The following is a 72089-nucleotide window of genomic DNA, read 5'->3' on the forward strand; positions in this document are numbered from 1 at the left end:
AATTTTATCACCTATTTCTAAGCATGTTATCTTTCCTCCAACTAGTGTTTTCATTTTTAGAATCCTTTGTTTCCGCCATCCAACCTGTGTCCGCGATGTCACTTCCGTTCCTCCTTCCTCATCCTATGCTTCCTGACGCCATTGCCACTCAACTTAGAGCACGAAAGTTGTTCGGCCCGATGAGCTCTATATGTGTACAGAGTTTCATATATGTACGTGCAAGAGTGTTTGATTTATAGACCACGTTTTCAGACCCCACTTTGGGGGCGCTTTCGAGCCCCCCTGCCACGCCCGGGTACCAGCCTCAGCCCATAGACAGTAAAAGAAATGGACTGAGCGATCCCATTGACGTCAACGGCGAAATAATGAAGTCAACCTAGGGGCACTCACTTCCTGATGGCTGAGCGTACTGCGCAGGCTCAGACTGAGCTTGACGACGTAGATGTGACGTGAGCAACCTGTCTGACAGTTGTAGGTCTTCTAGTAGTTGTGGAAAGTGAAATCTGAATCACGTTGTTTAAATATTTTCTCCTGTTGCTTTTGGCTCACTATGGGCTTCTCCCCATTCTTCTCCCTTGACTTTATCAGACTTTATGTCTCCACGTCCCCCAGACTGTCTCATAGACAGTAAAAGATTGCCTGCGAGCGTCTCCTCAGGTCTATACGGTAATTTCTCAACTGTGCGAAAGGGTCGCGTTGGTTATGACGCAATCGTTAGCCTATTTTTACAAAAACAGCTTCTACGGGGCGATAGTGTAAGATACAAGGTAATGGAGCCTTTTATGCATTGTCGTGTTTCTTTAGAAATAAACAATGGACAAATGGAGTCTTTGAACGCCTCTGATGTAAAGTTATTCACTGTCAAAGTGACTCAAAAATGAATGGGAGTCAATGGGATGCTAACAGCAGGTGATGGCTTGGTTAGCAATGGCAGCCCCTAGGGGTGGAACGCTTTCCGAGCGCTAGATTACCCCCTTGGCTGCTGCACCCAACCAGAAGCCACGTGAGGCGCGCTGTGGAAAAGGGGCCGAAATGTGGGACATGTGGAGAAGAGTATGCAGAACGCTGTTAAAAAAGTAGAAAATTGGGCTAATGAATGGGGTTTCCGCTTCTCGGTAGCAAAAACACAGGTGATCTGTTTCACTAAAAAGAAAATCAATCCAAAAATGAATATTAAAATGTATGGTCAGCATTTGGAGCAGGTGTCAGAAATTAGATTTTTGGGAATGTGGATGGACTCAAAATTGAATTTTGGAGTACATATTCAGAAAATGCTAGACAAAGGGAAAAAAGCGATAAATGTAATGAGGTGTTTGTCAGGAGTTGAATGGGGGGCATGTCGTCAGTCTCTTAAAAGAATATACTGTGCAGTGATAAGAGCAGTTATAGATTATGGCAGTATGGTGTATAGTTCTGCACCTAAAACACAACTGGTAAAGATCGAGGCAATTCAATCACAAGCTATGCGAATATGTTGTGGAGCAATAAGATCATCTCCGATAACAGCAATACAAGTAGAGATGGGAGAAATGCCTCAAGACATCAGAAGGCTCAAATTAATGATGAGATATTGGATTAATATAAAGGGACACTTGGATAGTCATCCAGTTAAGAAAGTTTTGAAGGAATGCTGGGAATATGAGTACAAAAAGCTAGCAAGCTTTGGATGGACTGCAAATGAGGAGGCACAGAATATGGGAATTAGTGACATCAATATTGCTCCTTCTGTGGCAACTTCAGCAATTCCTCCTTGGTTTTTCCCTATGCCAATAGTTGACATGCAGCTATATAAAGAAAACATAAAGAAAGAGATATGGTAACAAATATAGCGGTGCAGAAATACATTGAACAATCATATTATAACATATTACTATATATACGGATGGCTCTAAAGATCCTGAAACTGGAAAAACAGCATCAGCAGTATATATTCCTCAATTTAAAGTCAAAATCAAAAAAAGGATTTCAGATCATGTCTCTGTTTTTACTACTGAGATAATAGCAATATGTCTAGCACTTCAGTGGATAGAAGAAGTACAGCCAGCAAGAACAGTCATTTGTACAGACTCAATTTCAGTTTTAAATAGCCTAATAAGTGGGATATCAACAACAAGACAAGATTTGATATTTGAAGTGATGCAGAGTTTATTTAGAATAAGAAAATCTGGAATAATGGTAAATTTCCTGTGGGTACCATCACATATGGGTTTAGACGGAAATGAGGAGGTAGATCATCTGGCTGAACAGGCTCTAAAGCATGCACAAATTGACATTAAGGTGACATTGAGTAAAGCAGAAGTAAAAGGGTTAATTGCAAATAAAACAAGAGAGAAATGGCAGAAGGAGTGGGATAGTGGATCAAAAGGTAGACACTTATATCATATTCAAGAGAAAGTAGGGCAAGAAAGAAGAAAGTTTGGCAGCAGGAAAGAAGATGTGTTAATGTCAAGAATGCGTCTAGGACATTGTGCATTAAATCAGGGTTTGTATAGAATGGGGAAACATGAAAATGGAAATTGTGATACATGTGGTAAAACAGAGTCAGTAGAGCATGTACTTATAGAGTGTGATGCATATGAAGGAGCAAGATTTAAGTTAAAACAAGCCTTAAGATCTCTTGGTATTAATCAGTTGTCTCTGCAGGGTCTGTTAGGAAATGAATCAAAAAAGTCTGGGATATTTCATGAGTTAGTTATTTTCTTAAAACAAACAAGACTGATCAATAGAATGTAGGATATTGTTGTAATTTTTTTTTTTTTTTTTTTTGTTTCAAACTTCCAATCATTATGCGCTCCACACTCCTATCCAGTAGGTGGCGGGAATGCACCATTTAAGTTGGTTTGCCAACCGCCATGAACTCCAAAAGAAGAAGAAGAAGAAGAAGCCACGTGATCGGAAGTGTTGTTTCTAGCGGAAACGCGCGAATGTATTGACCGAATTGACAGCTCGGCGGCACACCATTAAAAAAAGGTATGTGGGCAGCAGATCAACGCTTCACAACAACTGTTTAATGTTAATCTGTTTCAGTCCGACTACGATGTTGGTGTTTGAATGCTCAGAAAAACTAAATCTTTGCTTGATTTGATGTAAGTTAGCATGTCGTGCATCTTCCTGACTTGCAGTATGTTTTACATTTGTGCTGTAAGACAACTGCTAGTTTGCATGTTTATTACCACGGCGTAAACAAGTGGTTGTTATATATAGACGGACATTTATACATGTTGACATATGGTTACAAGTTATTCGAACAGAATGGTAACGTTAGACCTAAAGATAGTATCCAAAAAATTAAATTGTCATGATTTACACAGCTTCATGTTGTTACAAACCTGTATGAGTTTCTATCTTATGTTTAACACAAAGGAATATATTTGGAAGAATGTTTGTAAAGTTTTTTCTTAATGCAAGAAAACAATTACAGCAAGGCAAATGCAAAATCAAATAAAACCTCTAAGCACAACGAGAAAGAAAAGGGAAGAAAAATCAGAGAACGAGGACAAACAAAAGACAACTGGGTCTTCCAATTGTTTGTTTCTTAAATAAACCACTTTATTGAAGTTATCAATTTTAACATTCTTAAAGATTTACAAAAAAATGGAAAACAGAAAAAGGCTTAGTTTGAAGGCTTTAGCATTTATGAATATAACATTTCCCCAAAATGAAAATATTCAGTAGATATTGGATGTGTATATCTTCCATTATTGTCTCATTTTTAGAAAATGAAGGAATCTAATTCATTGTAATTTTAATGTTAAGCCACAATTGTACATGTCAGCCCAAAAGCCTCTTGCTAATTATCAAAAAACAAATGTGCTGCTGTTTCGATATCGAAATCAAAGAAAGTAAAATTATTGTTATCGATATTTAAATCTATATCTAAGAAGCTGTAAGGATAGGTAAATATCATTATTCATTTTAAAATGTAATTCTTTAGCTTTAGGAGGTATAGGAAAGAAAAATATACATAGTTCTTAATATATTAATAGAGTTCTTAGGAAAAAGTTGACATTATTTCAGCAAACTTGTTTTGGACATTTTTCTTGGGTTAATAAAGTTTGTATTCATTTGTTTGGTAGTCTAGTCATAATAAAGTCCAGCCCATTTATTTGTAAAGATGGTAGATGAAGAGCTTCAGTTACAAAGGGCACTATTTCTAACCAACATGCCAAAAGCCTTTGGAATGCACTTCAATACCTTATTATATTGCTTGTGATCACATTGAAAATGATACATTTAACAGAATTCATAAAATGAAATTAAAATGATTCATAAAATGACCTTCCTCATCAAGAAGATGAACAACAGACCAGATACCTCTCTCCCACCAATCCCCTAAAAAGACTGACTTGGTTCTATATAAAATATACCCATTGTTCCAGATTGGTGAAATGTAAAGGGGAAACATGTTTATAAATCAACATCTAGTATAAAATAGCTTGCCTATGATATTCTGACAATTTGATAGGGAGTTTTTGTACTGTGAAATCACAGTATATAGTAGGAATTCAATTCCACCAACATTTTTAAATGTATTCCAAGGGCCACAGAACCAAAAACATGTTATTAAACGTACAATAACACAATTAATCTAAAACATCCCACTCATGCAGTCAAAATATATGGCCTGTAAACCCCACTCTTTATAGTTCTTTACCACTATCCCTTTTTAATAAAGAAAGCTTTTCTCTTCCAGATCAGATGTAGTTGAAATGTATCTGGTTAATCAACTTGATCTTATTATCAGAAAAAGGAAGGGAGTCTGCAGGGTAAATGCATGAAATAATACCAAATTATACCTCTTTGCATCTATCCATCCTAGTCTTACATTCAGCTATTCTGTCTTTGGTAATTATAATCCCAAGATATTTGATTTAATTGGTACACTGCGTATGGCTGTAAAATGAGATTCTTTCAGGGTCATTATTTCACATTTATTCAAATCAAGACACAAGCCCAAGGCATTGAAAAAAGTTATTAATAATTTGGAGAGATTTAAAAAAAAGAAAGAAATAAATAAGGCTGTCATTAAGGCTGTTTTTAGAAAAAAGGCTGTCATTAAGGCTGTTTTTAGAAATAAATTGACTAATCGCTATGGAGTCATCAAAAACCCTATTGCTTAATGTCTGAATGTTTAATTGCAAAAGCAGGCATTTCCACCACCAAAATAAAAAGTAGGGGGGAAATGTATGAAAGTAAATTTATGCCATAAATAATTGCATGTGCAGGGTAAGATTTGTGAAAGTGTACATAAGATTGCAAGTAAATTAAATTAGTGGAAATTAAATTTGCATGTGCAAGAGGTTTTGTAAAGGTGCAAATCGCCTTCCAAGTGTAAGAAGAACATCTCAAAAATATGTAATTCGTAAGTGTAATTCATGAATTGTGAAACCACAGCTTCATGCTAACTCAAACAAATATGATCTGTATTTTTCTGACTTCCATTTTTCCGTGCTTACACTTGACACACTTGACACATTTCTTTCATCAAAATATGGCCACAATTATTACATGCCTATAAGCATCAATTTGCATGTGAAAACAACAGAACCAGGAACTGCAAAACAGATTGACTGTGTAAAACCAACCTTTGTGTAAAAAAACAAAACAAAAAACAACACCTGTTGCAAATCTCTAAATGACTTGTGTACGTAATAGAGGTCGACCGATTCATCAGATTTGCCGACTAATCGGCACCGATAGCTGATTGGTGGAACAATCGCTTATCGACAAAAATTAATACCGATAGTTTTTCCGGTTTGCCTCCATTGCGGGAGCGGCTGAGAAGGGTGCTGTCATTACACAGTAGCCTACGAGAGCTCTGAGAAGGGTCTGCTGATATTAGATGGCACGAGAGCTGCCTCTAGAGGCCAAATAAAAAACTAGCACTGTTTACATTAACACACAAGGCTGCACGCTTCACTGAACGCTGCACAGAGCGCGCTGACAAGTCTGTCACGCGTTTAAAACGGCAAAAGGGAAACGGTATGAATACAGAACACTTCAGTACATGTTGCCAAATCATTGTTAAAGGGGGGGTGAAACACTCAGTTTCAGTCAGTGTCATGTCAATCTTGAGTACCTATAGAGTAGCATTGCATCCTGCATATCTCCGAAAAGTCTTTATTTTTTTAATAATTATATAAGAAAGATGCGCTGTTCCGAGTCTTTCCGGAAAAAAGCCGAGCGGATGGGGGCGTATCGTGTGAGCGGAGCTAAATAATGACGAGTGCGCATCGCTGTTATTGGGTTGAGTGCGTCGTAAAGCTGTGTCATCCCTAACAGCGGGAAAAAAACTTTATTCAATATAAAAATATGGCTTTTAATCAGATACAGCCATACATCTATGATCCGGAATCAGACCCAGAGGCTGCAGTTGAACAGGAGCAGCAGCAAAAACGACTAGAGCAGGACGTCTCTATGTGGTACAAGTTATACACTAACTATATAATATGCTTAGCGGCTTGTGTTATTTACATATTTATACTTGAATTATATCGTCGTATTTTTGTCTTTGAAGGTGTACATGTGGGAAGTGCAGTTGTGCACGTGTGTGTGTGTGTGTTTACGCGTGGTTTGTGTAGACAATTGTAACGTTATTAAGCGAACTGGTTTTGCACGGCAGGCTAAGTTAGTGTTTACATAGAAAGACACGGAATAGTAGCGCATTTGAATGAAGAAGCGCGCTTATTTAGTTCAACATATTTCCCCCCTCTTTGTGTATTGTTGTTTGGAGTGCTTTTACAATACACAAACATAAAGTTACACATATAGTGGCCAGCTCAACAAATGTACGCACTACACATCGCATGCTCCATTGATCAATTAACTATACGTGATCATGTTTGGGCTACTTGATGAGCATAGGCAAAAACACAGACATTTGAAGCAGTCTAACTCACCGCCTGCAGTTCTAACGTTGGGACCTTTATCGTTGGGACTGCTCCATCCTTCAGCATTAGGCGATCGGAAAAATCCGGCGTCGAGCTGGGCCTTGTTTATGAAACAGTCGGCACCGAAATGCAGCGAACAGATATAAACATTTGCGCAACTCAGTTGCTGATCCGGAAAAGCAAATTACATCCACTGTTGCCTTAACGCGGGGGTTTTGGGGAATCTGTGCAGGACTGTCTTGGTCTGGCAACCAAAAACGCACTTTTTTGGTGACATTGTTATGTGCACATCACCTGTCCAGCATCCTACAAGCCAGCGCTTTGATGGGCGTAGCCTGTTACTTTCGCTCTCTCCCTCTCTCTCTCTCACTCTCTTCCGGTAGAATTGTCCGTAAGGCCCATACAAGGAAATTCCGCCCCCATTAACGTCAAAGGGGACGCATGATCGCAAAAAACTTGCCGAAACTTATGACTAACCGGAAGTAGTATTTTTGACAAAGAAATACTCCCATCAAACGTCCACCTTAACTTTTGAAACTTTGTCCATGTTTAGTATGGGATTCCAAGTCTTTAACAGTGTAAAAAGATCAGTATGCATGAAACAGCATTTCACCCCCCCTTTAAGTATTTTTTTTTGGTGACTAGATGCTTTAGCAGCAAAAGAACAGCAGTATGTATGTACTGTACTTTGTCGTCGAGGCTGAGAGGACGCTAACATTAGCAGTAACATTTACCTTAAGCAGTTAAAGCGTTGTAACCACTTACTAGGTGATGTAAGAAACCAGACTGTATGGTCATGCATCCGAGAGAAATATAAACACATCAGAAACGCATTTGATTTCAATACATATTTTGTTATATTGATAAGAAAACCGTCGTGTTCCAAAAAAGCAAACCGTTTGGATTTACATGAAATAACACTTAATATAATACAGTAATCCATTATAATACATTATATCCAATATTCCATTTGTAACATTAAGGTTAATAAATGCTGTAGAAGTATTATTCATTGTTAGATTAACTTTTTTATGCACTATGAACTAACATGAATGATTAAGATACAATTGTATTGCTCAACTATTATTACACAATGTAAAATGTATATTGCATATCATTCATGTAAGATAGCTAAATAATCTTATAAATCCTTGTTAACAAATGGGACTTGCAGTCTGTTCACTTACATGTTTCTAGGTTATAGCTAAAGAAACATTTATTTGTAATATTTTAATGTTTTAGTTATTTTCTGTATATTTTTTTCTGTTAGAACTTGTCATTTTAATATATTCATATTTACATAAATATGATTTTGTTATTATTATTATTATTATTATTAATTAATACTATTATTATTATTTTAATCTAGTATCTTTTTAAAAACTATTGGTCGATTTATCAGTTATCGGCAAGCGTGGTCCAACCTAGCTATCGGTAAAATCCTCTATCGGTCGACCTCTAGTACGTAAAGCACAAAAGTTTCTGATAGAAACCAATTTGTACCGTTCCGTCTTTCTTTTAGCTTCGCTTACAGTTTTGGCACAAATCTCTAACTCAACTGAGTTTTTGAAAGTGCAAAGAGGAGGAAGGCGGGTCCACCTTCTTCTATAGCCAATCCAAAGAGCTGCTCGCTGACTCTCGATTTACTCTTATCTGATTGGTTCAATAAACACCCCAGATGCCAGAACACATCTTTATCTTCATTTGGCTCAGCATCGTTCTCGTTGCCAAAATGGTACTTTTTATGCACACATACATGTTATTTAGTTAGTTCATAAATACATAAATAAAGCATGATTGCTTAATAAGCCATGCTCCATTAGGGTGACTATATGTGCTTATTATGAATTTTGAGCATGGTCACTTTTCCAATGTTATTCATTGCGGTCATTACATCAATGCGATCATTACCATGTTCTGTTTTAGGTGCGTCCCGAAACACTCCTTCATGGCAGTCCGATTGTATAACACTGAGAATGGCGGCACTAGAAACTTCACCAAACTTCAACCATCACGCTTTCATTTTTTTATTTTAATAGTTGTAGACTACATCGGCCTTCTTACACTCACTTACTGATTTTCCATCTATTCTTCATTTTCAGAGGCTGAGACATTAAAGGTCCAATGGCTGTAAACATGTTTTTTTTTCTGCTCTAAAGTTGGGCATTTCAACATGGGGCTCAATGAGATTCTGCTCCCTTCTAGAGCCTGTCCCTAGTGGCAAGTCGAGGAATTAGAGTTTAGTTCACTTCCGTATTGGCTTCAACAGAAACTGGGGGAGGTCGCTGCTTGGCATTGACCCAAGGCAGCATCTCCTGCTGAAGCTTTCAGTCTCAGCATGTTTAAAATTATAGTTCTCCAAAAAATGAAAATTTGATGTTAATCTGCTTACAGAAGATACAGAACGCAATGTCATCAGACGTATCGTACGCATTTTGAACTGCGAGAAGCACGGAGGCCACATTTTTTTCCAGAAGCTGAATATGGAAGATGATTGACTGAAAGCTAGATAATTTACTTTATAAAGTAGAGCAACAATCACTGCCTTTATAAAGCTTGGATTAGCCAGGTTTTAAAAAAAATATATATATAACTCAGATTTTGTTATAGATATATATATTTTGTTAAGAATGTTATATATACCTAGGATGACTTGAGGGTGTGTAAATCAGTTTTGGGTGAACTAACTCTTTAAGTATTGCTTTGGTAATAAGGGTTCTCCAACAGTCATTTTTAATCATATTTCCATTCCATTTTCCAGCTCAAAAGGACATTAAGCACAATGTCCCGACCAATGGCTGACAGTCACCGGCGCTTCTTGCAGTCCATGATGAGCAATGGCATCATCAGCGTATCTCAGGCTGAAGCACTACACAAACACTGCTGCGAGACCCATGGAGGTATGATGAAAACCCACTGCCTGTGATCAAATTCTATACAAATTGTGTTGGGTCAAATGCAAAATGATTCTTCTATGGTTATATGTCATACCTAGAAATGAAATATCAGTTGTATATCAGTGTCCTCTTTCTTGCATTTCTAGCACACTACGTGGCAGACAGATTAGATGATTTCATTAATGTCATCAACACTCAGCTTCAGCCCTTGTTCATGTACATCAGGAAAGGCATGTCGGAAGAGGATGGACTTGAGTATTATGCCTTGGTTGGTTGAATCTAATCGATGTGTACATCTTCTTAACTTGTGTTTGATGTTATATTTGATTTATGTATTATATATCATCAATAATGATATTAGTGTCATTGAAAAACTTAAAGGAGTAGTTCACTTTAAATTATTTACTCACCCTTAAGCCATCCTAGGCGTATATGACTCTTCTTTCTGATAAACACGATCTGAGTTAGATTAATAGATTTTTAGACGCTTCCAAGTTTTATGGCACGACGGGATCCATTGGGTTTGAAGCTCAAAAAAGTGCATCCATCCACAATAAATGTACTCCACACAACTCCAGGCGTTAATAAAGGGCTTATGAAGCAAAGCATTTATGTAAGAAAAATATCCATATTTAAAACTTTTCGAAATACAAAATCTATTCATACCGTATTAAACTTACTGAAAAGTGTAACTGGCCTGGGTATGACGTCGGATGTAGCGCAAGCGTTTTGAACTGGGATAGATGTTAAATTTTCTGTATAAAATGTATACGAAAGGCAGTCTGGAAGAAGCTATATTTAAAAAAAATTTTCTTTCTTATAAAACTTGTTCATTTTGCTTCAGAAGGCCTTTATTAACCGCTGGAGTCGTGTGGAGTACATTTATGAGGGATGGATGCACTTTTTTTTGTAGCTTAAAACTCAATAGACCCCATCACTGCCATTATAAAGTGTGGAAGCATCAGGATATTTATTAAAATAACTCATCAGACTCATATGTTCATCAGAAAGAAGAATGTCATAAACACCTTGGATGGCTTGAGGGTGAGTAAATCATGGGCTAATTTTTATTTTAGAGTGAACTAGTCCTTTAAATGTTTTGCTAGTATATATTATATATTTGTATTAAGTCATAACAAATGGCAAATACTATTTATCTGTTATTCAGGTAAACATGACAGAGACAGACATAACAAGAATGGCGTCTGATTATGCAGATAATGAACTGGAATTATTCAGAAAAACGGTAGGCTTATTCACACAATTATATATATATAGAACCCTCCGGTTTGGAAAAATTGCTCTCTTTCTGCTCATCATCTGCTGCATCCTCACCTACACATAAATTCGCTGGCTTCTGAGGCACATCGGCTTATAAATGAATGCATAAATGCTGACTTCAGTAACTTCCATGTTTACTTGCAGTAAATGATGTGCTGGGTGCCATCTTTATCATTCTTTTTGTGCATGCAGGATCATTGGGGGGGTTGAATAATTATGACAGCTGTATTATGAAACAAATAACCGAATCCTATAACTTAAATATGTTAGTGGTATGCTTATTTATTTATTTATTTTTATATCTCCTGCCATTGTTTCTTCTGTCAGATGGATCTGATTGTGGACTCTGAGAGCGGTTCTGCTTCTTCCACTGATATTTTAAATTGTGCCGACAGCCTCCGGACAAAGAAACTGAAGAAAAAAGAAACTGAGCATGTCTTAAACAAATTTGTCCAGGATAAATGGTTAAATGAGGTATACATTTTCAGATATATTAAATTTTAAGTACTGGTATTATAAATAATTCACTCACTACCCTCAAAAGCAATTAAAGGGTTAGTTCACCTAAACATTCCTCACCCTAATGTCATTCCAAACCCATAAGACCTCTGTTCATCTGCGGAACACAAATTAAGATATTCTTCATGAAATCCGAGAGGTTTTGGAAACATCTATAGACTTCAACTTCATTACAACTTCTTAAGGGCCCAGAAGTAGGGATGCACGATATTGGATTTTTGCCGATATCCGATATGCCGATATTTTTCAGCTGATTTTGGCCGATGCCGATATATGTTTATTTTTGCCCTTTGTTTAGAAACAACACCATTTTGAGCAAAAACTATTTTTTTTCATTCTGGTTTCAGATTTCTGAGGTCTCCTTAATAAAAGGATTCTTGTTGAAGATAAATAAATTTTAATAAAGTTCTTTTTATGAGTATATTAAAAGCTCTGAAAATAACAATAATAAAGTCAGTAATTTTTCACCCCAGATGCAGCTGTAACCTTAATATTGTATTTTTGGATTTAACTTTTGTGCACATGAAGTGGGGGTGGCATGACATCCATTGATGCTGTCTTTTAATTCTACAATTATTGTAGAGCTCCTTGGATTATTTTTCATCATCCATTTCATAAAATTGTATTACAGATTAATACACTGTATATAAAAGTATTTAATTTACAAGTGTCATGCTTGTGATTTATGACATCATTACTGATTTGTTTATTCTGAACAAGAAGTAACTTCAATTTATTTGTGTATTCTACTTTTCATTGTATTAGTGTAACAACAGCGCACCCACTACATGTATAAATATATAGCGGTCTAGCTGGAGGGCACTAGGACCCGGAGGAGCTTGTGCTGCTATGGAGGCTGCCGCACGCGCTAGAGAGTGGGGAGACGCGATTGGGCATCTTTTGGGTTCGTTTTGTTGTGAAAACGTGGCAAATCTGCTGCTGACGGTCACGTCCTTCTGTACGTGCATTCAGAAATTCAAGGCAGCATTTAAAAACAGTCAATATAAATCACTGTACATGCAATGTATTTTCTTGTTTTCACTTGAAGAATGACCACAGTGCTGACATGGTCTCATCTGTAGCACTCCTTGCACACGTGAGTTATTGCAGGCGCATATCAACACATTATCATATCGGCAAGGCATATCGGCATAATGTTTTCATATCGACCGATGCCGATTTTTATATTTTAAGCGTTTATCGGCCGATTCCGATGTCGTGCCGATAATATCGTGCATCCCTACCCAGAAGATAGTAAAGACATCATTAAAATGGCCCATGTGACTACAGTGGTTCAACCTTAATGTTTTGAAGCGATGAGAATACTTTTTTGTGGGCAAATGACACGGTTTGGTCATTGTGGTTTTGGAATGATTACCCACATTAAGCAAATAAATAAAATGTTTGGGTGAAATAAGCCTTTAATTGCTGTTTTGTTCTTTTGTAATGCTACTTTAGAAAGACGGTGAATACACTCTTAGTGTCCGCTGCGTTGTGGAGATGGAGCAGTATATGCGCACGATCTACCCAGATCTCATCAAAGTGTGTTATGTGTGCCACAACATTGCCTTGCAGGTAAGAGCATACACATGTGAGTGAAGGCCCGTTCACACCAAGAACGATAACTATGAAGATAACTATTAATGTCCACACCAGCGGACTATGTCGTTCTGTTTATTCTAAGTGTGTGCTTGTCTGTCGCTCACATGTTCAAGCTCATTGCAGAAGGGTGTATTCTGATAAGCCCTCGATGTTTTTATCGTTCATCAGCTGGATAAAATTGGTCTGACAGTTATTCCACCAATAATGTGAACTCAGCTATTCTTTAATATTAAGAAATCTATATCTTTGTAGTTATCACCCTTGGTGTGAGCTGGCCTTAAAGGTCACAAACATTTATTTATTGAGGAAATCCAGGCTTTAGAATTCCAAATTTGATTTGAACTGCAAAAAGCGTTTAATTTTTAAAGCTACACTGTGTACATTTTTTTGTTTATTGTTAGCTAAAAACAATTAGTTATTTCAAAAATATATGTGCTCATTAATGTATATTTACTTCTTTCGAGTAATAAAGTATTCTTGTAAGTTTATAATATGTCACTGAAAATACATACGGGTGAGGGTTCGAATGCCAGTCGCCATGTTGCCTCTCCATCTTGAAAGTACATTAGCCGAAGAGGGACATACCTGTAAATTCAAGCTTCGCCTTTCCCGTTTTAACACTCAATGGCACTGTGTCGAATGTGAAGAGGGGGATTGCCATGTTAATCTTGGACTAAATGGGCCACCATAGGAGTTAAAACGAAAACAGAATTGAGAGGAACAAAAACTATTATTCACTGGATGGTCATATAGCTTTTCACCACTAGATGGGGGAAAATATCACAGTGTAGCTTTAAGGGAATAGCTCACCCAAAAGTGATAATTTCCTCACCCTCATGTTTATCTTGCTTAGTAGTGAAGTAGTTGAATTTTCTGTTAGTTAAGTTACATGCATTGAAAATTTAAATGACTGGGGATGTAAACAAAATGTTTTCTTTTGCATTCAGTGCCAAATGTGTGAAAACCCAACATGTGGAATCAAGCTGCACCTTCCGTGTGCTGCTAGATATTTCAGAGCACGCAGTGACCCTCATTGCCCATCATGCAATGATTTCTGGCCTCATGAGATTCCAGGTGAGGGGTTGTTATGAAAGGGATATTTCACCTCAAAATTAAAATTCTGTCATTTTTTAATCAAACTCATGTTTTTCCAAACACGTGAATTTTCTTTCTTCTGCCGAACACAAAAGTATATATTTTGAAGAATGTCTTTAACCAAACAGTTGATGGGGCCCCATTGACGTCCATAGTAAGGAGGGGAACAAGTACTATGAAGTCAATGGGCCCATCAACTGTTAGGTTAAAGGGATAGTTCACCTAAAAATGAAATTTTGATGTTTATTACATTTACATTTAATCATTTAGCAGACGCTTTTAACCAAAGCGACTTACAAAAAGAGGAGAGCATTATAAGTAACTAAACAAACAAGGGCAGCAGCCTACAAGTGCTTTAAGAAGTCTCAGTTAATTGAGAACTAGGGATGTCAATTTTCACAAATTCCCATGATCGATCGTCGTTTAAATTCACGATCAATTAATCAATTAATCGTTAACCATAATACGGAAATATGCGTCTACAGCCAACAGCATGACAGTAGGCCTATGTGCAATGCTGCTCAAAACGCCATGTTCTTCACCAAATGAATGAGAAGGATTTTTTTATCTAAACAAAGGGCTATGGGATTGTAAAATTAGTCGGTTATTTATAATTTAATTAAATTACTTATTTAATACCCAAATATAACATGTAATACAACACGAACGCCGCCTCAGATCTGTTATTCAGAATTTGTGGACGCACTTGCAAGAACAACGTGCTGAAACGTCACCTAAACCCAATTAATTCAAAACGATTTATTAAAATATTGTTTTCATTAATGGAATGTAATGTGACAGTCCCAATCATAGTTATTATTATACATACGTTATTTAACTCAACAAAAAGCTTCCTATATGAGATTAATCAGATTTATATAAAGTTAACAAAATATTACAAATTATATATCTTCACAAAATGATGCGAATGCACAAGTGAACATGAATTGAATTGCTGATATTCATATTCAGAATGGGAGACACGCTCTTCCTGGAACAAGGCTCTGAACACGGTACCTAAACCCAATGACTTTACAACCATTAATTAAAATAGTGTTCTCATTTCTGTTATATAATATGACTGTCCCAATCATCGTTATTATGCATTGCTCTGTATGCGCTAAAGCCGAAGCACTGAATGAAAACCGGTAGCCATGACTGAAGCCATTTGCTAGTGCGTTTTATTTCGCTAAAAGAAACGCATCCTATATGATTGAGCACATATATAACGTCACAAAATAAATGTAATATTACAAATTACTTCAGCACAATCTGATGCGAATGCACAAGTGAAGTTGAACTAAGTTACATGCGCGAGTCAGAATGCGTGACTCATGTTGTGCATGCGCTCTTCCTGGATCAACGCAATAAAACACACGGCAAATAAACCCAAATAATTAACAATCACAATGTTTTATTACAATAGTGTTCTCGTTAATGTTGTGTAATATGACAGTCCCAATCATAGTCATTATTAGTGCTGTTGGAGCTGCACGCTGAAGCTGATCACCGCCGCGCTTTTACTACCGCTCGCCTCTAACGTTAATTATTAACCAAATGCATCCTTATGAGATAAATCAGCTAAAGATAGGCCTGCACAAAATAAACACAATATTACAACTTACATTTGCACAAAACAAAAGGTTGCGAATGCACATGCAAACTTGCAGTCATGATGAAGGTGTAACTCCAGCTGTAAAATGGTTCCAAATAGAACTCGGGCACGCTCGCATCATTTTTCCTCCCGTTTCCTCACGCACGCGCATGACCCTGCTTAATCGATGATCGATAAGTCTTATCGATCAAATGTCTTACCGACAATTAATCGATCATCGATTAATCATTGACATCCCTATTGAGAACAGTACATACTTTTTTTTTTTTTTTAAGAGAATTTTATTGGATAGTCAAGTGCTAGTCTTTATTGGTCAGGTGCAGTTGGAAAAGATGTGTCTTTAGATGTTTTTTGAAAATGGCTACAGACTCGGCTGCAGGAATTGGGATTGGCAGGTCATTCCACCAGGTGGGAACGGTCTAGGAAAAGGTCCGTGAGAGTGATTTCATGCCTCTTTGGGATGGAACCACGAGGCCCCGTTCACTTGCAGAACGCAAGCTTCTGGAGGGTGTGCCAGTCTGAACAAGCGAGTTTGGGTATATTGGTGCAGAGCCAGTGGTTGTTTTGTAGGCGAGCACCAGTGCCTTGAATTTCAATTTATCTGCTTACCCCCAGGGAATTCAAGATGTAGGTGTGTTTGTTTCTTCAGTAGAACATAAATTCCAGAAAGCAGGTTTACAAGAAATACCTGGGTATGTTTAGGAGTAAGTAAGTGGATAAGCTCAACCCTCTGTTACAAAAATGGAGGTAACTTAGGGATATGTAAGTATCATAGCATCTCACTCTCAAGCAGCTCATGGTCCAGGGTTAGTTTACTTAAGAGGTATTTACTAGCCTGATGTGGTCATACTCAATTCTAGTCAGAATATGAGTCTGAAACTGCTTCATTGGGCTGTGATTATGGGCAGTGTTTCAACCGAACCAGGAAAGACCTCAATTGGATAGACCTACAACCAATCGATATCAACAGAGCTCAATTGCACTGTGTTGCCAAGTCCGCATTTTTCCCCCCATGGGTTGTTTTCTATGTCCGCGGGTTGAAGTGACTATTATGTGATATATAGACCCATGAATGGGAATTTTAGCAGGCAACCTTGCCAAAATAACACACATCTTACCACTCAAACACCATTTTTTTTCCGGAGAACCCCCCCGAGAAGCTATTGTTTAGAGCTAGTAGTTGGCGGATATTATTGTAAACGCTTGGCAACCCTGACTGAACGCGCACTGAAATCAGGCTGGAATAAACGATCTTTGCCGGTGTTGTAAACAAATACAAGAATTTAATGATACACAGATTACTTACCCAACATGATCATCATTTCTGAGAGAAATTGTGAAGGTGAATGCATATACAAACAAGCTCTCCATTTAGAATTTGAACAAATATAATCCAAGCCCCTTTGCATGATTACGTTACTGTTGATCATCTGTCCATCATCGTCTAAAGGCCGCCCTGATGATTTCATTGGTCCGAACAGTTTCTGTTCGGAGATAAAAACTCCTCTATGGAGCGAGGCCTGACCAAATTGCCCTAAAATTTTTGTGGGCAGGGCTAAGTTTGGCTGGCATCCAGCCTAGGTATTTACATGCATGGTATATAATTAGTTATATTAATATAACTAATTTTTTTATATATTTAGTTACAATATTATATATTAATTCTAAAGCACTATTATAACAAGGTAATGTTTTAATGTTAATTAAATTCAAATATGATTATTAACTATTTTGTCATCTCACACATGGATCTGCATTCAATTAATCATCATCAAACAAACAGTATAATCCTTATTCTCAGTGAATAAAGATTAATTATTAAAAAAGAGACTTTTTTTGCACAAAAAATATACCAAGTACCCTTGGAAGTAGAATTATTATTTTTTTAGTTTCAGTGGTGAATCTTCGATTCTTCGTTCTGTTGAAAAATGTCTTGTGTGTCTTGAGTTGTCTGAACTTACTCACGGACATGTTTTTGGAACCAGCATATACTGAGTAAGCAAGGTTTGGGTGAATCAACCGAGAGTTCAAGGTATATGTGACGTGCTTTCTGAAGTAGACCCAGAAGGAAAAATGTATACAGGTTTGGAACTAATTAATGGTGAGTAAATGACAGAATTTTAATTTTTGGATGAATTATCTATCCCTTTAACATTGCTCCATCAATCTTATATTTAATATGTAAACTGCAGAGTTGTTTACTTCAGGTTTTAGAGATCAAAGTTTTTATGCTTCCTTTTCTTTCTAATCTGCAGAAATGCAGCGTTTCCAGTCACAGAGTTCACAAAATCTACCTTCATCATCGAGAGAGAGCACTGCTCCCACACCATCTCGGCGGTCGAGAAGGACATAATCTCAAAGCCTGCTGATCCGTTGCTGCAACCTGTTATGGAGATATTTCAAGTGTGTTCTCTTCAGAGTCTAAAACTGTTTTTACATGTATTTTCTGTTATTCAAGTATTGTTATTGAATAAGTTTGTTTCTCAGTTCCACATTTTTTGTTTTTAGAATTTGAATTCAAGGTCAAATTGTTCAAATAAATTCATGTTTCTTTGCTCTTGAATGGAAATGTTTGTTGGAGCAATAATTTTAGCACATTTTGTATAGTTGCTAATATAAAAATAAAGAGTTTGAGAAGTGCATTGTTTTATTAAAAATATTCCTTTTAAAAGTAAAGTTATAAAAATATAAAATTGCTTATATATATATATATCTCGTTATTATACAAGTTCAAGATGTGTATTGCCATTTAATTTAGTTCCCATAAATACTGTTCCAGTAGCTGCCAAACCGAACAAAACTAAAACCAACACCACTATTTCAAATCACTGAAATGTATGTACTGATAAAATACATTTCTTGACAAGGTGCCTGCAGGGATTTTAAATCAATCAAAATTGAGGCTTTTAAAAGGGTAGAGCATAAATGCTGAAACATTTCGATATATTTTTTTTCTTGAATCAGAAACATAAGTCTTAAATTCCTAAAGGCCCGGTTTCACAGAAACTTTTATACATAGCTTTTATTCACATGCCTTAGAAAAAAACATTACTGGTGTGCATCTCGAGACAAAACAATGGCACTGACAGTGAAAGTTGCTGTTTGAACTGAAACAACTTCAACTGTTCATAATTTAACATAAGTCAGTGCCATTGTTTCGTCTCAAAATTCACACCAGTAATGTTTTTTTCTTTTTCTTTCCCTAAGACACGTTTATAAAAGCTACTTTAATGTCCTAATTGAACCAAGGCCTAATCCTGGTTTAATCTAAGCCCTGTCTTTGAAACTAGGCCTTTATGGCCTTACATTTGATAACTCAATTTTAGACTTCTTGAAGACCTGCAGGGACCCTGTTCAATACACTGTTGCTTTAGATATAACAGGAAAAAAACACTTTTCAATAGTAATGCTTTGTTATAATGTTAAGATTTAATATTAAAATGATCATACTTCACATTCCCCTTAAAAGTGTTTACATATTAAGCATCAGTTTAAATAAAGACAAAACAAGACTAGACAACAGATGCACATTTATTCTGTATCAGGACCACCAAAAACTGACAGAAAAGCTGAGTTCAAGAGAGCGCACATAATGCCAGTGCTGTACAGGGATGAAGAGCACATCTCCAGGCCTGAGAACACACTCCTGATATGAGGCTCTAGAGAAGTCTGGGAACTTCACCAGGTCTGGATTCTCCACCTCCACCTGGTGGTGGTAAAACAAACTCATATTTTATGTTTTCTTTTATATTTATTAGGGGTGTAACAATACATTTGTGCCACGATTCGATAGATACCAAGATACAGTATGTATCCCAATATTTTAAGCCAACATAAAGAGTTTTTTTTTAAAATTGTTATAAAAATAATATTATTTGTGTATCATTATTACTAGGACCCACAAATATTATCCCATTGCATCATTATACATTATCTTCAACATTGTATATAATCGTTTAATAATGTCACTGAAACTAAAAACTTTAAAATTTTTCCCCTCACACATTACTCGCGGTTTCAATGTGGCAGGATTCTCTCATAGTGTCCTTCCTCTCCTGCTATTGATGCACTATACTACTAAAACTAAATGTGATCTGTTGATTTACATGATGTTTGCGCTTTCACCGAGGAGTGCTGCTTTAAATAATGTTTGCGCTTTTGAAGATTTCCATTCCGGCAGCATGTGCGTTTCAGGTGATCAATGCAATCGTCGGCGTTCTAATCGCAAGAAAGCTCGTCAAAATGACCGTCCTCAAACTAAATGTTTTGCTCACCCAAGAATTTTAATTCTGCATTTACTCACTGTCAGGTTTTTGCGCGTCATGAGGGACAGAAATCCCTCGGGTTTCATAAAGAATATCTTCATTTGTGTTCGGAAGTTAAACGAAAAACGACATGATGGTGATTAAGTTACATGATGACAGAAACATTTGTGGGGTACATTTGTAAATTTGTGTTTGGGTGAATTATACCTTATTAATAGGCCTACTACAGCAAATTGAGCCTTGGATAAAACAACTAAATCGCGAATCATAACGATTCCAATTTTATATAACGATATATGCATGTGAAGGACCTAACTTGCGTCCTGAGTTTTATGACTGAACTATACTATATATATATGAAAAGTACAATTGTACTTTATGTACAATAACTTTAACGGTCATAAAGTAAGTCTTCTACCTGACTGGTGTTGTGCAGTAACTGCGACTGATGTGGATAGAGATGTTTTGTTTCATCTGGGCTGTAAAGCCGGATGTATTTCCTTCCAACCACCTGACATTCAAGAACAAAAGCAGAATGCATTGAAACACAGGAATCAAAAGCCTTGCAAATGCCAAATGAACCATTTGTCTCGTGTGTACCTGTGCCAAAAAATTCTGTTGAGGATCCTGATGGAGAGGAGACACAGTCCCTCCAGGCCCAAACCAGGCATTAATTGTAATGTCATCATCATCATCTCCCTCTCCAAGGCAACAATAGTCTGGGATACGAATATCTTCTTTTAGCTCTGGAACCTATCAGAATGAATAGCAGCCAAAGTTACTGCTATTACTTTTGCATGATGCTACATCCAGTAGTAAACCTTTTACGACACTGAAAAAAAGAGGTGATGCTGTAATGTATATTACAACAAAATGAAAGTTTGACCTTGGGTGCATGTAAACCTATTATAGGAAACCTCTTATAGACTTCCATTAACAAAAGGAACCTTTGAAATGGCATAATAGTGGCATTTTCATATAAGAAAGTTAAAGGTGAAGTATCTAGTTTGTGCTCATCTAGTGGCAGCAAACACAATTGCAACTGACCTGATCAAACAACTGATGCTGAGCCAGATATCCCACTCCATCTTCCCCCTATGAAGAAATAACCAAAAATAATAATTACAGACAAAACTTTAAAGCTTCTTTCAGCAAAAATATAAAAACGATGTATCTTACAATGAAATCGGCCTTACGGTTCCTATAATGTAGCGGTCTATGAAGTCATTCACTGTAATGAGCTTTTGCGACCACTCTTCATCAGTGTACTTGGATCCCACTTCAATAGGCACCGTCCGGCAGCCAGCGACAGTTCTTAAGTAGTCTATGCTTAGAGAGGGTGAACAGTATGGTAGTGTACAGATGTTTTATTGATGGATAAAATCCAAGAATGCATATTTTGTCAGTACCTCCATGGATGCTCTGTGAAGGCTGGCCAGTGGTCAGTAATTCCCTCCATAATCACAGGCCGCGGGGGATCCAGGAAATCTGATCTGAAGCGCTCAAGAGATGGACACTGAATCCTTGGCACTTCTTGAGCAGGGTTTATGACAGGCTCTGACACACAATCCTGTTTCGTTTTCTGTTGAAATGAATTGAATGAATTCATTTTGTTAATTGAAATCAAGCAAGAATAAAAAATAAATTGGAAATATTAGATGAAAAACGTGCATTTCATAAATTTTGCCTAGGCAACCAACTAAAACTGAAAAAAAGCTTATCATTCACAGTGGAAATGCAAGTAAAAACAAAACATGTACTATCTGTAAACAAGTTGTCACATAAATTATTTTCCCTTCAAGAGAGGACTTCACCTTTGAACGTGGTTCTTCGCTCCTCTCTTTGTTTGGACTCTTCGTTTTTATTTTGCTTCTTAAGATACCAACAAGTCTTTGCAGAATGTTGTCCATGATAGCTGCTCCCATTAACAAACTCATGTCACATGTCTTAATGGCCTCCTGGATGTTGTATTGAGAAGGATTACCATGACACAAACTTAAGACTTTGAATAAGCAACCGTAGGAGTAAACTCTCCTCCACTCCTTGTCTACATCTCTCCATGTTCCAGTGTTGAGCTTCTCCCAGGAATAATCCATAATGACTTGGGCTCTCTCATCTGAAGCTGGGCAATCTGGTGCTCGGTATAGCTGATCTCTGGACAGCTTAAGAACATTCAGAACACTGGATTCAATCTTTTCATTAAAGACAAGTGGGAATTCAGACACGGTCGAAGGCAAAACAGCTCGAACATCAGGACAGATTGGAGCCATAAAGCAGACGATCTGGTGAAAAGCGACCATAGAAAGTTTACATTGAGGGGAAAACAACTACCTTAGTCTACAGCTCGTAGTATGAAGATGATGATCTGGTGTATATTACACATAATATTTGTTACAACAACTCTTAAAAGCGTTTAGAAAACAGTGTACACAACTAGCGCCAATTACATGATAAAAGTGTAATTTGTCTAAAAAAAAGAGACATTAAAGCGCTTTCGTGCAAGCAGTTGGCGCTTGTTTTAATGTCCGGCTGGAAACACAGAAGACAAACAACGTTCCGCGTTCTTCTTCTTCTTCTTCTTCTTCTTCTTCTTCATTGGCGGTTGAAAAAATTATCTGCTGCGTCCCAATTCGCCTACTTATACTACGTCCTAAAAGTATGTACTCTTTTTGTGAAGAAAAAGTATATACTTTTGAGTGTGTAGCAGAAAAGTATGCAAGTTTCGGGACATACTACTTCGCCATCTTTAACGGACTCTGTCGCTTAGTTACATGCATCCCGTCACCGTTTATCTGCCCTGTCAATCATCGTCAGATTCGTCACAGTTCAAATCCTTCACATTCAGTTTAATCTCCTACCGTATCGGAGAGAAATGTAGCCGCTCGTTGATCTGCCATTTGTGGATCTTTAATGCAGAGACTCTCCTCATGTGTTTGCAGTTTGAATATAATGATGCATTTAAAAGTTAATGGCCAAACGTGTCATTACAAAAGTTCACAATGCTGCTCCAGGTGAAATATAATGCGGACAACACTGAATAAATATATTTTTGTCAGGTTAAATATTGATAGTTGGTCACTCAAACCCCTTTATCTAAACTTGTCTACTTAACCGTCGAACTCGCACATCCTTCATGTTTGTAGTTTATTAACGCTTTTTATCCGCGTTTGTAGTTCTAATCGAATCCTCGTCCAACTCGCAGTGGGTTGTGGGCAATATCAGCCGTTAGAGTGCACATCGATCCATACTGTGAATTCGGACCGGAAATAGTAAACCATCCGGGAATCTTTGGAATACTCTTTTCAACATACTACGATTTGGGACATACTAATTCTATTTTCGAATACTATTTAGGATGGATAGTATGCGAATTGGGACGCAGGGACTGCCACCAATTGTGTGGATCAAAATTACACATTTCCTCCTTTTTTATAGGCCTATCCTCAGGGGCGTAGCCATCTTTTCAGAAGTGAGGGGGACAGAAATGTCGTAATACCATTTTTTTTTTTTTTTTGGACCAATATAATTTATCGCATCTCTTGCTTTTAATTGGGCAAGATATCAAATACACTGCTGAACAATAACCAATAATTAATATCTATAATATTATTCTCCTATTCTCCTTTTTTTTTTTTTTTTTTGCCAATTTTATGATTGGTTTATATACTACAAACACTTCTGCATTAAGACTCCATAGATTTTATGCAATGTAAAAAAATATATATATATTCTGATGTAACTCATCTGTTCTCTATGTGAATATATAGTAAAGTGTGATTTATTCCTGTGATCAAAGCTGAATTTATCATCATTACTCCAGTCTTCAGTGATCCTTCACTAATCATTCCCATATGAGGATCTGATGATCAACACACATTTAGGATTATTATCAGTTGTGCTGCCCATGGTGATGCTTAATTTTCTAAACATTTGTGGTAAAATTTAAAAAGAGAGAAATTAATACTTTTATTGATCAGACATGCATTAAATTGATCACAAGTGATATTTTTAATATTACAAATTAGATAATTTATTTAATAAATGCAAATAAATGCTGTCCATTGAACTTTCTATTCATTAAAGAATCCTGAAAAATAACATGTAGGCTATCATGGTTTCCACAACATTTTGGGAACTGTTTTCAGCACAGATAATAATCATAAATGTTTCTTGATAATGAAATCCTCATCTGAGAATGATTAGTGAAGGATCATGTGACACTGAAGACTGGACCCAGCAAGCAATTTTGCGTCTAAAAGACGTCTAATAACCGTCTAAACACAGCCCAGACGTCTAGGCTAAATCAAGGCTAAACTTGGGCTGTCAGTGAAAATCTAATAGACGTCTAATCATAGCCCAAGATTAGACGGCTATTGAATGGCTACATCTATATGTCTAATAGACAGCAAATATGGGTCTAGGCTAAAACAAGGCTAAATTTGGGCTGTCAGTGAAAATCTAATAGACGTCTAACCATAGCCCAAGGATAGACTAGTCATCAAATAGACGGCTAACACATGACTAATCTATACATTTAATAGACAACAAAATGGCTAAAGGATTCTTTTCACTCAAATATAACGGGTTCTAAAAATAACAATCCATCCAAACACATTAAATATAAAGGTTTTATTTAGAAAAAGAACATTAACAACCTAGACAACTTAAGATAATACTAAAAGATCAAAACATAAAAATGACCAAATAAAATGTTAAAAATAAAATTAAAAATAAAATTAGGATAAGAAATATGGAATATTAACAACGTAATATAATAAAAAAAAAAATATATATAAACTCTGTTGCCGCTGGGAAGTCGGTCATCATGGCATCTGCCAAATAAGAAACAAAACATTGCACAAGAAAAGCAATGTTGACATCATAATTGTTTACTTTATTTACAGTAATTGTGATGAAGTCATTCTCTTTTGCTTGGATGCGCACTAGAGCTGGGCAATAAAAGGTTAAGATACATGTATGTGACATGTTTAAAGAGATAGTCATCATTTACTCACCCTCAAGTTGTTCCAAACCTGTATGGGTTTCTTTCTTCTGTTCAACACACACAAAAATATATATTTTGAAGAATGTTGGTAACCAGATATTTGATGGTAGCCACTGACTTTCATTGTAGGAAAATGAATACAATGGAAGTCAATGGGGCCCATAAAGCTTTTGATTACCCAGATTCTTCAAAATATCTTTTGTCTTCAACAGCCAAAAAGAAACAACTTGAAGGCGAGTAAATGACAGAATTTAAATTTTTGGGTTTAAAGATATTTTAGCCATTATGTTGCATTAGAACAATGAGGAAGATGATTGGGAAAGCATTGAATGGTTTAAGGCCAAAGTACATTTCTGATCATCTGTCGCATTATGAACCATCCTCTCCGGTCATCTGGGTCAGGTCTGCTTTCTGTCCCCCGAGTCAAAACTAAACATGGAGAAGCAGAATTCAGTTTTTATACATAACATATCTTGAACAAACTCAAAGAAAACCTGCAGTCCTGTGGCAACTCTTCATTTTTTAAAAATCAGGGTTTAATGTTTGCCACTGCCTTTTATTAACTGGAAAGGAATCATGATACATTTCTTACACTGCACTTTAAGTTTTACTCTCCTGTTATCATGTTTTTTAATTATTATAGAACAATGTCTTCTTATATTGACTTTTTAAATTCCCCAATGTTGCTTTTATGTTTTATGTAAAGCACTTTTGGCTTGGTAAAATATGCAATTCAATTTTGCCTTGCCAATTCAAAGACTCATATTTTCATATAATGATCTAAAGAGTAAAAGGATATTTGTGGCTTTCATAACAAATTATTATAGGTTGCACGTTTCTTGTTTATCCCCTTGAAGGTGTACATGTAGCATGCTAACCACATGGCTTCATTCTACAATGTTACTAAGCTAAAATCTCACCGTTCATACACGATAACAAATAATGTATATAATGAGCATATGTCAAAACGAAAACACAGATACTTACAAGGCCAAATCATGTCCTTTAACGTTTACTGTTGCCCGTTGTTGTTCTCCGTTCTCCTCTTCTTGTATAAAAAAAAATCCACTCCAACCGACAGAAATGTTTTTCGCGATATCTGCCGTTGCCAGTAGTACAGGCGACAGTTGCCACCTAGCGGTTGAGAGTGGTAATTCTTTTTTTTTTTTCTTTTTTTTTTTCAAATATATCTAGCTTACGATTTTCTTTGACTGTCTTACATTTTAAGTGAATGTTATGCGGGACAGCAAAGCTAATACTAATTCAAATGTTTACAAATGGGTGGGCTAAAAGCAGACTACACATAGCCCGTCCAATTCAGAGCTAAATCGTGGCTACAGATAGACCATGACATGAAATGACACATCTTGCAGATATTATTGACAATGCGAACATGATGTAATATTAACCATATCATGTGCTACATTGCCAAAAACTACAATTAATCAGTTTTGTCTTTTGACTAAAAGTGGGCTACGGTGGGCCGGTCTGTACAGGAGCTAAACCGTGGCTACACATAGCCTATGCACATATCATGTTAAAGAAATGATACCAAACACCTTGTAATCACTGTTAACTTTGCTTACATGATGAAATATCATACATCTCACAAGTTGTTTGGACAAAAATTGGATGTAACCAAATTAAAGATTCTTTTGGCTAAAAGTGGTCTACTCATAGCCGGACTATATCAGGTCTATAGTTAACCTAGACGGTGAAATGACGGCTATTGCTTGCTGGGGAGTAATGATGATAAATTCAGCTTTGATCACAGGAATAAATTACTATATATTCACAACGGTTTTAATTTGTAATAATGTTCAAAATATTACTGTTCTAACTATTTTCGATTACATAAATGCAGCCGTGGTGAGCAGAATACTAAACATTAAAAAAGCTGCATTATTCATATGATACTTTTTTTTGTCAATAAATAGCCTACATTGAGATGACTTAAAAACACACATAAAGCATATTTTGTCGCACTCGTCTGATTGTTGTCGTCACGTTTCATCACTCATAACGATTGTTTTCCTTCAGCTGCAGCTCCAGCTTGACAGGGTATTACGAATCCACTTTTGGACTTTCTGTGAGAGCGCCCTCCTCATATTAAGATTCGGAAAAAATTACAGGTCATGCATAGATAATTTTTTGTCTCTGAATTTAAATCTTGATGTATTCACATTGGTTTCTATGTAAAAACACTTGCCCCTGACCTCAAGAAGCGCGCTATCAACCGAGTTTAGAGAAGGCTGTCGTTAGCGTCTCTGTTAACTTGTCCGCCCCCACACAGGGTAACCCCGGTTCGAATCCCGCTCGGAGCGGGTCGACTAGGATCGGTGAGACCCAATAAAAGTGCGGGGGACGAAAATACATTTTATTAAAAGTGAGGGGGACACGTCCCCCCCGTCCCCCGCGTAATCTACGCCCATGCCTATCCTATTCCATAAATTAGCCACTTTTAGAAAGAAAATTATAACATTATTTTCCTGAATTATTTTGTAAAATATCTCTTAAACCACATTTTTTTCTAGATTTTGTATTAAAACTGAGACACCCCTCGCTGCAGCCTGTAGCTCGATGACGTTGCTGGATCATCAGATCCAATACGTACTGGATGGTGGATCGTTATGGCAATGTCATTCATACAGATCTCTGAGTTAACTTATAATGCGTATGCGCTAGTCATAATGTATGATCCTTATTGTATATAGATGATGTTCTAAACTGTGTAGTTGTAGTACTGATAAATAGTATTAAGTAATTATTGATTAATAAATCATCTTTTCATAAATGTGATGCTTAAATTATCCTAGTTTCGCTGTACATGCATGCAAAACAGTAAATTTGTATATATTCTGATCGTACTTGCTGTTGAGTGGAAGGAAAAACGAGTCAAGTAATTGTCTCTGTTATTTTAATCCTCAATGCAACACGATCTGTAAAGAACTTTAAAATACCAGCCTACACATTCAAGGGAAAATGCAAAACGTGTGTCCTGATGGCGTGTGCATGTTATTAATCGTTATTTTTGCGCGAGCGGTTTGAGTATTTATCTATCCAGCAAAACTCTCTTGTGCATTCAATGATGTCCTCAAAACTGTTCTGCGCATGCGTATATGACGTCATCGAATTGTGAATGAAACCACCGCGCATGCAGGTCCAGTAAGCGTTGGATCTGATCCAGTACGTCATCGTGCTACAGGCTGCAGCGAGGACTTCTTGACAAAATGCACACTTTTCCTGACAAGCCAGATCCCCATCAAGATGTTTGGTCTGGAAACTCACCATAGAGTGCCGAAGTTATGATGTCACTTTGTAGGCCAAAACGCGGAAGTAGCTCAAAGTTGCTCAAAATAAAAAAGTCAGAAAAAAATGGGTGATACGAAGCGCAAAGGCGGCGCTGAAAAGGCCACAATAAAAAAAAAAGAAGGCTCTGGAAACTGACGCGGCCAAATGTTCTAAGCTGTGCACAATGTTACTCAAAAAAAACAAATGATGACGACGAGGCCGGTAAGTAATTATCCCGTTAAGGTAGTTAGGAGCAGTGCAAGATGCGACCGCGCAAAAAAATGCTGTCTGCAAACCACGTTCATGTATCAAAGTTTTCCTTCAGCAGCAGCCGCCTCTAGTCCGTTTTGCTGCTAATAGTGAAGAGCAACGCCCAGTGCCGTTACCAAGCTCCAGTCATGAGCCCAACACACCAGAATGGGCAGGTATGATTGTCATTCAGAAGTAATAGGAAGAGCCCTGCTCAATAACAAATGCCCTGAGATAATAATGATACCTGATGATTCAGGTTCATTAATGAAACTGAGTGACTTGATTTAAAAGCTTTGTAAAAAGGGGGTATTTGTGGTGAGAAATAAATGTAACAAATTTAATTTAGTGTCAGAAAGCGAGCGAGGACCCAGTTGTGAAGAGATTAGCTCTTACTGTGAAACAGGTAAACTGCTATACCATAGTGTGTGAATAAGCAAACATTATCACAGAATTTTTTTTCTTCTGGTTTAGTATCTTACTTGTTTCCAGTTTAAATATCTAAATATTCTTAATTCAAGATACATTTACTAGACAAGTGAAATGACATAAGAAATTGACTTGTTTTCTGAATTAGAAAAAATAAATCTTTTCTTCATTTCAATTTTTGGATATTTAGGAATATTAATTATACTAATCTCTTAAAAAATACTAATCTCTTAAAAAAAAGAGATTCTACTGTCCTGTTATGTACTGTTCTAATAAATCTTCACTGTGAAACAAAACTTAAGCTACTGTTTTTGCACTGCATTGAAAATTATATTTTTCAAAAATACAAATAATTATAAGGCTGTAGAGAATAGTGTACCTTATACAGACTTATATTCTGAGGTTGGAATCACATTATTTTAATATAGTCTGTCGTGAAAGTGGGCCGGTCTAAGGCATGAAACTCCAGGGCTGAAAATGAGTCTCAATCCGGCCCTGGCATCCCTTGTTGTAGGATGACAGAGCTTAAGACAGTAGTTGAGGACATTATTTTTTCCCAACTGTAGGGGGACCCCGAGAGCAAAAGTTATCCAGTGCTGCTTTAACAGACTCTGTCGCCTTTACGTGGATCCCGTCACCGTTTAACTGCCCTCAAATCCTCCACATTCAGATTAATCTCCTACCATATCGGAGAGGAATGTAGCCGCATGTTGATCTGCCATTTGTGGGTCTTTAATGCAGAGACTCTCCTTATGTGTTTGCAGTTTAAATATAATGATGCAATTAAAACTTAATGGCCAAACGTGTCATTACAAAAGTTCACAATGCTGCTTGCAGGTGAGATTATAATGTGGACAACACTGAATAAATATATTTTCGACAAAAGAGGACGCGACCCCTTCACACAATACAAAGTCAATGAAGAGCGTTGGATTGTCGTCGTCATCGATACATAATCTCAATACCTGATGCTGTATACCTAACTGGGTTGGACGTTTCTTCATGCTGATCCATACACCACACAACCATAATCTACTCAAGATCTAATCAACCCTATTATATTGCCTTTAATGCAATAATCTGCCCCCCCCCCCATTCACTGCCAACTAAAAACCTCATTATATTTATTACTTTCTTACAATTATCCCCTATTTTCTGAATATGCAACTATTTCATCAAAACCAACTCTTTTATTTAACATGTTCAGTACTTTCTAGTTGTTGGTTATATAATTTGAATTTGACCACCTTCAAATTTTTTCTTTGTAAAAAACATTATCTTCAATTATTATAATATCTAATAATAATTTTTAACTATAAAATCAATGTTCCTTCCTCTTTTCCAAATAGCCCCATCATCAGCAAAAAGTGAAAACCCCAATCCATTATCCAAATCCTCAAATACATAATTTATCATTATACAAAATAATAAAGGGCTTATACTTCCATGTGGAGTTCCATTTTTAATCACAAACCTTTCTGAAAAACAATTTCCTATTCTAACTTTTATTGCTCTCCCTAATAAAAAATTATTGACCTTTGATACCTAACTTGCATAATTAAATTAACAGCCCTTCTCGTCATTGTATGCTTTCTCTGTTTAAAAAAAGACAGCCAACAATCTCTCTGTTTATTTGTGCTTTTCTTATTTCATTTTCTAAACGCATTGCGTTGTTTTAAGTTATGGTTTAATAATAATAATAATAATAATAATAATAATAATAATAATAATAATAATAATAATTATTATTATTATTATTATTATTATTATTATTATTATTATTATTATTATTATTATTATTATATAATTCCAGAACTAACAAAAGATGTTTATCCAGGATTTGTCGACTAAACTGGCCACTGCGGCCGGTGTTCTTTGCAGGAAGAATCATTGAGATGAGTTACGGTTGGTTTAGTGATCTCTTTCGCCCCCTAGCGGTGAATCAATGGAATTTCGAAACAATTATTATGACCCACCCAGTTATAACCGTTATCGTCTTTTTCTTTCATTTTTATGGCGTAACGTTACGAAGCCTCGTTTACCTCGTTACTGACTTTGAAAGTTTGATACGATAGCTCCTAGTCCTAACCACTGATTCGAACCAAACGATTCATAAGGGTTTCAAAGCTTTATGAGCTTGTGTTTATTAATGACTCACTTCGTTGACACTTAAGTTGAATGGTTTAATTATTGGTCAATTTAATTGTTAGTAGAATTTTCGTGTCTTTTCGGGATCCCTGAATAATCTGCTTCCTTTATTGACCCAAATTTGGAGGAAACCCATGGCCTGTTGTTTACACAACTGCTGGATTCAACGATTCTAGACAAATGGACAATGTTGCATGACTATATGCCTAAGGAATAATTGTTAGATTAAACTAATTATATTGTCACTGTTAGTCCAGGCAAAGCCTGATTGCAGCTCCTAACAGCCAAGTTGGTTTCCGGTAGGCCTGCTTGCATGCAACGTGAATTCAAGATGTGAAAGGAGGTAGGCCTATAGGTTTTTTTGTTGTTGTTGTAAATTGACCTATTGTTATTTATCTGAGGCCTGTTTTCCATGTGTGAAATGGGTATTTTCTAGGTATCTCAGTCAGGACCTTTTTTAACCCGGTGTTGTATTATGTAAAATAAAAAAATCAGATTAATTTGTAGTTACAGATAGTCATTTGCTTTCACAAGGTGCACTGTAAAGGGCTACATTTCTATGATCTGAAACCATAAGCTTCAAGAAATATTAAGATTTCCCAGTAAAAAAACATTTGCAGCACAAAAATGTTTAGCTCTGTGTTCTGTTCTGCTGATATTAATGTAACCTGCTGCTGAGTCAACAAGCCTGTTTACAAACTAGGCCATGGGATTGGATGTTGCACATGTAATACAGCTGTATCGTTTAGATCAGCATTGCAGCAGAAGTGTAATATGATGGAGCAAATATTGACCGCTAGAATTGGGAAGGACACTCTTTGATGCGATAATCCATTTTGTGTGGTACTTAAATTACAGTGTTGTTGTTGTTTTTTTTTAATTTATTCTTGATTTCTCCCATGGCCATTGAGCAGACTGCTCTGATGAAAAGTGCCAGCTGTTGAAGAATCAGATGTTTGTGCAGCTAGATGATCTGTGAAGGAGTGTGTTTAGAGGGGCACAGTGAGGTTTTACATGAAATTTAAATCGTGGTGAACACTGCAGTTGTGTGTGTGTGCGTGTGTGTGTGTGTGTGTGTGTATGTGTGTGTGTGATGCATTAGAAACATAATTTAACAATGCAGTATGTCCCATACAAAAATACTGTAGTAAAACAATATATAGGTCTTTATTTTAAAAATCTTTCTTAATATTTTCTAAAATTTTAATTTTAACTGTGAAAGACCCATTTTCAGCATCCATGCAGGTGTGCCCACACTGTAAAAACTAATTTGTTAACCTACTTAAAAAGGCTTAAAATCCGGTTGCCTTTAAATTTTTCAATGAGCTCATCATCAAACTTACTAAACCTTTATTTTCCAACACATTTTTTTTTTTTTTTTTTTTTTTTTACAAATTTTTGCAAGTTGAGTACAGTCACCATGTTTTAAAGGGATCCCCTGGTGTTGAGACTTGTATGGCTTAATATAACATAAATGATGTCTCTTACTGAATTATGTAGTAGAAAACCCATGAAAGATCTACGTTATTTAAAAAATCGATTTTATATTTGGACCATGGGCGGCGCCATTTTGTTTGCGTTCTAGGTTGATGACATAGATTGGTTGAACTCCTCAATCAGCTGGCGTTACCCGTAGCTATTTTTACCACAACGCAACTCGAAAATGGTTTCAGAGTTAAACAAAACCAATGAATTGCTTTGTAATTGTACTTAAAACACATTCAAACATACATGTGCACACAAACTCACCTACACAAGTCACAAACAGATCGGCGGCCGGGCACACACACCTGACAGACTGCGTTGTCTCAATCGAGATGTTGGGCTGCAGTCTCCATGACAGGGGCTGAATCCGAAATCGACCCCCTATACCCTGAAATAGGGCATTATTTGAAGGGACGGCCATTTGTAGTGTTGTCCGACATCATAGTGGACATGTTCGAGTGCAGTCATTCAGTCTCACGTTGCACCGCAGTGTACAGCCGATTTACAACAGCTGTCCGACTTCACGCACCCAAACATACATGTGGACACAAACTCTCTCGCTCACACCGACTCACACACACCCCAACAGATCGGCGCGAACACACACACACACATATGAGGCGCGAACAGATCGGCACGAACACACGCACTGCGTGCGCGCATACATCACTATTCCCTGTGTTGATATCATAGATAGACTGTTGATATGCAGTAGATTAACTGTAATGCCTAATGTATCCAGCAGAGGGAAATATCTAGGTAGGATGATGGGATAAGTTAACGTGAGGAAGAGAGGCAGGATGTTTTGGTGATGATCAAGGGGGTAATCTAGCGCTCGGAAAGCGTTCCACCCCTAGGGGCTGCCATTGCTAACCAAGCCATCACATGCTGTTAGCATCCCATTGACTCCCATTCATTTTTGAGTCACTTTGACAGTGAATAACTTTACATCTGAGACGTTTAAAGACTCCATTTGTCCATTGTTTATTTCTAAAGAAACACGACAATGTATAAAAGGCTCCATTACCTTGTATCTTACACTATCGCCCCGTAGAAGCTGTTTTTGTAAAAATAGGCTAATGATTGCGTCATAACCAACGCGACCCTGTCGCACAGTTGAGAAATTACCGTATAGACCTGAGGAGACGCTCGCAGGCAATCTTTTACTGTCTATGAGACAGTCGGGGGGACGTGGAGACATGTCCTGGAGACTAGTCTGATAAAGTCAAGGGGGAAGAATGGGGAGAAGCCTATAGTGAGCCAAAAGCAACGGGAGAAAATATTTAAACAACGTGATTCAGATTTCGCTTTCCACATCTACTAGAAGACTCACAGCTGTCAGACAGGAGGCTCGCGTCACATCTACGTCGTCAAGCTCAGTCTGAGCCTGCGCAGTTCGCTCAGCCATCAGGAAGTGAGTGCCCCTAGGTTGACTTCATTCTTTCGCCGTTGACGTCAATGGGAACGCTCCGTCCATTTCTTTTACTGTCTATGGTGATGATGCATGGGATTGGTTTGTGCATTAAAGTTTGAGCACGCTCAGTGAATTAACCTCAATCTTTAAACTTTCACTTTTAAGACACAAATTACTTTCGCTACTTTTGTTCACTAATACAACTTGAAGGAGTGAATGAAGACGATCGAGTGCGTGAAGTCGGACAGCTGTTGTGTGTAATCGGCTGCACACTCGTTATTGCGGTGAACGTGAGACTGAATGACTGCACTCGAACATGTCCACTATGGTGTCGGACAACACTACAAATGGCTGTCCCTTCAAATAATGCCCTATTTCAGGGTATAGGGGGTCGATTTCGGATTCAGCCCCTGTCATGGAGACTGCAGCCCAACATCTCGATTGAGACAGCGTCTGTCAGGTGTGTGTGCGCGCCCGCCGATCTGTTTGTGACTTGTGTAGGTGAGTTTGTGTGCACATGTATGTTTGAGTGTGTTTTAAGTACAATTAAAAAGCAATTCATTGGTTTTTGTTTAACTCTGAAACAATTTACGAGTTGCGTTGTGGTAAAAATAGCTACGGGTAATGCCAGCTGATTGAGGAGTTCAACCAATCTACGTCATCAACCTAGAACACAAACAAAATGGCGCCGCCCATGGTCCAAATATAAAATCGATTTTTTAAAATAACGTAGATCTTTCATGGGTTTTCTACTACATAATTCAGTAAGAGACATCATTTATGTTATATTAAGCCATACAAGTCTCAACACCAGGGGATCCCTTTAAGATTTAAGTTTACTGACCTCAAACATAACAATGTTTTAAAAAGCTTGTTGACATTACTATACAAATATGAAACTAATTGCATTACATTTCTCAAGCATGTTTTATTCTTTTAAATATTTTTATGATCTAAGTGCATGGTCTGACTCTGAAGCGCAAGTTGCGAGTGCACTTAGGGCTTGTCCCAATCCACTTTTGCTAGTTTAACGACGGGAAAAATGGTCGGTGAGCCAGGCGCATGGTCCAAACTGTGAGTCATGGGTGTGTTTGGAATGTGATGTGCAATAAACCAATAAGAGTCTCATCTCCCATTCACTTTAAATGCCCGTTGCACTTGCACGTCAGCGGATTCGCTATTTATATGGCGGAATTTTTGAGCGGAAGACTGAACGTTTCTTCAGAGAGGAATCCTTTTATTTTTAATATTTAAAAATATTCCCTCTGTGTGTAATAAGCAGAAGTGTACACTTGTTGTGGACCTGCCAATTGGCACACATTACTAAAGCGCCCTTTAATAACAAACAAAAATAAATAAATAAAAAATAGTGCATTTTTAATTGCCTCAAAAAAGCCAACAATGCGCCTGAACACACCTAGTTTTCAGAGCAGCATGCCTATGGGCGCACAAATGGGAGCATGGGAGCAATTGCATTTGCTATTTAAACAATGTGCTGCAGGACATGAAAATGATAACTGCGTCAAGCTAAAACTAGCAAAAAACACTTGCGTCATGCTTGACGCTGGGTGTATGATAGGGCTCAAGCATGTTGGGACAACAGTGGACTGTTATCTTTGTACTCTGCTCAAAAAAATAAAGGGAACACTTTGAAAACACACCAGATCCCAATGGGGAAAAATATCATGCTGAATATCTATACTAATATGGACTTGGTAATGTGTAATGAACAAAAGGATGCCACATCGTTTGATGGAAATGAAAATGATCAACCTACAGAGGACTGAATTCAAAGACACTGGTCCTGGGGTATTTCCTCCCAGATCTGGACCAGGGCATCACTGAGCTCCTGGACAGTCTGAGGTAGCCTATCTCTGTCGGATGGACAGGAACACAATTTCCCAGAGGTGTCCTTTTGGATTTAGGTAAGGCGAGCGTGGGGGCCATTTAATGTTATCAATTCCTTCATCCTCCTCCAGGAACTGCTTGCAATCTCTTGCTACATGAGGCCGGGCATTGTTGTGCACCAGAAGGAATTAGGATCCACTACACCAGTGTAGGGTCTGGCAATTGGTCCAAGGATTTCAACCCGATACATAATGGTAGTCAGGGTTCCATTGTCTAGCCTGTAGAGGTCTGTGCGTTCCTTCATGGATATGCCTCCCCAGACCATCACTGACCCACCACCAAACCAGTCATGCTGAATGATGTAATATAGGCAGCACAACGTTCTCCAGATTCTCATGAATCTGTTTTTGATTGTTTGGTCAGAGACATACACCACAAGTGGCCTGCTGGAGGTCATTTTGTAGGGCTCTGGCAGTGCTCATCCTGTTCCTTCTTGCACAAAGGAGGAGATACCAGTCCTGCTGATGGGCTAAGGACCTTCTATGGCCCTGTCCAGCTCTCCTAGAGTAATTGTCTGTCTCCTGGAATCTCCTCCATGCTCTTGAGACTGTGCTGGGAGACACAGCAAACCTTCTAACAATGGCAAGTACACTGTAAAAAATCCAACTTATTTAAGCTTTTAAAGTTTATTTAACATGAAAAAAGTTGATAATTCAAACAAAGTTTGTACAACTATTGACCCTAAGTTGAGAAAACGCAACAACAACAACAAAATGTTCTGCAGCTGGTTGCCTTAAACTTTTAAGTTTTCTCAACTTTTTTTAAAGACTGTATTGATGTGCCATCCTGGAGGAGTTGGACTGCCTGTGCAACTTCTGTAGGGTCCAGGTATCTCCCCATGCTACCAGTTAGAAACACTGACCCTAGCCAAATGCAAAACTGGTGAAAAACTGTCAGTGGCCTCCACCTGTAAAATCATTCCTGTTTTGGGGGTCTTCTCATTGTTGCCCATCTAGTGCACCTGTGTTTAGTTTAATTAACACCAAAGCACCTAAAACTGATTAACAACCCCCTCTGCTACTTAACTGACCAGATCAATATTCCGGGAGTTTAACTGACTTGATGCTATTCTCTAATTAAAAAGTGTTCCTTTAATTTTTTTTTAGTAGTGTATATGTCATTTCTTAAACTCCAAGGCCTATTGTTCTGTTGAGAGAAGAATACTGTTACATACAAAATAAGAAAGCAATCTTGATCTCTCCAGCACAGAAAGAAATGTGGTTGGCCTAGATGCACACCAACATAAGAATGAGTACATAAGAATCTATATAGTTTAGTCCATATAGTTTGCGAAACAGACCACTTACTGGTTCTCAGCTGAAAGTGGCATTGACCACACACTAAACAGCAGCTTCAACTGTGTCAGAGAACATTCTGAGACACTGGCCCTTTTAGCCAGAGCTTCAAAGAAAAAGCCACATTTTAGAATTGAATATAAGAAAGGGTAGATGGACAAATAACTTAATTATTGGATGGTAAACGATTAGAAAAGCATGTTAAAATGGATTGATGAATCCAAGTTTGTGGTCTCCACATCTATGCTGAATATGGGGCTGAATATAATAAAATATATTTGATAGAAAGAAAGAAAAACAGCATTTATTTTAAAAAGAATGTGTAACATTAAAAAGTAATATTAAAATATCTTTACTGTAGTTTTTTAAAACTATTTTAAGCAATTAATAAAAATATAACAAATATGCAGTTATTTCTTTTAAATATTATACCATTTAATTAACCTTTATTCAGCATGAACAGATCAAAACAGTAATGGCATTTACAAAATGTATTTATTTCAAATTTCAAAAAGAAATGCTGTTCTTTTTTCAGAAGAATCCTGAAAAAAGGCATCATGGTTTCCACAAAAATGTTACACAGCACAGCTCTTTTCAAAATTGATAATATTCAGAAATGTTTCTTTAGCAGCAAATCATCCTATTAGAATAATTTATGAAGGATTATGTGACACTTAATACTGGAGTAATGATGCAGAACATTCAGCTTTGACATCACAGGAATGAATTACATTAAAATAGAAAACAGTTATTTTAAATAGCAGTACTATATTTCACAATATAACTGTTTTGTTCCCTGAGAGGGAACGAGCACTGCGTCAAAACAACGAATTTGGGGATACTCCCTAAGCATGAATGCATCTGAAGTATGAATGAAACTAGTCCAATCCTTATTTGTCCTACGTCATGATGTAGATGTGATGGCATACCCGGAAGCTATAAAGGGGAGCCCGGCGCATTGTAGCGTCAATTATCGCGATGAAGCAAAAACGCTCTCAGGCGATACGTGGTGTGGCGACGAGACGCAGTGCTTGTTCCCTCTCAGGGAACAAGGGTTATATACATAACCCGAGACGTCCCCTATATCAAGGGAACTTCGCACTGCGTCAAAACAACGAATTTGGGGAATGAGTGCCCACTAGGCCACACCAAGGATACGCCTGCCCTTTTGTGAGCTGGAGACCAGGCACAATTAGGACTGGAGTATCCTGCCACCGGGGGTCGCAGGGAGGTGTAAGCTGTAAAACCTTATGAATGTGTGCTGAGTAGCCCAACCGGCCGCTTCACAGATGCAAAGGGACTCCGGACAGAAGGGCCACCGAGGACCCTGGTCGAGTGGGCTCTCAAGGCAATAGGTGAAGGCAGATTGCGCACCTGATATGCCAAAGCTATCGCCTGCACAATCCAATTACTAATAGTAGGGGTTGACGCAGGCAGCCCTTTCTTGGGTGAGCCAAAACACACTAACAGCTGGTCTGATTTCCTCCATTGAGCTGACCTTTCCAGATAAATCCTTAGGGCCGATGGGGGCACAAAAGGAACAATCTCCCTTCTTCCGCCGTCACGTGGGGCGGGGGATGAAACGCCTGAAGAACCAAAGACCTGACCATACTGGACGGGACCTTAGGCACATAGCCTGGTCTAGGGTGCAGTATGGCCTTTACTCCTCCCGGGGCAAACTCCAAGCAGGTTGGCGTGATGGCCAAGGCTTGAAGATCTCCCACTCTCCTGAGAGAGGTAATAGCTAGGAGGAACGCTCCTAGCCTGAGCTTGAGATTTTTAGGTTCTGCTGCCTCCAGTGGCTCGAAGGGGGCCTTCGAGAACCACTGCCAGATCCCATGTCGGAACTCTGGTACGCACTACAGGCCTCATTCTCCGTGCCCCACGAAGGAAACGTACAACCAAGTGGTGCCTACCCAAAGGCCCACCACCTAACGGAGCGTGTAAAGCTCCAATAGCTGCCACATACACCTTAAGTGTGGATGGGGTAAGCCCTGCAGAGAAACGATTTTGGAGGAACTCCAATACTGAAGCCACTGGGCAGTTAACTGGCTCTACCTCACGTTCTCTATACCAAGTGACGAAGACATTGCACTTGAGCCTGTACAATCTCCTAGTGGATGAGGCCCTATAGCTAAGTAGTATAGTTCATACTCTCATAGTCCCCCACGCTCATAGTTCTGAAACAGCCCTGATCAGGGTCACAAATGACCTGTTGATGGCAGCTGATACCGGCACACCATCGCTGCTCATTTTACTGGATTTATCTGCTGCTTTTGACACGGTTGATCACAATATCCTCCTTCAGCGTCTCCATCATTCTATCGGACTCTCTGACACTGCTTTGAGCTGGTTCCAGTCATACCTGTCTGGAAGAACAGAGTATGTTTCCTTGGGAGGTGTAAAGTCTCAGACGCATACAGTAACTTGTGGTGTCTCGCAAGGGTCGGTCCTCGGCCCGATTTTGTTCACCATTTATACTCTTCCCCTTGGCCACATAATCAACAGGCATGGAATATCATTTCATTGCTATGCCGATGACACTCAGCTATATATAAAAACCAACCTCACTTCATCTACAGCCACTCTGTCATCTCCGAGCTCCTGTCTTGAGGATATTGAGGCATAGATGAAGGCAAACTTCCTACAGCTAAATAGCTCCAAAACAGAAGCTATTTTAGTGGGTTCACCACACCAGGTCCAGTCATCACCTATAACGCACATCACCTTCTCTGGTCAAAACATTCCAATTTCATCGACAGTCACTAACCTAGGAGTAAGATTTGATGCTCAACTCACATTTGAAGCCCACATACAACATCTGTGTAAGATCTCCTTCTATCATCTCAGGAACATTGCTAAACTCCGCCCCACACTTGGTCTGTCAGATGCTGAAAAACTTGTCCATGCTTTTATTTCATCCAGGCTGGACTACAGCAACGCTCTCTTTTTTGGGATTCCTGGCAAAAGTCTACAAAAATTACAATACATTCAGAACAGTGCTGCCAGGATCCTAATGAGGATAAGAAAATATGACCATATCACACCCATCCTTCACTCGCTCCACTGGCTCCCTGTTTCATACAGGATTAATTATAAAATCATCTTACTTACCCATCAATGCATCCACGGAAACGCACCCCCCTACTTAAAGGAACTACTCGTCGCAACACAAAACTCTTCACGCAACCTCCGTTCTGGAAATAAAGCCCTTCTTCAACCATCCACAACTAAGTTCCGCACTATGGGGGATCGAGCCTTCTGCTCAGCCGCACCGCGTCTTTGGAATTCCCTTCCAGAAAACCTAAGGGCTCCTCAAGCCATAGACTCTTTTAAGAAAGAACTAAAAACCTTTCTTTTTAAACAAGCATTTTTTACTTTTTGCTAATTCATTTTTTAATTTTTTTTTTTTTTTATGTGTAGCACTTTGGGATTGTTTTTAACTATGAAAAGGGCTTTAAAAATAAAATATATTATTATTATTATTATTATTAAGTAGGGCCTCTATAACGTCCGCTGGCAATCCCTCCTCTCGGTACCTGGGCCCCTCAGGGGCCAGACCCAGAGGTTCCAAATTTCGGGGTGGGGGTGAAATATTGTGCCCCCTGCCTGCGTACCAGCCCGACCCGCCGCCATATAAGCCCTGCCCACCAAGAGCCGATGTGTCCCTGCGCAGCTTGGGGCTTTTAGGGACGATGCCGATTCGGGTGACAGATAGCTCGCGAGAGCATCTTCCACCCGCGGCATCGTCCAGTAGCCGGCCTCGCGCCCACCCACAATATGCATAATCTAATACGGGGGGATTGGAAATGCGCACGGAGTATGGTCTGTTCCAGGACCGGAAAAAACGGCAAGCCCCGGCAAGGTGACTGAGCACGGCGCGAGAGAAACCGATCGTCCAGCCTGCTTGATGGCTGGACTTCTTGTCTCTCTTGTGGCCAATCGATGTTTAATTTGGCCAGGGCTCGAGTCAGCACCTCCTCTATAAGCTCCTCTTGGGCGAGTGGATGCGGTGGTGACATGTATGCGGCTCCACCCGCCTCGATGTTGATCTCTTCCGGATCCTCGGACCCGGAGAGGATCAACATCGGGTTCTCCACCCCGGGGGAAGAAGCCGCTTCGCGGGCTACCACACAAGGTGAGAGAACCTCTGAACTATCAGAGGAAGATTGAGAAAGTGCCTCGGCAGTCTCAATCTCCGCTGATAAGTCCAGCTGCGAGCCCCATGATCTGCGACACCGCCTCAGCGGACGCGGGCCCAGAACCACGGGGCTCGCGTGGTTGGCCGGCCTCGTCAAAGACCGCCAACAGAGACCTTAGTACCCTAAGCGTCAGCAGCTCGCAGTGACTGCAGGCGGCACCCTCGAGAGCCGCCTGAGCATGCTGAACGCCCAGGCACTGAACACAAAGAGAGTATAAGAGAGTAAAAGAGACATATTCTCTTTTTCTATCAAATACTAGGTCTCTTACTGAATATATATAATGATATATGGGACAGACAACAATAAATAGACAGACAGTGCTTCAAACACACACACAGAGCGTTATTGCTGAAGAGCGATAACTGACGCTACAATGTGCCGGGCTCCCCTTTATAGCTTCCAGGTATACCGTCACATCTACGTCATGTACAAATTGTCAATAAAAACAGAATGAAATGATGTGGAAGTTTTCAAATTTTAATATTTTATTAAGAATACAACATAGATTTACATTTAATCATTTAGCAGACGCTTTTATCCAAAGCAACTTACAAAAAGGGGAGAGCAATAGAAGCAACCTAATAAACAAGGCCAACAACCTGCAAGGGCCGTAAGAATTCTCACAGTACACAAACTTGTTTTTTTGGCAAACAAACACAAAATGTAATTGGATAGTTTAGTGCTAGACTTTATTGGTCAGGTGCAAGTGGAAAAGATGTGTCTTAAGATGTTTTTTTAAAAATGGCTACAGACTCGGCAGCACGATTTGAGATCGGCAGTTCATTCCAGCAGGTAGGAACGGTCCAGGAAACTGTCTGTGAGAGTGATTTCATGCCTCTTTGGGATGGAACCACGAGGCGCCGTTCACTCAGAACGCAAGCTTTTGGAGGGTGTGTAAGTCTGAACAAGTGAGTCTAGGTATATTGGTGCAGAGCCAGTGGTTGCTTTGTAGGCGAGCACCAGTGCCTTGAATTTGATGCGAGCGGCCATTGGCAGCCAGTGCAGTCTGATGAAGAGAGGCATGACATGCGCTCTCTTCGGTTCATTAAAGACCACTCTCGCCGCTGCATTCTGGATCAGCTGCAAGGGTTTGACAGTGCATACTGGAAGGCCAGCTAGAAGAGCATTACAAAGAGTCCAGTCTGGAGAGAACAAGAGCTTGGACCAGGAGTTGTGCAGCCTGTTCTGATAACAAGGATCTAATCTTTCTAATGTAGTATGAGGCAAATCTGCAGGACAGGGCTGTTGCAGTAATGTAGTCAGTGAAGTTTAAATGGTCAGTCAATCACAACTCCAAGGTTCCTGGCTGTCCTGGATGGAGTTATGGTTGATGAACTGAGCTGAATAAAGAAATTTTAATGAAGTGCTGGGTTGGTTGAGAAAACAAGTAATTCTGTCTTTGCAAGATTAAGTTGCAGGTGATGCTTCTTCATCCAGTCAGAAATGTCTGTAACACAGGCAGCGATACGAACACTGACTGTACGATCATCTGGTTGAAATGAGAAGTAGAGTTGAGTGTCATTAGCATAGCAGTGATAGGAGAAGCCATGTTTCTGAATGACAGAGCCTAATGATGACATGTAGATGGAGAAGAGAAGTGGTCCAAGCACTGAGCCCTGGGGAACCCCAGTAGCTAGATGATGTGACTTAGACACCTCACCTCTCTATGACACCCTGTAGGACCTACCTGAGAGGTAAGACCTGAACCACTGGAGAGCAGTTCCTGAGATCCCCGTTTTCTTAAGTGTTGACAGGAGGATCTGGTGATTAACTGTGTCAAAAGTAGCAGACAGATCCAGCAGGATGAGCACTGATGATTTGGAAGCTGCTTTTGCCAGTCTCAGTGCTTCTGTAACAGAGAGCAAGGCAGTCTCAGTCGAGTGGCCGCTTTTGAAGACAGATTGGTTGTTGTCCAGGAGGTTGTTCTGTTCAAGAAACATAGAGAGTTGATTGAACACAACTCGCTCAAGTGTCTTTGCAATGAAAGGCAGAAGGCATCTGTAGTTTTCTAAAAGTGCTGGATTCAGAGAGGGTTTCTTAAGCAGTGGGGTTACCCGAGCCTGCCTAAATGCTGTGGGAAAGGTTCCTGTGTGAAGAGAAGTGTTGACAATGTGAGTGAGTGCAGGAGTGATTGAAGAAGAAATGGCCTGAAGGAGGTGAGTGGGTATAGGATCAAGTGGACAGGTAGTAGGGTGATTGGAAAGGATGAGTTTAGAAATATCTGCCTCGGAGAGCAGAGAGAAGGATGGAAGCGTGTTCGTGTTAGTTGTTGAGATGTGTTGCTGATGAGAGAGGTTTTGTTTGTGAAAAATGATGCAAAGTCATCAGCTGTAAGAGTTGATGAAGGAGGGGGAGGAGGAGGACAAAGAAAGAGGAGAATGTTTTAAAGAGTGCGAGGGCCAGAGCAATTGTTGATTTTGTTGTGGTAGTATGTTGTTTTAGCAGTGGAGACATTTGTAGAGAAAGAAGAGACTGATACAAGGTAAGGTCAGTACAGTTTTTAGATTTCCGCCATTTCCTCTCTGGAAACAGGTGTGTAATGGACTATTTAAAATGTTGTCTGTGGAGTAGTTGCATGTGTAGACAAGGTCTAATTGGTTACCTGATTTGTGAGTAGCCGTAGTAGATACTAACTTAAGGTCAAATGAAGTCAGTAGAGTGGTGAAGTCTGTGACTAGGTGTTTATCAAGATGGTTGTTGAAGTCACCAAACAGAATCAGAGAAGTGCCATCCTCATGGAAGCTAGAAAGTAACACACCCAAATCCTCCACAAAGTTACAGAGGTGACCTGGAGGACGACAGACAACTACAACATGGATTTTAACAGGGTGAGTTATAGTGATTGAGTACGATTCAAATGAACTGGCCGATAGAGATGGTAAGGGATCAAACTTCCAATCATTTGAGATCAGTAAACCAGAACCCCAGTATCCCCACCCCTCCTAACTGGTCGAGGGGTGTGTGAAAAAAATAAAAAAATTTTTTGGGGGCCAGGCCCCAGGCCCCAGGCCCCATTGACCAAACAAAGGCTAACTCCTCCACACACACACTGCAAGAATACATCAAAACTACTAATACACACTACTGCACTACACAGACACAGTTATCTAACAACAAATGTACAAACAATCAAATTAGAAAAATTATAAACACTTACAGAGTAGTTGTCTCTCAGTTAATTGATGCTTCACATCTGATCACAGGATCACATATCAAATGTTTAAACTAAGAAAAGGTATAATTTTAAGGGAAAACTAAGTTGATTTTAAAATTCATGGCACCAACACATCTCCAAAAAGTTGGAACAAGACCATGTTTATCACTGTGAGGCATCCCCTCTTCTTACAAGTCTGCAAACATCTGGTGACTGAGGAGACAAGTTGCTTAAGTTTAGGAATATAAATGTTGTCCCTTTCTTGTCTAATACAGGCTTCTAGTTGCACAACTGTCTTAGGTCTTCTTTCTCACATCTTCCTCTTTATGATGCAACAAATGTTTTCTATGGGTGAAAGGCCCACTGAAGTGCCTTGAAACATGCCGCATTATTCAATGTGTTGACGTAATTTCCCCTGAAACGGCTCCAGCTGTTAGCAGCTCCTCCCCTTTTTTGAAACAGCCAATAGCGTTTCTTTAATATACAGTTTGACTAGAGCGCAAGAGCGGACCTTTATCTGTTTGGTAAAGCCAGTTTCCTCTAACACTGTTTACCATCATAATCTCCTCCATATCGCTTTGAAATGTAGCATTCTGTGGAGAATTCAAATGGGTCGATATGTTTTGTTGTCTGCACAGACTCGCACATGTATGAGCCGCACTGCGCTCTCGTGTCTGTAGTCTAAATTTAGACCTGAGCCGTTGGGGTGTGCGCTGCTGCGGTGCGTGATAGTGTGCTATGTGCCTTTCACCATGTAGAAATTAGTAAATGTGTGTTAACAACTGACCGATTTATGACCAATTATGTTGGCAATTGACTTTAGTTGCAAATTGGTTCTCCAGCTGTTCCTTATATGTACATTTAATTTTTCCCGGCCTCTTATTGATACCTGTCCCAACTTTTTTTGGAATGTGTAGCACGAAATCCAAAATGTGCTAATATTTGGCATGACATTTCAAAATGTCTTGCTTTCAACATTTGATAATTTATCTATATTCTGTTGTGAATAAAATATAAGTTTAGAAGATTTGTAATTTATTGCATTCGTTTTTATTCAAAATTTGTACAGTGTCCCAACTTTTTTTGAATCGGGTTTGTATGTTGCCATAACTTAAGGATCATATATATATATATATATATATATATATATATATATATATATATATATATATATATATATATATATATATATATAATAGAAAATTATATAAATAGAAAATTATATGAGGTCTGAGACTAATACAAATTATTTAAGCTTTACATAAAGGAAGAAACCGATTTAATTCTATCACTTTGCAGATGTAATAAAACAGTTACAAATTTTAAAATAACAGAGGGAAGGCCTAAAGTATGACTGCAAGATTTCATGGTGCCTTTTTGTATGTAAGACAGAAAGCCTTTGCTTCAGGGCTCACAGCAAAGCTTGAGCTCAGTCTTATAGCACTTATAAAGTTGACATACTGGATAAAAGGTGAACTCTGGGAATAAGGATCAAGGGCCCTATTTTGCTCTTAGGACGTGTCTGAATCCACTTTTGCTAGTTTAACAAAAGAAAATACACGTGCACCAGGCACATGGTCCAAAAGGGTTGTACCTAGTCTCTTAATGAGTAATGGGTGTGTATTGGAGGTGAAGTGTAATAATCCAATCAGAGTCTCATCCCCCATTCCCTTTAAACGCCAGTTGCATGTGCACCATGGCAGATTCGCTATTTATATGTCGGAAAGACTGAGCTCTTTTCCAAGGAGAAATCCATTTCTTTTTAATATTTAAAAATGTTTGTGTGCTAATAACAGTGTGCACCCTTCTATAGGCACACAACACTAAAATAGCACTGAGCCAACATTGCGCCTGAACACACCTCGTTTTCAGACCAGCATGCGCACGGGCGAACAGATAGGCATGAGTGCATTTGCTATTTAAACAAAGTGGCATTGGACATGAAAACGATCGCCGGGCTGAAACTAGAAAAAAACACTTGTATAAAAGTGAGTAGGACACTCCAAATGCGTCCTTCTTTCACAGGATTTCGGAGTGTACATGAGGTGTAGCCTTCACGGCTGGAGATAACCCACAATTCTTTGCGTCTCCGTTAACAACCGTCATATTTTTTAAAAATATTATATGAAAAAACGGCACCACCGCCAGATATACATGCGAGCGTAGGTGTGGTGTTTAAAATAAGTAGTTCAAGCTTTTTGTTGTTGTTTTTTTTAAGCTCTATTACCTCAAACAGATAGTTTTGGTAAACAGGATTACAACTGTTTAGTGCATTTTAAACGTTTAGAACAGTACATTGCTGTCAAGACAAGAAACATTTCATAGTCATTTTCAAGTTATAAATAATTTTCATTCATATAACTGGCGTGAGAGCGCAATGAGGCTGAGCTTGTTGGCATAGCAACGTGATACTTCCTGCCTGTGTGTCCTACGAAGGACGTCTCGTTTAATTCTGATTGAGGACACTCCGTATACTGCATCCTACACAGGACGTGTCCTCCAGAGGACACAGCCTTCGAAATTTAACGAAATGAGACACAGCTATAGGGTAAGGAAAACAGGATAATGAGACACAGGTGTAAACAGTGAGTGTTAATGAGTCTGGGCAAAGGATTATGGGTAATGTAGTCTGTGATGGAGTGACAGTCCAGGGTGGAGTGCCCTCTGGTGGTGATCGTGCACTCACACTGGTGAATTGTGACAATGACATTTTTAATCTTTTGGATTGATACCCAAATCACTTACAAAAAACAAACAAACAAAAAAATTAACTTATTTAATAACTCATCCCAAAAACAGAGCAAATTATATGTTGCACTTTTGTTGCATATTAATGTTTTGCCCTATTTAAATACCGGTATATTTTTTATTTTCTTAAAATTGTGCTGCCCATATGGACCTTTTCATGCAAATTATCTTTTTCTCATTTTTTTCAAATATTTGTGTGCCACAAAATCTGGGTTTTAAACTGCATTTAGTTTAGGTCATGATTTTTGTTAACTAGGTTTTTAAATATTAAGGTGGGTTAATTTTGATTCCTGAATTCCTAAAAAAGACTTAGGTTAGGCACATCTTTTTTCTTTATTGTATTCATTAAGAGTGTACTTAATAACAGTTTTTCCAGACCAGTTATGCAGCTGTCTATCAAAAAATCTATGAGCTTTTGTTTAAAACACTTTAGACATTCTTAACGTTTGTGTCGGCTTCTCATGCAACTACTTTAGGTTTCCAGATTGCAAAGATAATGTGTCGACATTCATTCTGTATTAGGAAGTGTGCGGCATGTGGCAATGGCGAATTATGAAATGGTTGTGGTCAGCATTTCTTAAAAAGATTGCATAACAGTTCAGTTGCTGACACATGCGACCTCATCGGTGCTTGGTGTTGGGGTCTGTAGTAAACACGAGCCGTACTGTGGAGCAGACACTGTACTTGTTAAGCCCTGGTAAGGAGGAGGTGGAATTGTCTCTGCTGGAGAGGAGAATGTATTATTCAAATGCAGCTCACACTGTGGGGAGGAAGGGGAAGAGGAGGGGTTGTGTTGAAGGTCGAGGGCCTGATGATGATGCCCGTCCGTAGGCTGTCAGCACTCACATCACCTGCTGGCTGTTTTCCCAAGCACACTTCAGCACTTCACCTTCCTCTGCTTCAGCCTCTTCCGGCAAGCCAGGCCAGAGTTCAACCTCCTGGAGTGGTGTGGTTGGCTCTAAATGTCTACAGAAGATGAGAATATGAGAGAGTTTTTTTTTCAATAGGTTTGAAGAGGCCATTAATGAAATGGATATTGGAGACATTATTAAATAGTTATCGCTTCATATGCAGCATGTAGTGCGATGGAAAAATACAAGTGTGCTGTTATAAATTCAGGGATTTTGTTATGTATCAAGTCTGTTCTAATTTATCATTTTTATATATGTGTGAAATACTGCTGAACTGGATTTTGATGTATGTGTGTGGTATAATATGGGAAACGCTTCGTATATGATGTATTTGTATTGCTCAGAGTCTTAACCTTAGTCATAACAGCATAAAAAATGTATTAGTTATTTGAGGGAAAAATACAAACTTGCTAGATGGAAAAAGGATGGGTAATGGGTATTGTTACCATAGTGATAGTTGTAGAGAACAACAAAGGGAAACTAAAAGAGGAACTCGTAAGAGTAAAATAGGCCTATGTATAAAACAAAAATACATTGAATTTTCTGTTGAAACTAGGGGTTGTATGGAGTAAGGTTGGGCAATGTATCATAATATTTTTATGATATATTAAACTCATAAAAAAAAGCAGCATAGTTAAACATTGCCATGATTTTAATGCAGTTTTATTTGGATGTTATGTTTGGACGTTTTCCTGAAACTGCATCATCATCAAGTCTTGTAACTTATTTTTGAAGTATTTTTTAATTTTTTTTTTAACTTTTTAAATAAAGATATATAACTGGTATATAATGTACACTCACCTAAATAATTATTAGGAACACCTGTTCAGTTTCTCATTAATGCAATTATCTAATCAACCAATCACATGGCAGTTGCTTCAGTGCATTTAGGGGTGTGGTCCTGGTCAAGACAACCTCCTGAACTCCAAACTGAATGTCAGAATGGGAAAGAAAGGTGATTTAAGCTATTTTGAGCGTGGCATGGTTGTTGGTGCCAGACGGGCCGGTCTGAGTATTTCACAATCTACTCAGTAACTGGGATTTTCACACACAACCATTTCTAGGGTTTACAAAGTATGGAGTGAAAAGGGAAAAACATCCAGTATGCGGCAGTCCTGTGGGCGAAAAATGCCTTGTTGATGCTAGAGGTCAGAGAAGAATGGGCCGACTGATTCAAGCTGATAGAAGAGTAACTTTGACTGAAATAACCACTCGTTACAACCGAGGTATGCAGCAAAGCATTTGTGAAGCCACAACACGCACAACCTTGAGGTGGATGGGCTACAACAGCAGAAGACCCCACCGGGTACCACTCATCTCCACTACAAATAGGAAAAAGAGGCTACAATTTACGAGCTCATCCAAATATGACAGTTGAAGACTGGAAAAATGTTGCCTGGTCTGATGAGTCTCGATTTCTGTTGAGACATTCATGAGTCAGAATTTGGCGTATGAGAATGAGAACATGGATCCATCATGCTTTCTTACCACTGTGCAGGCTGGTGGTGGTGGTGTGATGGTGTAGTGGATGTTTTCTTGGCACACTTTAGGCCCCTTAGTGCCAATTGGGCATCGTTTAAATGCCACAGCCTACCTGAGCATTGTTTCTGACCAAGTCCATCCCTTTATGACCACCATGTACCCATCCTCCGATGGCTCCCTCCAGGATAATGCACCATGTCACAAAGCTTGAATCATTTCAAATTGGTTTCTTGAACATGACAATGAGTTCACTGTACTAAAATGGCCCCCACAGTCACCAGATCTCAACCAAATAGAGCATCTTTGGGATGTGGTGGAACGGGAGCTTCATGCCCTGGATGTGCATCCCACAAATCTCCATCAACTGCAAGATGCTATCCTATCAATATGGGCCAATATTTTTAAAGAATGCTTTCAGCACCTTGTTGAATCAATGCCACGTAGAATTAAGGCAGTTCAGTCAAACACAGCATTAGTATGGTGTTCCTAATAATCCTTTAGGTGAGTGTATGCAGGTAGCTAATACAGTTTATTACTTATTCAATTAGTGCATTTAAATGAGAATGTTTTCAAGAAAAATTATGAAATCATTATTTGGTTGATCAGCTAGATATCTACATTGGTAATTTAATTGGGTCTTTTTATGACTGGAAAATAACAACCTATATATATAGAATATCATCAGAAGGCTAAAAATATATACAGTATAATCACCCATTCAATGCATTAATAAAAAAGGTCTGTGTACACACCATAATCAGATTTGGGTAACACTGGATAGTCCACTTTAGACACTCTACTAAATATGAGTAACTTTGCAACTAAATGTCAACAACCATTCATTGGGGTATTAGTAGTTATGTTACGGTCAGCCTAGCTTGGGTCAAAGACTGGAGGTAAACAGCTCCATCTAGCCTACTATTTAATAAGTGACAAAATAACACCAACATTTTCCTATTTACATGTTGGTTACACTTTAGAAAAATGGTCATTAGTTAACATTAGTTAACTACATTAGTTAACATAAACTAATAATGAACTGCAAGTCAATAAAGCATTTATTTATCTTTTTTAATGTTCATTTCAACATTTACTAATGCATTATTGAAATCTTGTTAACATTAGTTAATGCACTGTGAACTAACATGAACAAACCATGAACAGCTGGATTTTTATTAATTAACTAACGTTAACAAAGATAAACAAATACAGTAACAAATGAACTGCTCATGGTTAGTTCATGTTATACATTTTCCAGTGTTAACTAATGACCATTATTCTAAAGTGTTACCTAAATGTTGTGACATGTATAGTTACATCGTGTACTAAGACTGAAAAGTTGAAAAGTTGCAGTTTTCTAGACCGTTATGGCTAGGGACTATGCTTTCATTCCTGCGTAATAATAAGTAACATTAGAGGTCGCTTATTCAAAACAATATCAAAGGTGTAGCTTAATGATGCCGCGATTTGAGCGTGGCATCATGGGAATTATCGTCTTCACCTCCACACCTGATGGAAATTATGTTCACGGATGAGCTGATGTAATAAAGTTTTATTAATGTAACTGTGGTATGAAGCAGAGTTTGACCGAGAGCCTGGGACATCTTGAGATTCAAACAATAATATTAACAGTATTGAAGTATTGAGCTATTCTGCCCTACAAAGGCAAAATATCTTATCTCACTGGAGTTTGGAACTGAGAAGAATGAAATTAAATATTTTTTTGTCCAGCCAAATTATTATAAGTAGGACACTAGAAATATGGCATTTAGATGTTTCACTAATGAAAATTATCTACAATTTTTTTTTTTTTTTTTTTTTTTTTTTTTACTCAAACTTGACTTTTGACCCCTATTTTGAAGTTACTGCACTCTGCCTTTGTATTCTCTGCAAAAAAATTCCAGAGTCGTGGCAAGGCAAAAGGCAGTAACTTATCAGTATTATCAATATTTGGTTGCTGATCACCATTTACATAATCACTGTAGTACACCTGTATAAAATCTAATGCTCATGGCATTTATTTTGGATGATTTACAATTACTTATAGCCATCTTCCATTGTCTATCATATGCTTTGGTTGCATTCTGATGCCATTATTAAGACATTAGACATGACACAATACATCTAGTAAAGAGTATCTGTTCAATTGGTGTGCAGAAAAACTGCATTAGAGGTTGACTGCTAGGTGACACTGAATTATATGAATAAATTCATATCCAGCAACCGTATCACCCTGTAGCCCAAGACTGGTTTCCCACTGAAGCTAAGCAGGGCTGAGCCTGGTCAGTACCTGGATGGGAGACCAACTGGGAAAACTAGGTTGCTGCTGGTAGAGGTGTTAGTGAGGCCAGCAGGGGTGCTCACCCTGTGCTGTGTGGGTCCTAATGCCCCAGTATAGTGATGGGGACACTCTACTATCAAAGAGCACGTCTTTCGGATGAGGTCCTGACTCTCTGTGGTTGTTAAAAATCCCAGGATGTCCTTCGATAAAGAGTAGGGGTGTAACGCCGGCATCCTGGCCAAATTTGCCCATTGGCCCCTGTCTATCATGGCCTCCTAATAATCCCCCTATCCTGATTGGCTTCATCACTCAGTCTCCTCTCCAAAAACAAAGTTACGGTCTTGCCTTTGCACGGCAATAGTAACAATGATTTGTTTTCTGTTGATAAAAGTATCCAAACAGTTGCCCACTAAAACACATTAAACCATATTTGGTGTTTCTATACGGGTGTAAACGGGACGTTACACTGGTTAAATTTATGATTTTTGCAAGTACACAAGCCAACAACATAGCCTATATAACAATGTTCTAGTGTTTTGTTGTTGTTGTTGATATTTTAATCCAAAAAATTTACATATTGTGCCTTTAAGAAACTATTGTAAAGTTATGTTTAGTATTTTTTTTTTTTTTTTTTTGATGATTAGACTACAAGTCTCTTAAATGTTGAAATCTCACCCTGATGATTATAAGGTACTCCTGAGATTTCACTCATGGGTTGTGAAATGTACTGTCCTAAGCATGTCAGTGAGCCAGGAGATGATCTTTGTGGTCGTAATCAATTTAAGGTTAATCCCAGCATGACACCTAGTTGGCCCCTGCAGTGCCAATGCAGCAACCGACAGCATTAGCGCTGCTGCCAGGCTGTTTTCTAGGGCATCAGGGCAATGTGAAGTGTGACTGTAAACAGCACCTTCCCAGGGGCTCACAATACCATGTCACCAAGCCACCAAAGTAGGGAAGTAATCGCCTCCATTATGCTCTAGGTGCTCTGGAAAAAAAAGCAAAAGGAAAAAAAGGCAAACAACCCTGCAGTTGTGTTGCCGCAGATCAGAATCCAATTAAACACTGTTTAGTTCTACATAAGCCGCCAGTCATAGCCTGTTGACTCATGAAATTAATGCATTATTGTGGCACAAAAGAAACCAGTGCACTAGAATGCACAGCTTTTCCTCAGGCTACATTTCAGACAAATTGACATAGCGTACATACCTGGCAGATCTTAACACCAAAGTGCACACTCAATGACAAAACAACACCAGGGCATCGATATTCCCAACCATGTGCCAGAATTGACACCCCCCCCCCCCCCCCTAATTTTTGGCTCTCGATTGTTTAGTCCTCTACAAAAGAAGGTAAATTTGGTTCTTTCTTTTTTTTTTAGATGTTTGATGGAATTCATCCCACTATGTTGGGATGCATCCCTGTGCTCCTTTCATGCTGCAGCCTGTCAATGTAAATAATGACCACTGCAGTGCCCCTGTACATCTTGAAGGCAATTTATGAATGCGTAAGAACTATTAAAGGTTAAGGGTTGCAAACTTCTACGGTTGTTCCTATAATGGACATGGGAGATGCCCTGTGGAGGTGACAAATGAAGGTCCTAAAGTTAAACGCACTGTGAAATCACAAAAAGGAAAGCTTTAAATGAGGAAACAGCATTCATGAACCTCGTCTTTTTAACAACAGTAGATAAAGTTCCAATGCTATTTTCGTTTCTGCAAAGAGCTATTATAGCAAAATAATCCATTTGCTTCGGATGTGCAAACTTTATAACAAAGAGCAGAGGAATAACAGTGCTTTAAATTATAAAACCAAGTCACCTTTATTTACATAGCGCTTTATACAAAACAGAATGTTTTAAAGCAGCTTTACAGTGATAACAGGAAAATTATTCCGTGGTGCAAACTCAATTCATTTCGAGAAAATGGTGGTCTTGTTTTTCAACTGAAGTCAGTTCAGTGTTGATTCAGTTCCAACGTAAATATCATCAATGATTAAATTATTTAATTTAATCTACAAAGTAGTTCTGCAGAAAAAAAAACGTAATGTCATCGTCCAGGTCAGTTCTCATTCAACAGTGTCAGCGCAGTCAGATCAATAATATTGCTGAATATTAAGTGTCCCCAACTAAGCATGCCAGAGGCGACAGTGTCAAGGAACCCAAACTCCATCAGGTTACAGAATGAAGAAAAAACCTTGGGAGAAACTAGGCTCAGTCGGGGGCCAGTTCTCCTCTGGCCAACAAACGAATAACGGATTGATTATGATTCAGACTGCAACACAAGTCAGAATTCAGATGCTGGTCATAGGTCTGTGCAGAGGACTTGTCTGGTTTTGTGGTCTTTGCTGAGGATCTGTGCCGATTGCTGTCATGTCGACGAGGCCTTCACAGGGGATTGTAGTTGACAGGATCTTTGCTGACATTCAGGGCTGCATTGTGATCGTGTCTAGGTGCAGGTCCACTGTCTAATCTGGATATGGACTGGATCCGGCTGACTACTGTAACCTTGGGATAAGGACGAGACAGAGAGGCAGATTAATATTAGCATAAATGCCATTCTTCTTACAGTACATTGTGTGTTACGGGAAGTTTTCCCGGTTCCGGTCGGCCTAAATTATGCAGCCATTTGTGCTAAAAATTTAAAATAGTATGATAACAAATACCAGTTTACAACATCAAGATGCATAATAGATAAGCGGATGACACTGGAAGCCCTGCACATTCGAGTTACAAAGCGCTGTGCCCATGCTTGCATAAAAAAATAAGGTGGATTAACCAATATTTGTTGGTTAGCATAAGCCTTTAGCCTGTGATGGTAGATGTTGTAATTATAATTATGGGACAAAAAGTATCTTTCTCCATGCTGGAGACCTAAAATATAAGCTGTGAGTTGACAGAGATGGTCTTATTTCTGTAAGGGTCCGTGGCTCTACCATTGGAAAAAGCGTAATGGTTAACTGGATCATGTGCCTTGATATCCAATCACATTACAACCTTGATGTCATTGAATTTCGTTCAGAGTTGTGCGACAGTCAATCACTGTTTGCAGAAACCATACAAATAAATGCATCCGAAATCGCATATTTCCCTAGAGTAGGTGAAAAACAGTATGTGACAAAATAATTATGTCCGAAATCACAGTACACATAAAAGACTAGGCAGAAACTAGTGACCCACTTCTTCCGGTGAGATTCTGAAGTGTGGGTTTCGCTATCCCACTTTACTTTCCCATGAGGCCACGGAAGAGGATTTGTGAATGGAGGCGATGGGACGCAACTGACGTTGGTGGGGCACATGATAATGACAATATGGCGAATACCATTTTTTACAGTCTATGAGTGAATGCAGCACATCCATATTACATTCATACTACACACACTCATACCACATAGAACATACTTTTTAGCAATCATGAAGTAATTCATTACTTATTCAAAATAAGTACCTATTTAAGAGAGTATAAGATTTTCGACGCAGCCAATAAGAAGTGCAATTGTCTGTGATTTTCTTATTAAACATAATTTTATTTGTCTGCAAATATTGAAGATTATCCAATAGGCTGTCAATTCATTAAATGATAATCTATTTCCTCACAAAAGCAGTTTATTCAGCATAGTGACTCCATGATTCCTTCCCTTTGTACCACAGCATTATGTTTTTTTTTCCGCCTAAGGTTGCAAGATTGCCTTGAAGTGGCTTTGGTTTCACCTTTTGATGCATTCCAAAGTTCAGGTTTGGTTTAACTTTGACCGCGAATTCATATCACGTGAAGATGTGTGATCAAAAATCGATAAGTCACAAAATGACCTAAAGGTGCTGTGTGTAGTATTTATGAGGATCTATTTGCAGAAATGCAATATAATAACGGTTATCAGAATAAAAAAGAGCTTTATTGCCAAGTGTGCTTTCACACACAAGGAGTTTTTTTAGGTGCTGAAGCTTCCAGTGCAAATAAACAATACAAATACAACATAGTAGCCTAATACAAAAATTCTAAGAATAAAAATATGAAGAAAAATATAAACAGCATGAGGTCACCAGTTACGTTTAGTCAGAAAGACATAGATTATGAGCATTTACAGTATTTGGGTGGTAAGAATTAATATAAATAATATGAGTAAACACCTGAGTTAAGGAGATATTGCACTAAACAGTGGGAGTAATTGCACTTACAGGCATTTGCTATGGGGGTGGGGGTTTAACTCTTCAAGAGGGAAATGGCCTGGGGGAAGAAACTGTTCATATGCCTAGATGTTCTAGTGGCCAGTGATCGCCGTCCTGACGGTAACAGTTCAAACAGGAGGTGTCCGGGGTGAGTGGAGTCTGTGATGATTTTACCCGCTCTCTTCCTCACTCTGGAAGAGTACAGGTCCTGGAGGGTTGGCAGGTGGGCACCATTCTCTATTTTCCAATATTCTCTATTGGAATTCTGTATTTTAACCTTAAAGCTGCAGTCCGTTTCTTTTTGCACTCTTGTGGTTAATAAACAGAACTGCATGCATCTCTGTTTAAGTCTATGGCGGATCAGGCAGATACTTTGCTCCTCTGCAGCGGTACTTACCAATCTGGCCTGAAATAGTCCCAATATAAATACTTATTATAAGCGTACCATAATGATTCAGGGTAAGACAAAAACACGGTTTGTAAAATGGATTCATGTTGTACATTCTCATTATATAATTTTTGTAAATCTTGAACACAAAAAAAGTTACGGACAGCAGCTTTAAATAAACTACTTGTAATATAAATAATCTAAATATTAGAAGAACAATATTTTAAGTGGTCATTAATGGACAATACTTATTGCACAAATAGTATTTAGTACCAAAAGAGCTCCTCAAAATATTCAATACATATTATTAAACTAAAAATCGGGGCAGGGCGGGGTGGGGCGTTTGCTATACTCGCGTTTTCCTCTAATAGCTGCGGTCACGCAGCAGCTCTTCTGCCACTCAGCCCCGGCAGAGGGGGCGTGTTCCGGCTGGAAAGTGACATCGATGCATTCCCTCTATTGAGTTTGAGACTGGCCTTAAGGCTGCAACATACTCCGCAAGAACAGAGAAAAAAATTCTCGCTCCCAGTTCTCGCAGCTTGTTCTCGACACATCGCCTGAGCAGAACTGTTTTCTGGTGGGTGTCCGAGAACTATTGTGTGATTGGTCAGACATTTAAAGTGGCCGTGGTTAATGCGGAGAAACGCAGATGGTCGGAACCTGCTTTTCTCGTGAAGTATGGAAAGTACTGGCCAGAACGAACTTTGTTCTTGCCACCTCGAGAAAACGAACAAATTTCTTTGTTCTTGCAGAGTATGTTCCAAGCTTTAAGGACAATATATGATTACTTGTGTACTGTTGGTTACACCACATTATATTTTCAGTAAAATGTACTCTTTAAAAGCTTGTTTTAGTGGAATACCTACTTTACTTTTTCAAAACCACATTCAACCAAAAGCATACAAACTTGCCACGTTGTTTTTATACTAGATTCTTTTTAGATTATTCTTTTTTTCCCGTTACCAACAAATATTATGCAGGTCACTTGTTGCTCATGCCTAAACTAAAACCGAGTCCCAAGGGTCAGTGTGTTTTGCATGGGGTACTTTCGAAACTCCAGCTAAGCAGGTGCTCAGCTCCAGTAGCCTAATGTGTGTTGAGTGTCTGAATGCCACACCAGAGCACATGCAGTCCTGTCTGAAACACTTTGGATCAAATTAATTCAACCAGGTGTGCCCCCACACTGCTGGGGTACAGGTGACACCTGCTACATTCCTTTAATTAGAGGTAAAACAGCTGTTTCTGGATAGACCTATGGAACAAACCTCATTCCCCCGCGCTCCCTTCGGAGCGCCTCCTTTGAATCAAGATGCATCAGGTATAAGCGACATTTGACTCTGTGCCATTAGTGACACGCGCAGGACATAGAGGAGACTCATGCATAATAATGGAATATCTTGGACATTTCCAAGAGGTAAATGTTTTCGTTGTTTAGGAGACTTGGGTTCTCAGTTCTACAGTATATTGAAATTTCAGTTAGATGTTTCATTTGGAAATGCTTCAGAGAAGGACAATGATTCAGAGGATTTGGCTCTGAATAAATGTAGAGGTGAGATTGAGAGCGATAGTTTGACAGTTTGTATCTGTATCAGTTGCTGACTGCATAGAGAAAGTCATGAATAGCCACTGACTCAGAGTGACTGGACTGTGGCCAGTCCTAATGGCAGAGCAACAGGGGGATTTCATTCACACTCAGAGTAACAGCAGGGAAAATCCCATGAGACACTGGGGGGAAGGAATGGTTTAAGAGAGCTTTGATGGTGCTTCACAGTGACAGAGTGTTCTCTGTATGGAGTCCAGGCCTCTCGTGTTGGGTCAGCAATCTGTAATAGTCGACTTAAGGCTTGTTTACACCAAGAAGAATGTTTGGTGTGAAAATTTGGGGCGTTAAACATTTTCATTTGAATGGTTGTTGATGTGTCTGGCACATACCAGTACAACCCTTTTTTTTTTAAGGGGAGTTGTTCTGATTTCCATTGCACTGCCAATAAAGCGGGCCAACTTGCAAGATTCAAGTTTTAGGTCACATGCACAGTAACCGCTGTTACTACGACTTGGTGGCTATCAAGAACAGTATTTTGTTAAACGGGTCATCGGATGCTCATTTTCCACAAGTTGGTATGATTCTTTGGGTCTTCATGTAAAGCCTATAACAATCTTTGGTTAAAATTCATCAAAGTTTGTGTAAAACAACACCCCCCTCAAAAACAGCTCTGTTCACAGCTGTTTCGGTGCATGTCTCTTTAAATGATAGAGCTACTGCTCACCCCACCCCTCTCTTCCGTGAAGAGTGTAGAAACCAAGCGGCAACCTCCCGCGATCTCTCTTGAAGCCAATACGGAAGTAATGTAAACTGCAATTCCTCAACTGGCCACTAGGGACAGGCTCCAGAAGGGAGCAGAATCTCATTGAGCCCCATGTTAAAATTCCCAACTTGTTCACAAAGAAACATGTTCACAGCCAAGGGGGTAATCTAGCACTTGGAAAGTGTTCCACCCATAGGGGCGGCCATTGCTAACCAAGCCATCACCTGCTGTTAGCATCCCATTGACTCCCATTCATTTTTGAGTCTCTTTGACAGTGAATAACTTTACATCTGAGACGTTTAAAGACTCCATTTGTCCACTTTTTAATTCTAAAGAAACACGACAATACATAAAAGGCTCCATTACCTTGTATCTTACACTATCGCCCCATAGAAGCTGTTTTTGTAAAAATAGGCTAACGATTGCGTCATAACCAATGCGACTGTCGCACAGTTGAGAAATTACCGTATAGACCTGAGGAGACGCTCGCAGGCAATCTTTTACTGTCTATGAGGCAGTCGGAGGGACGTGGAGACATAAAGTCTGATAAAGTCAAGGGAGAAGAATTGGGAGAAGCCGATAGTGAGCCAAAAGCAACGGTAGAAAATATTTAAACAAGGTATTTCAGATTTCACGTTCCACAACTACTAGAAGACCTACAGCTGTCCGACAGGTTGCTCATGTCACATCTACATCGTCAAGTTCAGTCTGAGCCTGCGCAGTTCGCTCAGCCATCAGGAAGTGAGTGCTCCTTACTGACCTCACTTTCTGCCGTTGAAGTCAATGGGATAGCTCTGTCCATTTCTTTTACTGTCTATGTTTACAGCCTGGTACAAATTGTGGTTTTGGCCTATAAGGCTAATTTTGACCTTCATGACAACTGTGAGGGGGGTGATTTTTTTTTTTATAACTCATTCGTTTATGTTATATAAAGCCTTAAAGTTCTACATAATTAAGGGCGTGGTTACTTTGAGTGACAGGTGGATAGCCATTTATCTGCCGTCTACAGTCATTGCGTCACCTAAACTCCACCCACATCCTGCCTTTTTGGCCATTTTCGTCGGAATCCTATGGGTGACGTCACGGACACTATGTCCATATTTTTTTACAGTCTATGGTAGAAACGTGAAGTACGACCCTGGCGTATAGTGTAGAACTGGCTGAGGGGGGCGGAAATATGCTAATATGGGACAGTCCGTCAGCGGTTGTGATATCATATTGGTCAGAAAATTAAAACAGCTTGACTTTTTGAGGATTAAAAAAAAAAGGAGTGAATGGATTTTTATGATTGCAGGGTTGTGTCCACACACTGCAAAGGCACAGTTATATGGAAAAGTGAAAAAAAGTTATTTTTGCATCCGATGACCCCTTTAAGTGAAATACCCCTTTAGAGTTTTGTCTCTACTCTTGTATTTGGTGTTGTTTTATGAACTTATGACTGCGACTTATGACTGTTTTGTGGTCCAGGGTTACGTGTACTCTTTGACAGTACGTGGCGGTATTTAAAAACATGTATGCATTCGTCATTTTTTTTTTTTCAGTAACAAGTGGGTGTCAGAAATGGAAAATTGAGCAGTGATTTGTGTACCGGATTTTCTGCTGTCAGAGAGTGAATTTGCATTTGAAATAGTGAAAAATTGCATGTGATAATCGGACTAGAACATTTGAACTGGTGTGAACAGGCCTTGAACTGGTGAACTGTGTAGGCCTGCATGGTATCACCGGACCGTTTCTTTCGCTTATTGTGGTTAGAATGAGTTTTAAGCTCTGAGTTCTTCTTCTATCATTATGTACCAGCCAGTTATGGAACCTAATATATGCACTCTCCAGAAATTAATTGTCTTTTGCAGCACAGCTACATGCACAGTTATTTCCTAACAGTGAGAATGAGTTATCACAATATAGCTTGTGTCTAATAAGTCAGTTCTTTTTCCTGTTTTCAATTTTGTTGGAAATTTAATGATCTGCTTCCATTTTCATTGTGGTAAATGAACTGATTCTTTGCCATGGAATGCAAGATGATACCAATAATGAGAAACAAAAACAAAGCTGTTCTGGTTTTTTTCTCCCCCAAAGGGTGGATTAGGACAAAATTTTTAATGGAGTTTGGTGCTACTCTCAGCACGATACACACATGTGACCAGCAGAGGGCAGTAGTGTGGCAGCTATCACCAGCCTCTGTGGCTCAGCACTGCATTAGCAAATGTGAGCAGAATCGAAAATGATCTCCCATTTTACCCACATGTTCATGGCTTATAGGTAATTATCATCTTTACATGTATGCAGTCTATTTTCACTTATTTAATTTACTGTTACACTCAATCCTTTGACAGTGAACATCACCTACCGATTTATAATAGCTCTGCCAAATACAAATACAAAATTGTATATGAGGCTGGAAGTATTCAGTAAGCTTCTTTCAGTGGAATACCATAGAGAAAATCAGTCAGAACATGGAAAAATAAAAGTATACTGTATACATGTAGCGGTCTGAAAATGTCAAACTAACTGACTCTTCATTGCTGGCTGGATAAAATCTTAAGCGTCTGAACACCACTACATATATGATATTCCATGAATTTCCAAATCATAAAAATGGTTGTATAGTGCATTGCACATTCAATCACAGAAACTTTACAGCATTATTTGTTCTTTGCTATTGTGTCTATCTATCTGTCGTGAAAGCAGACATCTGGTTATCAGGGTTCACACAACGCAATCCATGCATCCCTTTTCATGCCTGTGATTAAAACATATACTTAAAATCAGGAAAAACTCAACTACAATGTCTGACAGCAGCCTGATTACATGACCTCCACTGTTTTCACTCCGATAGCTGCTACATCAAGTCGCTCGGCATTTGTTTAACGATTATATATTCACATAAACCTTTCGAAACATAAGTAGACTCTCATTAAAAATAACATATTCAGGTCATTCTATCACTACTGTGTGAATGTTAGTTGTCTTTGTGATAGATGTAACATAATTTAACATGGCAAAAAATGACATGTGACTGTTAAAGTCGGCATGAATCGGAAGTTGCTACAGACATTTTCAAACGGCTTCTTGAAGAAGAACTGTAGGACAGGACTTGATTTTGTCCAAGTGGAATTTGTGGTTTGCTATTGCTGTGATGTCACATATCTGACAAGTGGTCCCGCCCTCACTCTAATAAACACATAATGAGCGATGTTTCTGCAAGAGGAAGGGAACGTTATTCTGATTAAAGATTATGAAGTTAAAATAAATGTGCATGGATAAATCATTTATTTAAAAAAAGCGTCAGTAGTATTCCATAAAAAAGAATAGCGGTCAGTTTTGAGTTTATTGTGACTTTAACAGAAGCGTTATTAACAGAGGGTCGTTAGTGTCAATGCATGAGCGATATTAGCGAAGTGCGTCACGCCGTTGCTCCAGTTGAGATCAACAGAATTCACAAATAACATTTGTGAGAAAACATTCATTATACACGCATATGTCCCCCGAGGCTTTGTTATGTAACTCTGACTGAGCCAGCAGTTGCCTACATTCCCTCACAGAACTCCCTTTCTAGTGCACACCTGGCATAAGGACTGCAAAAGATGGCTTGTGGCAGTTTGCGAACAAACAAAACCTTTTGGGTGTGTGGGCGTATGACCTTGGGACACATGCCCATTTTTCCAACTGGGTCAGCAGTTACCTTCACTTGCTACACACAAAAATCACATGCCCGGGGTGGATGCCTTTCCCGTCTTCAGGCTACACGTGGGAGGGGAAGCGTTTGTGCTTGTTTGCCGTGGGAGTGAGAGATTGATAATTCTTCTGGCACCTGTGACCTGCCTCGCTTTCTGCCGCTGCCAGCTGCCTGGTCACATCACGGCCACATGAGGAAGATGCCCTGTGACAGAACAGTCAAGTTTTACAGCAAACACTGTTCTAGGCCACTTATTCTACTCAGTGTTTCTGAAAACCTCTTCAGCCGTGCAACGTTATTGTGTACGTAGGTGCAATTCCGGCTGTCATGAGTTCTGTCGGATGAAGCCGAGGCTCGTTTTGGACCCCGAGCGCAGTTGAATCTTATTAGTTTTGCTTGGCTCATGTGTCAGTAGACTGCAGAGTAATGGTGCTGAATCCCACTAGATCATTTAAATGCAGCTCGGTGTTATACGCCCAAGCATGCCTCTTTAGGTGTCATGTTCTTAATGCTCTTTAAAGTGTGACCATTTGACTATCAAGTAAAAGGATTGGCATGGTTGATTGATTGATTTGATTGATTGCGCACAGTGGTTTAAATAATTGTTTGAATCATGTTACAGGCTTTGTGTTTTGCGGAATTGTAGTGTTCAATGTGCAACTTTCACACAAACACTTTTAAAATATTTTGATCTGAAAAAAAGCTTTCAGTTGTTTTACAGTTGATCTTGATGAGTATTGTAGTGCTTGTTTACTTGTGCGTCAATTAAAAACAGTTGCACATAGGTAACACACAGTGGTGGCCAAAATTATTAGAACATTTGGCATCTGGGAGTCGTCGTTTTGGGCCTGGATTTATTTTCCAAGAGGACAAAGAACTAAAAACATTCTTCTAGCTATTGCCGGAACTTCCTGTGACAGAATGAATCTGCTGGAACATTGAAAATGATGGACTGGCCCCATCAAAATCCGAACCTTAACCCTATCGAGCACATTTGGGGCGAGTTGGAAAATAAACTAGACAGATCTATTGAATATTCAAAGGAAAGGCTTTGGCTTAAGTTGCAGAAGGCATGAGATAACATTAGAACATTAGTGTTCAAGTTCTCAGAGAAAAAATATATTGACACTATGCCAAAGAGGTGTGCTGCTGTGAATGAAAAACACTTGGAATTAACGTTATGAAATGAAATCATGTTTTTGGAGGCAAGAAATATTTTCAGATCTGTCAGGTGTTCTAAAATTTTTGACCACCACTGTATGTCCAAAACCTGTCATACATATTTGAAGCTTGAGAGTGTAGACTTAAGTTTGGCTTCATTTAAAAGTAGACCCGTAGCAGATTATTATTAAATTAAATAATAAAATAAAAAGTGAAAAAATCATAATCTTAAAAAAATCTGATCCTCATGAATACTAGCCACTGCACCTTCACATTTATGAAAATTGTTTATACACATTATATAAAAATATTAATTTTATGAAACTTGTTGAACTCTAAAACTGCGAGAAGAAAAATCCATACAAATTAAGTTGTTTTCCAAATTTAAGTTTGATATCTCAAAAAATGCTTTTAATAAGATTTTGTTTGGTACAGGACTAAATTTTCACCATTAGATCCCAGCAAAGCTATGTGTATTACACACGTAAACATTATATGTTCAATAAGTTATGACAACATATGTTTTTACATTGTTTTAACCCATCAAAATAATTAAGAAATGTTAAACTTTTTTTTTATTAGTTATACAAGATGTAACTATTTTTTAAAAGTCAATTTAACATAATTTAAGTTGAAATAACTCAAACATCCAAGTCGATTGTACTGCAAAAGTTCAAAATTTGCCTTTTTTTACAGTGTACAAACCATGCTCTGACATCCATAGTCCATACCAACACACCCACACACTGTAAAAAATTATTTAGAAAAAAAGTTACCTGGTTGCCTTAAAATTTTGAGTTCATTGAAATTAAAATTTTGAGTTAATACAATGAACATTTTTTTGAGATTCGACAACCTTTATTAAAATATTATTAAAAGATTTTGTAAGCATATTGGGTAATTATGTGTTTGTTATTTCTGATGACGCAGTGAAACATGCCAAATTGTGCTATTTTCATGATTTATCACATTTTTTTATGTGGCTCAGATACAAATATATTTTGAGTTTCTATTTATTAAACAAATTTCCTTCATTGTATCAACTCAAATTTTTAATTTCAATAAACTCAAAATTTTAATGCAACCAGGTTACTTTCTTTTTTAAGTTTAACCAACAAAAACCACCACAAATTTTTTTACAGTGCACATATATGGCTGCATAATTTATCCAATTGGCTCTGTTATATGCAGAAGCCGAAAATGGGAATAAAGTGAGTATTTAGAAAAATGGTAGCCTTCCATTTGGTAAAAAAATAAAAAAATAGTTAAAGTTTTAATCTTGAAGCCTTGCAAACAGAATGAAAGCCTATGAACAAACACTGCATGGTTAAATGACCTTGGGATTACAAATTGCTGTTTCAGTGGGGATTTTTTCCTGAGTGTAACTATTTTGTTACGAATGGGGTTATTAAAGGAAATGGGAGTAAAATAGTAAAATTCCAATAAAAATAAACACTTGCCAAAATGTATGCAGCTGACATTAATACAGACAAAATGATCAAAATCCAAACCTGAAAAAATGGCAATAAGGATGCACAAGGGCTAGAATAGGGAAGTTGTGCTATACACTGTAAAACTCAACAAGTGATGGTAACTCAGCTAAGCAGTGTTTTTGAGGAAACTGATTGCCTTTAAGGCGCAATATGTAGTTTTTCACCACTAGAGGTCTTCTATTCACAACAAAGGGGTTGTTTTTGTAGATTGAGCGTGGATTCATGGGAGATGTCGTCTTCAACTTACAGCCGCTGGAAAAGGGACTCAAGTGTTGTGGGAGTGGAACGAGGCTGCTTAAGCGATTGCTAATGAGAGATGAGCGAAATGCTTTGACAGCAGCAAAACTTTTATTATACCACAGCCGTAGCTTCCGCTTCATTCAGTCATGCGAATGTGGGATGACAGCTCTGTTTTATCACATTACATTTGAGTGTGTTACTAACATTACTATGTGACACTTGTTGCACACTGCAGTAAGCTAGATCAATATTAGGCATGATAAAACATTATATTCCCTATAAGAAAACAAGATTCGGAAATAAACAGTACCTTGGGTATGATGCCATATCATTATATGCATTAATATATATAATATGCATTAATTTGGGTCAAATATATTATTATGCTGCATTCACATGCTCTCTGAATTATGGTAAATATGAGTTTTCTAGGTAAAAATTGCAAATGAACGCCCTCCCATTTCAAAATTTGAATGGGATAAGCTCGTAATCACAACTTCAGAAGTGGAAATTAATAAATTTCCGATAGCACATGAAGGCGGCATTAGTCACGAGATTATACGCATGAGTGAATAAATATGTATATCCGCTGCTTATATTTGAGTTCCTCAGTGGTCTAATAGTAGACTTTTAGTAAATTGTCTCAAATGTTCCGAGTTCTAACCCGCTCTCATAGTTTTCTTCTTCATTAAAATGTTCATTGTATATTAAGAGCATGGACACGTTGCATTTTCTGTGCATTTGTGTGTGTGCATTTAGTTTTGGGATTTCACCGGAAAGAATAGTCTCTCTCCACAACAGCATTATGCAATAGATTTATGCGACAGAGTTATGCGATAGATATGTGATAGCTCGTCTGTGTTTGTGTGACAAGCCACAAGACTGCACAAGCCAAATGAGAATGTAAACCTGCCTATTTTTATTTGATTGGCCATCGAATGTCTGATCAGCCTCTAATTCCTGGAGGGAGGGCCGAGCTAACTTTCTCATACACACACGAACACACACACACACACACACACACACACACACACACACACACACACACACACACACACACACACACACACACACACACACACACACACACACACACACACACACACACACACACACACACACAAACACACACACACACACACACACACACAAAGTGAGGCAGAAAGTGTGGCAAGTGTGGCACACGCAACAACTCTGCAAAAAGATGCTTTTCAGAACAACGAGCGGGCCGCAGTAACACTAAACTTTGATGTCAAGTAGGGGGCCAGAAAATATCTTCCTGGGGGCCGTGAGTTTGATACCCCTGCTCTATAGTGTGGACTTAGAAGTTCAAATTTAAGATAGAACTTACGAATGGCTGGTGCAACACTACCCAGAAATGTTACCCCCAGTTTCACAGACAAGGCTTAAAGTAAATGTATGTAAGATTGTGGCCAAAACCTAGCCTGACAAGCCAGACCCACATCAAGATGTTTGGTCTGGAAACTCACCATAGACAGGGCTCAATCCGAGGGGCGGATAAACGGTTGTCTTTCAAACTCCCTCTGCACGCGATAGGATAGCGCTACACCAACCAGAGCAACGAAGTTGAAACAGAGCTCGCCGACTGATTAAACATTCGCCGTATCCGGTCGGCTAAACTCCGAACACATCTTCCCTTCTTAAGAATGACTTCAGTGCCGTTCTTTGTTCTTTTCTCAGAGAAAAGCTTGACTCCAAGTCTTCCAGAGTCGCAGTCAAAGCTGATTCGAAGACCACCGTTCGCCACACAGTTTCTGTGTTTACTAGAAGCACGCAAACGCAACTCGGCCGTCATCATTATACATGATGTGATTATACATGATGTGGCCGTCGACTCTATACATGATGTGATTGGGCCGTCCAGATTTTGAGGAACACAGCTCAGAATGGTATTGCGAGTTCCTAGACGACACTTGCGGGCAAATTAAATTTGCTGCCGCTAGGGTGCGTCTAGATTTCTAGGCTAGCCAAAACTGGTACTGCAATCACTTTCAAATTACTATCCCTCTCCCCCTGCCCCCTGACTGGAGGTTGCCAGATAGGCTGCAGGATCCAGCAGGAATGTTTGTAGCTGCAGGTGTGGTAACTAGAGCAGAGCTGGCAACCAAAAGCCGAAACACTACTGACTTTGTGATTGGTAGACAGGTGGAGGGCGGAGCTTCAGGCCAAAACACAACATGTCAACATCAACATCAGTTGAGGGCTGCAACAACAACTTTTAAATGACAATATCCTGGCCGGACTACTGTTGTCAGTGATATGAGTGTTATAAGTGTTTGAAAAATGAACACGATTTCTTAATGTCTAGTGACTTATCAGATCCATTTTATGATTAATTGAAATACATTTCTTACATACAGTTCCTTTATGCTCGCCCCAAACTAAAATGCATGTTTGAGCTATTTTAACTGAATGCAACTTGCACTGACATAACTTAAAATTGTTTTGTCCCAAGATGCACACAAGTTTTTTTTGCTTTTTTTTTTTTTTTTTCTTCTAAGGCATGGTTATAAAGACACTTAAATATCCTAATTGAACTAAGGCCTAATCCTGGCTTAATCTAATTAGTGAATTTATACACAGGGCTACATTAGTCATTCAGAATTTTGTACACAGGGTTGCATTAATCTTCTGCGCTGCATGTATCAGCTGCCCAAAGGCTTCCCTTTGCCTGAGGAAAACTGTAAAATGTACATGTGTGGTGATTTCAAAAGTCATAAACCACCAGTAATTAATGATCAAAAGATCTGTCAAAAATAACTACCTAGACATATTTAAGATGAGCATAATAAACAGTACGAGTACAAGTTCACCTTTGATAAGGACGCACCAACATCACCAACATCTTTCATATAGAGACATGTCTAGAATTTGAACGTATTTTCTTCATCATCAAAGTGGATGACCTGCGGATGTGGATGACTGTGGATGACCCTTATGGTGAGCTAATATCACTTAATCATGTTGTTCACTTCAGACATATTTAGTCTAGATGTGTTTAACTTTAGATAGAGGAATGTTTGTTGTAAATGGCTGATATATATTTTGTATGAGTGTGCATATGAAAAGTTCTCACATTGTTCTTAACACATTTACAAAAGACTTGTTGCCAGTACAAGATGATGAATCCATGTTATGATTATTAATGTTTATGTTTCACCTTAAGGTGACATTTTGATTATAATAACTCAAATGAAAAAGTAATTAGATTATATGCAGTGAGAAAGTGAGTAATTTATGATGATTTAAACTATACACTATTATAATAATTATTTTTGTAGTTTAATGTATACTAAGCATGTTAATTGTGTGGTAATTATAAGCTAATGTATGCTAAAAATGCATACCGTAAGCACTGCACACTGGCAGTGTACATTTGACACTTAAATCTTTTATCACTATAAATACTTAGGTGTTTTGAATCACATAAGCATTATTCTGATAATTTATTCGGAACTCTAACATTCCTCTGCATTGGATGTTTTTATGATTTAAGTCAAACTACATCTATATCCACAAGGTTTAATACCATTGTATTTTGGGTTTAGTCTCATTCTGGATTCTCAAGTCAGAAATGAAGCTAAAGAACTATAAGTGAACTGGCTGAAGGATCAAATTTCCCCATAAGCTTCTTATACTACCTTCAACCTCACAGCTCTGGCATTTAATTGTTTTCTATTATCTGCACAGTAAAGTTCCCATGGGCACTTTGTGCTGTCAATCTATGGAATAGTTTAGCTGATGGATTCTTTGACACAACTGGAGTGATGGATTTGTACTTTCTTTCATGCTAACAGTGCTGTTTAAGATCTTATTTAAGATAAGGATGGAATTGCTTTTGAAGTTTAAATTCAACTATTTTGCTAATGATATTAGGAAATGTCAAAATGTTATTAGGAAATTAGGAAATGTTTTTTCAGAAACCGCACAAACCTTGTTTTCTCTTAGAAACACTGGAAATGTCACCTAGCTCATTGATCAGAGCAGTTTAGAGTGTGCACACAATCTTAATAGATATAGCTAATTGTAGGTATTCATAATGTAAAGCATGGTTTAAGCAAACATTTTTCATGTTTTCATAGACATGATACACAATTACCCTATTGACAGCATCTAAAATTTAAGCATTTCCCCCAGTTTTCACAGACAAGGCTTTAACTAATCTCAGACTACAATGCATGTTTGAGTTGTTTTAACTGAAATTGTTGTTTTTTTGTCATTGTTTTGTCTTAGGATGCCCAACAGTTATGTTTAATTTCATGTTTATAAAAGCTATACTTAAATGTCCTAATTGAATTTAGGCCTAACCCTAATCTAAACCCTGTCTGTTGAAAGCAGGGGCCTGTGCCATGATGGTAGTTTAACAAACTCAGGGTTACAGGATTAGTTTTGTGTTGTGTTAACAAAACCCAAACCAACCAATCAATTGAGTCTTTTTTCGGTACCATGATGCTGATCATCAGTTTTTGATCCTGAGTTTAGGAGTTTAGCTGTGACATCAATAGTGAACAGCCAATCACATGCTGTGGATCAGTGCAACTGAGAATTACTTCTCAGAGAGAAGCAGCGAGATTAATTGATTTCTTCTGCAGACTATTACGGTTGAAAAATAAAGAAATAAACAAATTTACACAGGGTGAATAAAAGAGCTATCTATGAAAGAGGACGACTCTAAAGAAAATCTTACTGTCAGTGCAAGTTAAAGTTAAATTAGTTGATATATAGAGAGAATTCGCCTTATTCACCCGACGGCCATTTTGAAAACTCTAACGCCGTTGTGGGGTACACAAACCCGGAAGCTGGACTCCGATACAGTACTATTCAATAGCAGCATTCTGTGTCACTCACTTTCTGCCTGCTGTGTGTAACAAAATCATGTAATGCATCACTGATATGTTTATGTATATAGTTTTCATTTGTTAATGTTTTTTTTTAATTTTCCTCCTAATGTAATTTCTAATGTTCTGCCCTTTTCTGGTACGTTTTTCCATACTTACAATATACAAGCAGGCCATTTGTATTCCTCCATACCAATAAATGTGCATAGTTACCATTTACAAACCTAGACCAGTATGCCTATCAATGTTTTTGAATAACTTATTTCTTTCTGATGTTCTGACCAGTTGTCAAGTTATGAAAGACATCATCCATGTGTAATACAATTTTACTTTATTCTTTAGATAAATGGACATTTTATTTGACATATATGAAGATCCAGTAGCTTATACATACACATATCTCCCACATGTAAATTAACTGATCAGCCCACGTTGACACTATATGATAGATTAAAATAAGCTGATAACATCACCGTTTTCTCCAGAATGACTACAGCCGAATCAAATTTTGTTGAAATATTGTCCTTTTTACACCGTGAAGCTGCTTTGGAACAATCGGTGTTGTAAAAGCTCTAAATAAAGCTGACTTGACATGTCCCAGTCTTGCTATTGCTTGAGTCTTTCGAACTTCGTCTGTAGTAAAATGCAGAAATTACGACCAGGATCCCTTCTGATATTTTTTAAATCCACTCTCCATGTAATCCCTTATCCTCCGGAAAACGGTGAAAGGTTTGTCCTCTGTAAGATTTTTTCCTGAGTGACGAAGTGCAGTGACACAGAATGCGGCTACTGATTAGTACTGTATCGGAGTCCAGCTTCTGGGTTTGTGTACCCCTCAACGGCGTTAGAGTTTTCAAAATGGCCGCCAGATGAATAAGGCGAATTGAACATTTAAACTTGCATGTAGTAATGTTTATAGCTTTATTTATTGATTTTAATAAAGGTTTGTCACTTTGCTCACAGCTGATTGGTCCAATGTCAGTTTGAGATCTCTTGGAGCAGGTTAGCCATGGAGCATATGCTATATGGAGATGAACACAGCTAAAAGCTAAACCACTTTAATGGTATACCTAAAACCCAGGATTGGCATAAGTTTAAAAATATCTGGCTTGTCAGCTAAACTGGCTTCAAAAGCCCCAGGCCTTAAAGTAAGGACATCTTTAGATGTTTACAAATCCTTTTAGGTTCATATTACATTCATGGAATTCATAGGTTGATTTTGTTGGGTTGAATCAGTTATTAAAATATGTTCAAATATACATCAATGTTCACTATGTTGAAATATATTTATACAAATATACTAATGAGATCGGTTTGCCAAAGCATGTCTTGAGAACTATATTGCATAAGAATTATATTGCTGGGAAAAATAGATAAGCGTTAATAGCACAACTGTTTGTGTATAGCACATCAGTGTATTCTCATATAATCATCTGGACTGGATGTATAAACCAGTGTTATTTTTGTTGAACAAAATTAAAATCATAGTTATTTAAGTACACATGAACTGAAAAAAAAGTAATATTAAAAAAGGTAAAACTTGTTTTATTTCATCTAGTTGCCATGGCAACATTTCTCAGTGTTGTTTAGAATAAACTGAAAAACTAATATAACTAAAACTAAAACTTAATCCAA

At 38.4% G+C, this 72089-nt stretch overlaps 2 protein-coding genes across 3 annotated transcripts; one reads left to right on the plus strand and one right to left on the minus strand.

The window, feature by feature from the left end:
- The first annotated feature begins 2833 nt into the window (after positions 1-2833).
- On the plus strand, positions 2834-18539 carry nsmce1 (NSE1 homolog, SMC5-SMC6 complex component). Its single transcript, XM_067420573.1, has 8 exons — positions 2834-2970; positions 9652-9790; positions 9934-10055; positions 10956-11033; positions 11396-11542; positions 13046-13162; positions 14137-14263; positions 18155-18539. Exons 2-8 carry the CDS (start codon positions 9673-9675, stop codon positions 18250-18252), a joined length of 807 nt encoding a protein of 268 aa, XP_067276674.1. The 5' UTR covers positions 2834-2970; positions 9652-9672; the 3' UTR covers positions 18253-18539.
- An 873-nt stretch (positions 18540-19412) lies between these two features.
- Positions 19413-22740, minus strand: kdm8 (lysine (K)-specific demethylase 8). 2 transcript variants are annotated; one of them, XM_067428995.1, is made up of 8 exons: positions 22496-22740; positions 21979-22326; positions 21574-21746; positions 21361-21493; positions 21212-21259; positions 20765-20917; positions 20583-20675; positions 19413-19605 (listed from the first exon to the last, which is right to left on the minus strand). In XM_067428995.1, exons 2-8 carry the CDS (start codon positions 22258-22260, stop codon positions 19441-19443), a joined length of 1047 nt encoding a protein of 348 aa, XP_067285096.1. In that variant the 5' UTR covers positions 22261-22326; positions 22496-22740; the 3' UTR covers positions 19413-19440. The 2 variants fall into 2 exon arrangements, with proteins under 2 accessions (XP_067285096.1, XP_067285095.1); XM_067428994.1 differs by having other exon boundaries at positions 21979-22740.
- Positions 22741-72089: the final 49349 nt, after the last annotated feature.

Source organism: Pseudorasbora parva, chromosome 2 (genome assembly GCF_024679245.1).
Source record: "Pseudorasbora parva isolate DD20220531a chromosome 2, ASM2467924v1, whole genome shotgun sequence".
Classification (NCBI taxonomy): Eukaryota; Metazoa; Chordata; class Actinopteri; order Cypriniformes; family Gobionidae; genus Pseudorasbora; species Pseudorasbora parva.

Coding starts and splice junctions, on each gene's coding strand:
- kdm8 (XM_067428994.1), bottom strand. CDS start 22,464: ATGGTCGCTTTTCACCAGATCGTCTGCTTTATGGCTCCAATCTGTCCT. Junction 20,676..20,764: donor AACAGAATTTTTTGGCACAG/GTACACACGAGA, acceptor CTTGAATGTCAG/GTGGTTGGAAGGAAATACAT. Junction 19,606..20,582: donor TACTGCACAACACCAGTCAG/GTAGAAGACTTA, acceptor TACCACCACCAG/GTGGAGGTGGAGAATCCAGA.
- nsmce1 (XM_067420573.1), top strand. CDS start 9,673: ATGTCCCGACCAATGGCTGACAGTCACCGGCGCTTCTTGCAGTCCATG. Junction 10,056..10,955: donor GACTTGAGTATTATGCCTTG/GTTGGTTGAATC, acceptor TCTGTTATTCAG/GTAAACATGACAGAGACAGA. Junction 11,034..11,395: donor TGGAATTATTCAGAAAAACG/GTAGGCTTATTC, acceptor TTCTTCTGTCAG/ATGGATCTGATTGTGGACTC.